The 72,089-nt window shown below is 44.7% G+C and overlaps 2 protein-coding genes across 3 annotated transcripts; both read right to left on the reverse strand.

Moving 5' to 3' along the window:
• Positions 1 to 15,289: 15,289 nt before the first annotated feature.
• Positions 15,290 to 26,930, reverse strand: LOC110516460. 2 transcript variants are annotated; one of them, XM_036956641.1, is made up of 6 exons: positions 26,303 to 26,930; positions 19,923 to 19,994; positions 19,316 to 19,435; positions 18,851 to 18,904; positions 18,609 to 18,692; positions 15,290 to 15,818 (listed from the first exon to the last, which is right to left on the reverse strand). In XM_036956641.1, exons 1-6 carry the CDS (start codon positions 26,504 to 26,506, stop codon positions 15,720 to 15,722), a joined length of 633 nt encoding a protein of 210 aa, XP_036812536.1. In that variant the 5' UTR covers positions 26,507 to 26,930; the 3' UTR covers positions 15,290 to 15,719. The 2 variants fall into 2 exon arrangements, with proteins under 2 accessions (XP_036812536.1, XP_036812535.1); XM_036956640.1 differs by lacking the exon at positions 19,923 to 19,994 and adding an exon at positions 20,079 to 20,150.
• An 18,504-nt stretch (positions 26,931 to 45,434) lies between these two features.
• On the reverse strand, positions 45,435 to 51,138 carry LOC118942988 (vegetative cell wall protein gp1-like). Its single transcript, XM_036958450.1, has 2 exons — positions 50,710 to 51,138; positions 45,435 to 45,710 (listed from the first exon to the last, which is right to left on the reverse strand). Exons 1-2 carry the CDS (start codon positions 51,136 to 51,138, stop codon positions 45,435 to 45,437), a joined length of 705 nt encoding a protein of 234 aa, XP_036814345.1.
• Between the last annotated feature and the right edge of the window lie 20,951 nt (positions 51,139 to 72,089).

Genomic DNA, 72,089 nt, shown 5'->3' on the forward strand with positions numbered 1-72,089 from the left:
GTGGTTCCCATTCAGATCCATTAAACCAGTGGTTCCCATTCAGATCCATTAAACCAGTGGTTCCATTAAACCAGTGGTTCCCATTCAGATCCATTAAACCAGTGGTTCCCATTCAGATCCATTAAACCAGTGGTTCCATTAAACCAGTGGTTCCATTCAGATCCATTAAACCAGTGGTTCCCATTCAGATCCATTAAACCAGTGGTTCCCATTCAGATCCATTAAACCAGTGGTTCCCATTCAGATCCATTAAACAAGTGGTTCTCATTCAGATCCATTAAACCAGTGGTTCCCATTCAGATCCATTAAACCAGTGGTTCCCATTCAGATCCATTAAACCAGTGGTTCCCATTCAGATCCATTAAACCAGTGGTTCCCATTCAGATCCATTAAACCAGGGGTTCACTAATCAGATCCATTAAACCAGTGGTTCCATTAAACCAGTGGTCCCATTCAGATCCATTAAGCCAGTGGTTCCCATTCAGATCCATTAAACCAGAGGTTCCCATTCAGATCCATTAAACCAGAGGATCCCATTCAGATCCATTAAACCAGTGGTTCCATTAAACCAGTGGTTCCCATTCAGATCCATTAAACCAGAGGTTCCCATTCAGATCCATTAAACCAGAGGATCCCATTCAGATCCATTAAACCAGTGGTTCCCATTCAGATCCATTAAACCAGTGGTTCCCATTCAGATCCATTAAACCAGGGGTTCCCATTCAGATCCATTAAACCAGTGGTTCCCATTCAGATCCATTAAACCAGTGGTTCCCATTCAGATCCATTAAACCAGTGGTTCCCATTCAGATCCATTAAACCAGTGGTTCCCATTCAGATCCATTAAACCAGTGGTTCCATTAAGCCAGTGGTTCCCATTCAGATCCATTAAACCAGTGGTTCCATTAAACCAGTGGTCCCATTCAGATCCATTAAACCAGCGGATCCCATTCAGATCCATTAAACCAGTGGTTCCATTAAACCAGTGGTCCCATTCAGATCCATTAAACCAGTGGTTCCCATTCAGATCCATTAAACCAGTGGTTCCATTAAACCAGTGGTTCCCATTCAGATCCATTAAACCAGTGGTTCCATTAAACCAGTGGTTCCCATTCAGATCCATTAAACCAGTGGTTCCCATTCAGATCCATTAAACCAGTGGTTCCATTAAACCAGCGGTTCCCATTCAGATCCATTAAACCAGCGGTTCCCATTCAGATCCATTAAACCAGTGGTTCCCAATCAGATCCATTAAACCAGAGGATCCCAACCTGGTTTACTAGGACCCCTGGGGGTACTTGGTCTATCCACCGGGGGTTACTTGAGAAGACTCATTAGACCATAGGCCTACTGGTAACAATGCACAAGAGGGGGTACTCCAGGGGTACTCCGGGTAGAGAGTAACACATTCAGTTGGTGGTACAGTAACAGGAAAAGGTCAGGGAACTACTGCATTAGATCGTGTGTGTGGGTGTGTCTGTCTCTGAAAACGTGTCTTCCTGATGTTCTAGATTTGTCCACAAGGTGGAACCCTTGCTCCTCAAACTGATCAACATCAACCAGAGCCAGCTGCCAGTATTAATAGTACTGACACCAGTGGAGGCTGGTGGTAAGAGATTTAGGAGGACGGACTCATTCTATTTGGCTGTAATATAATACATGGATTGGAGTCAAACATGTGGTTTCAATGGGACAGACTTCAGTTCTATATTACTGGTGAGGGGATCAATAGGACAGACTTCAGTTCTATATTACTGATGAGGGGATCAATAGGACAGACTTCAGTTCTATATTACTGATGAGGGGATCAATAGGACAGACTTCAGTTCTATATTACTGATGAGGGGATCAATAGGACAGACTTCAGTTCTATATTACCGATGAGGGGATCAATAGGACAGACTTCAGTTCTATATTACTGATGAGGGGATCAATAGGACAGACTTCAGTTCTATATTTCTCTGGATCTAATACTTCTATCTAGCTATATTACATCAGGGGGTTGAACCCAGGTCTGATTTTACATCAGGGTTGAACCCAGATTTGATATTGCATCAGGGTTGAACCCATGTCTGATATTACATCAGTGTTGAACCCAGGCCTGATATTACATCAGGGCTGAAATCATGTATGATATTACATCAAGGTTGAACCCATGTCTGATATTACATCAGGGTTGAACCCAGGTCTGATATTCATCAGGGTTGAACCCAGGTCTGATATTCCATCAGGGTTGAACCCAGGTCTGATATTCCATCAGGGTTGTCCCCAGGTCTGATATTCCATCAGGGTTGAACCCAGGTCTGATATTCCATCAGGGTTGAACCCAGCTCTGATATTCTGTGAGGGTTGAACCCAGGTCTGATATTCCATCAGGATTGAACCAAGGTCTGATATTCCATCAGGGTTGAACCCAGGTCTGATATTCCATCTGGGTTGAACCCAGGACTGATATTCCATCTGGGTTGAACCCAGGTCTGATATTCCATCTGGGATGAACCCAGGTCTGATATTCCATCTGGGTTGAACCCAGGTCTGATATTCCATCTGGGTTGAACCCAGGTCTGATATTTCGTCAGGGTTGAACCCAGGTCTGATATTCCGTCAGGGTTGAACCCAGGTCTGATATTCCATATCATAAAGGCAATGTGAAAAGTGCTGGTCTCATGTTTCATGAGCTGAAATAAAAGATCCCGTAAATGTTCCTTCAGCACTAAAAGCTAATTTCTCTCAAAGTTTGTGAACAAATTTGGTTACATATTTGTTAGTGAGCATTTTATCCTTTAGTTAAGATAATCCATCTACCTGACAGGTGTGGCATATCAAGAAGCTGATTAATAATTAACAGTGTGATCATTAGACAGGTGCACCTTGTGCCGTCGGACAATTACATCAAGGTTGAACCCATGTCTGATATTACATCAGGGTTGAACCCATGTCTGATATTACATCAGGGCTGAAATCATGTATGATATTACATCAAGGTTGAACCCATGTCTGATATTACATCAGGGCTGAAATCATGTGTGATATTACATCAAGGTTGAACCCATGTCTGACATTACATCAGGGTTGAACCCAGGTCTGATATTCCATCAGGGTTGAACCCAGGTCTGATATTCCATCAAGGCCTCTCTAAAAATTTGCAGTTTTGGCACGCAACACAATGCCACAGAGCTGTTTCCAGAGAATTTAATGTTAATTTATCTTATCATAAGCCGCCACCAATATAGTTTTAGAGAATTTGGCGATACGTCCAACCCGTCTCACAGGCACAGACCACGTGAAACCACTCCAGCCCAGGAACTCCACATCCGGCTGCTTCACCTGCGGGATTGTCAGAGGGGGGAGAGTAGGGTGCCGAGGAGTATTTCTGTCTGTAATAAAGCCCTTTTGTGAGGGGAAAAAAAACAGATTCTAATTGGCTGAGCCTGGCTCCTAAGTGGGTGGGCCTGGCTCCTAATTGGCTGGGCCTGGCTCCTAATTGGCTGGGCCTGGCTCCTAAGTGGGTGGGCCTGGCTCCTAATTGGCTGGGCCTGGCTTCTAATTGGCTGGGCCTGGCTCCTAAGTGGGTGGGCCTGGCTCCTAATTGGCTGGGCCTGGCTCCTAAGTGGGTGGGCCTGGCTCCTAATTGGCTGAGCCTGGCTCCTAAGTGGGTGGGCCTGGCTCCTGAGTGGGTGGGCCTGGCTCCTAAGTGGGTGGGCCTGGCTCCTAATTGGCTGGGCCTGGCTTCTAATTGGCTGGGCCTGGCTCCTAAGTGGGTGGGCCTGGCTCCTAATTGGCTGAGCCTGGCTCCTAAGTGGGTGGGCCTGGCTCCTGAGTGGGTGGGCCTGGCTCCTAAGTGGGTGGGCCTGGCTCCTAATTGGCTGGGCCTGGCTCCTAAGTGGGTGGGCCTATGCTCTCCCAGGCCCATCCAGGGCTGCATCTTACATAGATTAGGACCTAATTTATTTATTTAAATTGACTGATTTTCCTTATATGAACTGTAACTCTGTCTGTCTGTCTGTCTGTCTGTCTGTCTCTTGGAAATCCCCACGGTGTGTTCTATTTTACCTCTACCTCTTATAGGCCGGTACCTGGCTTGACAGTAAGTCTTGTCTTTTACAAGAGGTGTTACATCCCTCCTATGGTTCATGGTCCTACTGACAGTTCAACCTTCACTGCCTAGAATAGAACGTGTGAAATACATGTGTTTGTGTGTGAATGCATGTAACAGACAGAGTTTACTCAGCTGTGGTTAGAGATTTCCAATCACAAGGGGGGGGGGGGGGGGGGGAATAACCAACTCCAGCGACCTTTACATTCGATACTGAAACCGAGAACTCTGATGTTGCTGAAACTAATATATACATGCACTATACAGACATACAAACCCCAATGCATACATACAAACCTATACATACACTGACAAAACCCCATTCAGAATGCATTTCATTAGTCATTCAATAGTCCACCAACTAGTAAGTTAATGATATACTGTATGTCCTATGTGGACAATTCATCAATCAATCAAATGTATTTATAAAGCCCTTCGTACATCAGCTGATGTCTCAAAGTGCTGTACAGAAACCCAGCCGTAAAACCCCCAAAACAGCAAGCAATGCAGGTGTAGAAGCACGGTGGCTAGGAAAAAAACTCCCTAGAAAGGCCAGAACCTAGGAAGAAACCCAGAGAAACCCAGAGAGGAACCAGGCTATAAGGGATCGGTTTGCCTGGTCAATTCATCTAACGATTGCGGTCACAACACAATGAAACCAACTAATCTACATGATATATAACTACAATGATCCATGATCCAAGATGGCGTAGCAGTAGGACGTCTGTTTGTCTTGTCCCGTCCCATATAGATATTTTTCTTTTAATATCTTTTTTAAAATCTCAATTTCCATCTTATGGACTGAACATACTCTCCTGCAACCCGCCTCACTCATTGTGGTACGGATCTACTATTTTTTTTATGCTTTAGAACCAGAACCCCCATCGGTAGCTAGCCAGTTAACTAGCTACTAGCTAGTGGTTAGTTAGCCACTGCTAGCGGTCCTCACCCTTAACTCAGACATCAGCCAGCCTCAGCCCGTTCAATTCCTGTCAGTCTGCACAGCGCGATACCTCTATCAAACCTCTCTCATCGTCACTCAATGCCTAGGTTTACCTCCACTGTATTCACATCCTACCATACCCTTTGTCTGTACATTATGCCTTGAATCTATTCTTCCGTGCCCAGAAATCTGCTCCTTTTACTCTCTGTTCTGAACGCACTAGACGACCATAGCCTTTAACCGTACCCTTATCCTACTCCTCCTCTGTTCCTCTGGTGATGTAGAGGTTAATCCTGCAGCCCCTAGCTCCACTGCCATTCCCCAGGCGCTCTCATTTGTTGACTTCTGTAACCGTAAAAGCCTTGGTTTCATGCATGTTAACTAAGTATGTTCTATTCACTGCTTTAGCACACTCCGCCAACCCGGATGTCCTAGCCGTGTCTGAATCTTGGCTTAGGAAGGCCACCAAAAATCCTAAAATGTCCATCCCTAACTATATCACTTTCTAACAAGATAAAACTGCCAAAGAGTGCGGAGTTGCAATCTACTGCAGAGATAGCCTGCAGAGTTCTGTCATACTATCCAGGTCTGTGCTCAAACAATTCGAGCTTCTACTTTTAAAAATCCACCTTTCCAGAAACAAGTCTCTCACTGTTGCCGCTTGTTATAGACCCCCTTCAGCCCCCAGCTGTGCCCTGGACACCATATGTGAATTGATTGCCCCCCATCTAGCTTCAGAGCTCGTACTGTTAGGTGACCTAAACTGGAACATGCTTAACACGGCCCGGCCGTCCTACAATCTAAGCTAGACGCCCTCAATCTCACACAAGTTATCAAGGAACATACCAGGTACAACCCTAAATCCGTAACCATCGGCACCCTCTTAGATATCATCCTGACCAACTTCCCTCTAAATACACCTCTGCTGTCTTCAACCAGGATCTCAGCGATCATTGCCTCATTGCCTGTGTGTGTAATGGGTCCACGGTCAAACCACCACCCCTCATCACTGTCAAATGCTCCCTAAAACACTTCAGTGAGCAGGCCTTTCTAATCGACCTGGCCCGGGTATCATGGAAGGATACTGAACTCATCCCGCCAGTAGAGGATGCCTGGTTGCTCTTTAAAAGTGTTTTCCTCACCATCTTAAATAAGCATGCCCCATTCAAAAATGAAGAACTAAGTGCAGATATAGCCCTTGGTTCACCCCGGACTTGACTGCCATTGACCAGCACAAAAACATCCTGTGGCGTTCTGCATTAGCATCGAATAGCCCACGCGATATGCAACTTTTCAGGGAAGACAGAAACCAATATACTCAGTCAGTTAGGAAAGCTAAGGCTAGCTTTTTAAAACAGAAATTTGCATCCTGGAGCGCTAATTCCAAAAGGTTTTGGGACACTGTAAAGTCCATGGAGAACAAGAGCACCTCCTCCCAGCTGCCAACTGCACTGAGTATAGGAAACATTGTCACCATCGATAAATCTACGATAATAGATCATTTCAATAAGCATTTTTCTACGGCTGGCCATGCTTTCCACCTGGCTACATCTACCCCGGCCAACATCTCAGCACCCCTGCAGCAACTTGCCCAAGCCCCCCCCCCCCCCCCCCCCCCCCCCCCCCCGCCTCTCCTTCACACAAATCCAGACAGCTGATGTTCTGAAAGAGCTGCAAAATCTGGATCCCTACAAACCAGCTGGGCTAGACAATCTGGAACCTCTCTTTCTAAAATTATCCGTCGAAATTGTGGCAACCCCTAAATCAACCTCACATTCGTATCGTCTGAGATCCCCAAAGATTAGACAGCTGCAGCGGTCATCCCCCTCTTCAAAGGGGGAGACACTCCAGACGCAAACTGTTATAGACCTATGTCCATCCTGCCCTGCCTTTCTAAAATCTTCGAAAGCCAAACAGATCACTGACCATTTCGAATCACACCGTACTTTCTCCGCTATGCAATTTCCGAGCTGGTCACGGGTGCACCTCAGACTCGCTCAAGGTCCTAAACGATATCATAACAGCCATTGATAAAAGACAGTACTGTGCAGTCGTCTTCATCGACCTGGCCAAGGCTTTGAACTCTGTCAATCAACACATTCTTATCAACAGACTGAACAGCCTTGGTTTCTCTATTGACTGCCTCGCCTGGTTCACCAACTACTTCTCAGACAGAGTTCAATGTGTCAAATCCGAGGGCCTGTTGTCCGGACCTCTGGCAGTCTCTATGGGGGTGCCACAGGGTTCAATTCTCGGGCCAACTCTTTTCTCTGTATATGATGTCGCTCTTGCTGCTGGTAATTCTCTGATCCACCTCTACGCAGACGACACCATTCCATATACATCTGGCCCTTCTTTGAACACTGTGTCCTAACAAACCTCCAAACGAGCTTCAATCCCATACAACTCTCCCTTCGAGGCCTCCAACTGCTTTTAAATGCAAGTAAAACTTACTGCATGCTCTTCAACCGATTCGTTGCCCGCACCCTTCTGCCCCGACTGGCATCACTACTCTGGACGGTTCTGACTTAGAATATGTGGACAACTACAACTACCTAGGTGTCTGGCTTGACTGTAAACTCTCTTTCCAGACTCACATTAAGATCCTCCAATCCAAAGTTAAATCTAGAATCGGCTTTCAATTTCGCAACAAAGCCTCCTTCACTCATACTGCCAAACATACCCTCGTAAAACTGACTTTCCTACCGATCCTTGACTTTGGCAATGTCATTTACTCAGCAAACTGGATGTAGTCTATCACAGTGCCATCCATTTTGTCACCAAAGCCCCATATTCGACCCACCACTGCAACCTGTATGCTCTCATTGGCTGGCCCTCAACACATATTAGTCGCCAAACCCACTGGCTCCAGGTCATCTATAAGTCTATGCTAGGTAAAGCCCCGCCTTAACTCAGCTCACTGGTCACCATAGCAACACCCACCCATAGCACTCGCTCCAGCAGGTATATTTCACTGGTCATCCCCAAAGCCAACACTTCCTTTGGCCGCCTTTCCTTCCAGTTCTCTGCTACCAATGACTGGAACGAATTTAAAAAATCACTGAAGCTGGAGTCTTATATCTCCCTCACTAGCTTTAAGCATCAGCTGTCTGAGCAGCTTACCGATCACTGTACCTGTACACAGCCAATCTATAAATAGCCCACCCAACTACCTCATCCCCATATTGTTATTTATCCTCTTGCTCTTTTGCACCCCAGTATCTCTACTTGCACATCATCATCTGCATATCACTCCAGTATTAATGCTAAAATAAAGATGAAATAAAAAAAATAAAAATAAAACAATGGTTAAATATCACAAATAATGAGATCATTACAATCGATTTGTTGACCTCTCGAAGTTGACCTATCAATCTATAATTTAGACGATACTTAGTGTACATTTAACACTGTTAGCTGTTCTGTGAGAAGAGCGTTACTCTCCCACACACTCTTTGCTGACATTGCAAAGGAAGTGACACATGGGTAAAACTCTCGCGGAAACACCGCAGAGGGTGCAACTGTCTCCCCGATTATGTAGATGAGGAGAGAGGGGGAAGGTTAAAGGTCATGTAAGGTAGACGTGTATAGAAACCAAGCATCTGCCATCATAAATCATACATAACTGATATGTCAACATGGGCGACGTGCAGTATGACTACAATTGTTCATTGTCCCTATTTTGACATATTCTAATGAGACTGTGTTGATGTTTATTTATTTGTAAAAAAAAAAAAATGTAACTAGTCCAATTTCAGTTGAGAACAAATTCTTATTTACAATGACGACCAAACCCGGACGACGCTGGACCAATTGTGCGCCGCCATATGGGACTCCCAATCACAGCCGAGTTGTGATACAGCCTGGAATTGAACCAGGGTGTCTGTAGTGACATATCTTGCACTGAGATGCAGTGCCTTAGACCGCTGTGCCACCCTGGGATGTATCATGCACGTATCCCAACCTTCAACCACAGAGTTGACGATGCCATTATCATCATATTGACACAGCCTGTCACCCTACAGTGGGAATAACAGGGCATTGATAAATGACTGTGTAGGCCTGTACTGCATGTGAATAGATATTGTCCGTATTGATTAATTCATTCAATCAATTTATTTTGTATTTTTTTATGTTACCTTTATTTAACTTGGCAAGTCATTTAAGAACACATTCTTATTTAAAACAACAGTGGGTTAACTGGTCTAGGAACAGTGGGGTTAACTGGTCTAGGAACAGTGGGTTAACTGGTCTAGGAACAGTGGGTTAACTGGTCTAGGAACAGTGGGTTAACTGGTCTAGGAACAGTGGGTTAACTGGTCTAGGAACAGTGGGTTAACTGGTCTAGGAACAGTGGGTTAACTGGTCTAGGAACAGTGGGTTAACTGGTCTAGGAACAGTGGGTTAACTGGTCTAGGAACAGTGGGTTAACTGGTCTAGGAACAGTGGGGTTAACTGGTCTAGGAACAGTGGGTTAACTGGTCTAGGAACAGTGGGTTAACTGGTCTAGGAACAGTGGGTTAACTGGTCTAGGAACAGTGGGTTAACTGCTTCGTTCAGGGGCAGAACAACATATTTTTTACCTTGACAGCTCTGGGAGCCGATCCAGCAACCTTTCAGGTACTGGCCCAACCCTCTAACCACTAGGCTACTGTTCAAAGGATCTTAACAGTCCACCTGAAGGGATGATGCCGTGAGTTAAATCCCATGAGAACGTCTCGAAGCAGGAAGAACCACTCACCGCTGTGAAACATTACAGAAAAGCAACCAACAACATCATTTGCTGTTAGTTTCTATTGGACTAAACGTCTGTGGGTTCACCACAGACTATCGTACTGTAATCTCAACACAGTTACACATGCTGTGAAGAAAAGGGGCATGTGAAAGTTTTATTTTTGGTCTGCTTATCGTCTCTCCGGAGTTTTGTTTGGATTTGAATCTCTCTTAGATAAGAAGATAAGAATCTGTTACCGTGCGGTATTGTGAATGTCTGTTGTATAAAGTCGATGAGATCTGTTACCGTGCGGTATTGTGAACGTATGGGACCTAACTTCATGATGAGGAACGTATACACTGAGTCCTGCACTCACTACCATGCCTTGGTTGTATCAGAGTGCATTTAATGTGGACAAAGTGAGACTGAAACTGCTGAGATACTTGCTCGCCCACCACTTTCAGTCTGCAAGGAGAGAGAGAGAGAGAGAGCGAGAGAGAGAGAGAGAGCGAGAGAGAGATGTAGAAGTGTCACTGAAAGACAAGCAACAGTTTTCTATTTTTAGAACAGTAGAATTCCGTAGAAGTGTCACTGAAAGACAAGCAACGGTTTTTCCATTCTTAGAACAGCAGAGTTCTGTTGCTATGCTGTTGGTGGCATGTCTCCATAACTGCCGCGCCAGGTCTAATCCAGTGTACCATCAAATACTGAGTGTCAATGCAGACATACAGGACATAAGTTGTAGGTTCTGCATTCGTTCATTCTTGGTTTCATTTTAGATAGACACAGTCCATTTAGTGTACCTTCAGGGCCCTGAACGGTACAAGGTAAAAACACACAGGTGGTTTGTGCTGTGAAGCCCCTTTGTGCGCTACATCCTAGCAGCCCTGGGGTTGGGTTGCTTACTAAGAAACACCACCCGAGTTGACTGCGGTCTCTATACAGCTGAGCCTGTGGTCTGGCGGCCCGGGTGACTCTTATCGTAAGCCCTGACAGATAGACGCTTATCAGAAGTGACGAGAAGAGAGGAAGGGTTTTTCTGAGCTATGAAGACACCTCGTAAAAACCAACCAACTCCTTCCACAACACAGTAACTAAGGTGTTGTCAGGCTAAGGCTAAAGGGTTAGACTTACATGTATTGTCAAGTAAACATGGGTATTGATAAGAGAGGCATTTTAAAGCTCATGACTTTACACGTATCCTTTGGATCAGGTGGAACCCTAAGCAGAGAACAAAACGGGTTAAAAAGGACATCATATCAACCAGTTTTGCCCACTGGGTAGGCTGTACCTGTTTAAATCCTTCTGAAAAAGACTTGCATCTGTCATTCACCCAGTATAATGCTGGATTTCCTTTATAGGGCAGTGGCCATAGCATTAAGACACTACCACAATGCAGGGCAGAGCCCCTGTAGTCTCACGTGCCAGACCCAATGACTGTTGAGGAGTTCATCGATCCAGAGTATTGAGACATTACCACACCTCCTTGTACTAATTGCTAATTGCCTAGCAGAGAGAGCACACCTCCTTGTACTAATTGCTAATTGCCTAGCAGAGAAAGCACACCTTCTTGTACTAATTGCTAATTGCTTAGCAGAGAGAGCACACCTCCTTGTACTAATTTCTAATTGCTGCCAGAAGAGGACAGGCCACCCCTCAGAGCCTGGTTCCTCTCTAGGTTTATAATCTCCACCTGGTACAGCCAGAAGAGGACTGGCCACCCCTCAGAGCCTGGTTCCTCTCTAGGTTTCTAATCTCCACCTGGTACAGCCAGAAGAGGACTGAACACCCCTCAGAGCCTGGTTCCTCTCTAGGTTTATAATCTCCACCTGGTACAGCCAGAAGAGGACAGGCCACCCCTCAGAGCCTGGTTCCTCTCTAGGTTTATAATCTCCACCTGGTACAGCCAGAAGAGGACTGGCCACCCCTCAGAGCCTGGTTCCTCTCTAGGTTTCTAATCTCCACCTGGTACAGCCAGAAGAGGACTGGCCACCCCTCAGAGCCTGGTTCCTCTCTAGGTTTCTAATCTCCACCTGGTACAGCCAGAAGAGGACTGGCCACCCCTCAGAGCCTGGTTCCTCTCTAGGTTTATAATTTCCACCTGGTACAGCCAGAAGGGGACTGGCCACCCCTCAGAGCCTGGTTCCTCTCTCTAGGTTTCTAATCTCCACCTGGTACAGCCAGAAGGGGACTGGACACCCCTCAGAGCCTGGTTCCTCTCTAGGTTTCTAATCTCCACCAGGTACAGGCAGAAGGGGACTGGCCTGGACATTTAGAAATTCCACATGAGCCATGACTTTTCACAATTCTGCCACGTTCCATACTGGATGTTTATCATTGACAACTGGACTTGAGTTTGGTGATTCTGAAAACAGGACGTTGTCATTAACAACAGGAAGTTTGGTGATGTAGGCTACAATAGCCATCGCAGCACCAACGTGAAGCCTGCAACACACACACACACACACACACAATACCTGTGTGAAGCCTGCCCCATGTGTACTGTACGTGTGACCTCAATACCTGTGTGAAGCCTGCTCCATGTGTACTGTACGTGTGACCTCAATACCTGTGTGAAGCCTGCTCCATGTGTACTGTACGTCAGTACCTGTGTGAAGCCTGCCCCATGTGTACTGTACGTCAGTACCTGTGTGAAGCCTGCCCCATGTGTACTGTACCTCAGTACCTGTGTGAAGCCTGCTCCATGTGTACTGTACTTGTGACCTCAATACCTGTGAGGGCAGGGTGATCAGTGTTGCAGTTAGTAATTAATATCTTCATGCATTGTTCCATCTTGATAGATTGGTTTCCACTAGTTCCCTGTGGACACACACATAAACACGCGCGCACGCACACTTACACACGCACGCAAGCAAGCACGCACACACACACACACGCACGCTCGCACGCACACGCACGCACGCCCGCAAGCACGCACACGCACACACACACACACACACACACACACACACACACACACACACACACACACACACACACACACACAAACCCAATGCACGGACACACACACGCACACACGCACAAACCCAATGCACGGACACACGCACACACCCACACACACACACCCACACACACACACACACACACACACACACACACACACACACACACACACACACACACACACACACACACACACACACACACACACACACAAAGACAAACTAAACAGACCCTTTTCACGTCCTCATTTGCAGTCTTTTTTGAGCTCTAACTCTGTTGCCTGGCTCTGACTGATTCTCCTGCTCTGTACTGTAGATGGCAGACTCACTGTACAGTACAATCCACTGCCCGAGTCAATACTGATATTGAACCAGTCCGCAGCCTACAGTCTACAGGAGCAGTGACCTGAACAATTCACAGGTTGTATATTTTGTCATAATATTTCAACGTTTGTTTTTGGACTGATGCCCGAGTGAGCATTCTCCTTCAACGCATCGTCTATGAGCGCTGATGAAGATTTCATCAAAAGTGCATTACAGTGGCTTGGAAATACAATGCTATTCAACAGGAGATAAATAAAATGCAGTATAACGTTAGCTAGCTAGCTAAGATTGAGCGGGAGCACACTTGATTTTTTCAAAAACTAGCTAACGTTAGCATTGCTAGCTATTTTAGACAAAAGTCGCTAGCTTTTATTATGACAACATTGCCATCTGTCTAAAGTAAATTTGACGACACGATAATGCGGGCAAAGTTGTTTTCCTACTAAATATTTTGACAACTTCCCCAATGAATGACTTGTCACAACTTTTAGGCCACCACTATCGCACTATAGCTTTCATAACAATGGCATGACACGCAGGTGCAACCTTTGAATAGAAATAACAATGGAGGGAGGAAACAGGGAAACTCCACTCCGGAACTTCCATCAGGCCTCTGCCCGGAATTGGAATCTTCGAGTGATTAAATCATCTTTGGAATCTTTGGAATCTTTGTCCTTGTCCTAGTTCTTAGCTTCATCCTGTTTAGAATAGTAGATTGGTTCCAGTGTAGATACCAGGTCCTACTCCGTAGGTAGAATTTCACATACAACCATAGAATTTAACATACGAACTGATTTATAGAATCTCTTGAGTACAAACTGGGATACCCCCTTCTTCCTGGTCTCTCCCTCTCTTCCCGGTCTCTCCCTCTCTTCCTGGTCTCTCCCCTCTCTACACACAGGTCCACAGGAGAAGGGTTTTCCACTAGGTTGTAGGATACTGAGCCGTACTGAGTCAGGTGTTGCAGGCATCTCTTTTTATTGATACACAGGTTTAAATACAGACGTGATACATTCATTGGCCTCAGTGTGGGTTTTTTTTGTGGGTTTTTTTACAGACAGGGTTTTCATTGAAAAAAGAATGAAAAAACATCCATTGATATGCTGGCGTGATAAATCTACAGTTGAATGGCTGCATTCACTGTCACAGATTAGACCTTTCACTGAAAGTACAGACAATCTGGAGAAAACACACGTTTTCCTATGGCTTTACTTCAAATAAAGTAATATAGTCCTGTAGGAGAGCAACACTCCAGAGAAGCATATGGAATATATACACAGTACACAAGAACATGCAGTACTAGCAGTAACAGAACATGTAGTACTAGCAGTAATATAGTCCTGTAGGAGAGCAACACTCCAGAGAACCATATGGAATATATACACAGTACACAAGAACATGCAGTACTAGCAGTAATATAACATATAGTACTAGTAGTAACAGAACATGTAGTACTAGTAGTAACAGAACATGTAGTACTAGCAGTAACAGACCATGTAGTACTAGCAGTAATATAACATATAGTACTAGTAGTAACATAACATGTAGTACTAGTAGTAACATAACATATAGTACTAGTAGTAACAGAACATGTAGTACTAGTAGTAACAGAACATGTAGTACTAGTAGTAACAGAACATGCAGTACTAGTAGTAACAGAACATGCAGTACTAGTAGTAACAGAACATGCAGTACTAGTAGTAACAGAACATGCAGTACTAGTAGTAACATAACATGTAGTACTAGTAGTAACAAAACATGTAGTACTAGTAGTAACAGAACATGCAGTACTAGTAGTAACAGAACATGCAGTACTAGTAGTAACAGAACATGCAGTACTAGTAGTAACAGAACATGTAGTACTAGTAGTAACATAACATGTAGTACTAGTAGTAACAGAACATGTAGTACTAGTAGTAACAGAACATGCAGTACTAGTAGTAACATAACATGTAGTACTAGTAGTAACAGAACATGCAGTACTAGTAGTAACAGAACATGCAGTACTAGCAGTAATATAACATGTAGTACTAGTAGTAACATAACATGTAGTACTAGTAGTAACAGAACATGTAGTACTAGTAGTAACAGGACATGTAGTACTAGTAGTAATATGACATGTAGTACTAGTAGTAACAGAACATGCAGTACTAGTAGTAACAGAACATGTAGTACTAGTAGTAACAGGACATTTAGTACTAGTAGTAATATAACATGTAGTACTAGTAGTAATATAACATGTAGTACTAGTAGTAACAGAACATGCAGTACTAGTAGTAACAGAACATGTAGTACTAGTAGTAACAGGACATTTAGTACTAGTAGTAATATAACATGTAGTACTAGTAGTAATATAACATGTAGTACTAGCAGCAACAGTGGACACAAACATTCTCCCCAACTGAATATTGGTTCAAGTTCAAAATTCCAAGTCAGTCAAATTGTTTACAGTTATCCAAAGTAGATGAAGAAATAGACAAACAACAGGGGACGTGTCAGAACATGTCTAAGGGAATATGGCTACAAGCAACGACAGCTCACGAGGGTAAAACCAGTAAATGTGACATCAAGACGGTAAATGTAGTCACTGTAACGCAGGACTGTGTATATGTAGTCACGGTAACGCGTGTGTCTGTGTGTGTGTGTGTGTGTGTTGTTCCTGGCGGTCCGATTATTTCCTCAGTTCCTGCGGAGGCCCCTCCCCTGAATGTAGTCCTCCAGACCCTGTAGCTCTACCATGGCCTTGTCCAGAGTCGCCCTCTCGGACAGCTCAACCACCTGCACAACCAGAGATGGAACAGACGAGATGGTGTTAGCTGGAGGAACCTGTCTGTGCTTCTGCTTCGCTCTTTGGGTTTAGGCTGGGTAACTATAGAGACCGTTAGGCTGGGTAACTGTAGAGACCGTTAGGCTGGGTAACTGTAGAGACCGTTAGGCTGGGTAACTGTAGAGACCGTTAGGCTGGGTAACTATAGAGACCGTTAGGCTGGGTAACTATAGAGACCTTTAGGTTTAGGCTGGGTAACTATGGAGACCTTTAGGTTTAGGCTGGGTAACTACAGAGACCTTTAGGTTTAGGCTGGGTAACTACAGAGACCTTTAGGTTTAGGCTGGGTAACTATAGAGACCGTTAGGCTGGGTAACTGTAGAGACCGTTAGGCTGGGTAACTATAGAGACCGTTAGGCTGGGTAACTATAGAGACCTTTAGGTTTAGGCTGGGTAACTATGGAGACCTTTAGGTTTAGGCTGGGTAACTACAGAGACCTTTAGGTTTAGGCTGGGTAACTATAGAGACCTTTGGGTTTAGGCTGGGTAACTATAGAGACCGTTAGTTTTAGGCTGGGTAACTATAGAGACCTTTGGGTTTAGGCTGGGTAACTATAGAGACCGTTAGGTTTAGGCTGGGTAACTACAGAGACCTTTGGGTTTAGGCTGGGTAACTATAGAGACCGTTAGGCTGGGTAACTATAGAGACCTTTGGGTTTAGGCTGGGTAACTATAGAGACCGTTAGGCTGGGTAACTGTAGAGACCTTTGGGTTTAGGCTGGGTAACTATAGAGACCGTTAGGTTTAGGCTGGGTAACTATAGAGACCTTTGGGTTTAGGCTGGGTAACTATAGAGACCGTTAGGTTTAGGCTGGGTAACTACAGAGACCTTTGGGTTTAGGCTGGGTAACTATAGAGACCGTTAGGCTGGGTAACTATAGAGACCTTTAGGCTGGGTAACTATAGAGACCTTTGGGTTTAGGCTGGGTAACTACAGAGACCTTTAGGTTTAGGCTGGGTAACTATAGAGACCGTTAGGCTGGGTAACTATAGAGACCTTTGGGTTTAGGCTGGGTAACTATAGAGACCGTTAGGCTGGGTAACTGTAGAGACCTTTGGGTTTAGGCTGGGTAACTACAGAGACCTTTAGGCTGGGTAACTACAGAGACCTTTGAGTTTAGGCTGGGTAACTACAGAGACCTTTAGGCTGGGAAACTGTAGAGACCTTTGGGTTTAGGCTGGGTAACTACAGAGACCTTTAGGCTGGGTAACTACAGAGACCTTTGAGTTTAGGCTGGGAAACTACAGAGACCGTTAGGCTGGGTAACTATAGAGACCTTTGGGTTTAGGCTGGGTAACTACAGATACCTTTGGGTTTAGGCTGGGTAACTATAGAGACAGTTAGGCTGGGTAACTGTAGAGACCTTTGGGTTTAGGCTGGGTAACTACAGAGACCTTTAGGCTGGAAAACTACAGAGACCTTTGAGTTTAGGCTGGGAAACTACAGAGACCGTTAGGCTGGGTAACTATAGAGACCTTTGAGTTTAGGCTGGGTAACTACAGAGACCTTTGAGTTTAGGCTGGGTAACTGTAGAGACCTTTGGGTTTAGGCTGGGTAACTACAGAGACCGTTAGGCTGGGAAACTACAGAGACCTTTGAGTTTAGGCTGGGTAACTGTAGAGACCTTTGGGTTTAGGCTGGGTAACTACAGAGACCGTTAGGCTGGGAAACTACAGAGACCTTTGAGTTTAGGCTGGGTAACTATAGAGACCTTTAGGCTGGGAAACTACAGAGACCTTTGAGTTTAGGCTGGGTAACTATAGAGACCTTTGGGTTTAGGCTGGGAAACTACAGAGACCGTTAGGCTGGGTAACTACAGAGACCTTTGAGTTTAGGCTGGGTAACTACAGAGACCGTTAGGCTGGGTAACTATAGAGACCTTTGGGTTTAGGCTGGGTAACTACAGATACCTTTGGGTTTAGGCTGGGAAACTACAGAGACCTTTAGGCTGGGAAACTACAGAGACCTTTGAGTTTAGGCTGGGAAACTACAGAGACCGTTAGGCTGGGTAACTATAGAGACCTTTGGGTTTAGGCTGGGTAACTACAGATACCGTTAGGCTGGGAAACTACAGAGACCTTTGAGTTTAGGCTGGGTAACTGTAGAGACCTTTAGGTTTAGGCTGGGTAACTGTAGAGACCTTTAGGTTTAGGCTGGGTAACTGTAGAGACCTTTGGGTTTAGGCTGGGTAACTACAGAGACCTTTAGGTTTAGGCTGGGTAACTGTAGAGACCTTTGGGTTTAGGCTGGGTAACTACAGAGACCTTTAGGCTGGGAAACTACAGAGACCTTTGAGTTTAGGCTGGGTAACTACAGAGACCTTTAGGCTGGGAAACTACAGAGACTTTTGGGTTTAGGCTGGGTAACTACAGAGACCTTTAGGCTGGGAAACTGTAGAGACCTTTGAGTTTAGGCTGGGTAACTATAGAGACCTTTAGGTTTAGGCTTGGTAACTATAGAGACCTTTAGGTTTAGGCTGGGTAACTATAGAGACCTTTAGGTTTAGGCTTGGTAACTGTCGAGACCTTTGTGACAACAGTACTTCTGATGTAAAAAACAAAAGGGCCTTCTAAAATAAAAATGGATTGATTGAGGAACCTAGAAACAAGCTATTAAGGCCAGTCCATGACGCGTGCTTGCACAGTGTGTATCTGTAACACACAGTGAAGTTCTCTGTAACCCATCTCGAGTGTTATTGATGTGTGATCACTGGTGATTAAGAGGTAACGTGGAACCACACCTTTTTACTGGCTGCCTTCAGTCTCTGCAGCTGCAGTATGGCTGCATCCTTCGACAGCAGCTCCAAATCTTCCTCTATCTTAGACTGGGGAAATAAAACACAATACGTTTAAATATATATATATATATTAGGTTGTCGTTCATTACCTCATGCTGACGTGTCCCCGTGTGGTTGTTTAATTGCGGTTGAAGCTTGTTTTAACGTGCTTTTGTGTTTGATTGTCAGCGCCGTCCTGTGTTTACCTCATTCACTGGCTTCCCAGCAGCTTCCTGGTATAGCTTTTCACAGATCTTTACCTGCAATCAATCAATCAGCCAATCAAACAATCAGCCAATCAAACAATCAGCCAATCAAACAATCAGCCAATCAAACAATCGTATCTATTTAAAAAAAACAAAAAACATGTACTTTGTCAGATGTTGTCATAAATTGCTTTGACAGATTTAGTGTGAGAGTCTTCTACACAGACACTAGCTGGGTTACAGAGCAGTGTAACATAATCCCTGAAACACAAAAAAAGGGCCACAGGAAATCCTGTCTGTGTTTGAGGCTCTACCGTCACAGAGAGACGGTTCACGCAATTCACATAGGAAGTGTCCCCAAAACAAATGGCACCCTATTTCATATATGGTGCACTACTTTTAACCAGAGCCCTATGGACCCTAGGGTGCCATTTGGGAGGCAGTTATAATGTTTGAGACACTTACTGGGTGAATGCATTCCTTCACTTCATCCAGCAGGCCCCCGAGGTCAGGATAATTTCTGTCTTGTCTCTGGAGAACTTCCCGATAAAAGTCAATGATTTTGAGCAGGACACAGCCGTGGTACTGGACATGGGAGAGAACAGGAGAATGGACATTGTGTTTAGTAAATGTGCTGCCGAGGTCGAGCACGATGGACATGGTGTCGATGGAACTTCTTCATTGCACTCATTCGTCTCAGACTCATGCAGGATCCCAGAGCACCAACAGATCAATCAATCAAATGTATTTTTTATAAAGCCCTTTTCACATCAGTCGATGTCACACAAAGTGCTTTACAGAAACCCGGTGTAAAACCCAGATGAGCAAGCTATGCAGAGGCAAAAGCACAGTGGCAAAAGTCCCTACAAGTCAGGAACCTAGAGAAGAACCAGGCTTTGAGGGGTGGCCTGTCCCCTTCTGGCTGTACCAGGTAGAAATGAGAAACCTAAAGAGGAGCCAGGCTCTGAGGGGTGGCCTGTCCTCTTCTGGCTGTACCAGGTGGAGATTATAAACCTAGAGAGAGGAACCAGGCTCTGAGGGGTGGCCTGTCTTCTTCTGTGTCAGTCCTTACCTTCTTGTGCTTCTTGATCTTGTCAAAGGTGACTGTCTTTAACAGGATCCTGTCATCATGAGACGTGTTTGTCTGGCTGTACCAGGTGGAGATTATAAACCTAGAGAGGAACCAGGCTCTGAGGGGTGGCCTGTCTTCTTCTGTGTCAGTCCTTACCTTCTTGTGCTTCTTGATATGGTCAAAGGTGACTGTCTTTAACAGGATCCTGTCATCATGAGACGTGTTTGTCTAGTGAAGGAAACAACAGGTACAGTATGTCAATCCACTATACAGACTCATTCACACATGACCCATCAAAATAGAATCTATCTCTGTTTAGCCATTGGGAGTGTAATGACCCATCAAAATATGATCTATCTCTGGTTAGCCATTGAGAGTGCAATGACCCATCAAAATATGATCTATCTCTGGTTAGCCATTGAGAGTGCAATGACCCATCAAAAATAGAATATATCTCTGGTTAGCCATTGGGAGTGTAATGACCCATCAAAAATAGAATATATCTCTGGTAAACCATTGGGAGTGTAATGACCCATCAAAAATAGAATCTATCTCTGGTAAACCATTGGGAGTGTAATGACCCATCAAAAATAGAATCTATCTCTGGTAAACCATTGGGAAGGGTACCCATGATTTTACCACTCAAAAAGCAAAAGCATTGTGACATAAACAACAACAACAACAATAAACACATAAACAAACGTACAGTCAATAACACAATAGAAAGATCTGTGTACAGTGTGTGTAAATGAAGTAAGGTAAGGTAAGGCAATAAATAGGCCAATAGTGGTTAAATAAATTACAATTTAGCAATTAACACTGGAGTGATACAGCATATGCGCAGTTAAGGATGTGTAAGTAGGAATACTGGTGTGCAAAAGAGCAGAAAAACAAAAAACACAATGGGGATGAGGTAGGTAGTTGGTTGTAAGGGCTATTTACAGATCGGTAAGCTGCTCTGACAGCTGACGTTTAAAGTTAGTGAGGGAGATATAAGTCTCCAACTTCAGTGATTTTTCCAATTCGTTCCAGTCATTGGAAGCAGAGAACTGGAAGGAAAGGCGGCCAAAAGAGGTGTTGGCTTTGGGGATGACCAGTGCAATATACAGTGCCTTGCGAAAGTATTCGGCCCCCTTGAACTTTGCGACCTTTTGCCACATTTCAGGCTTCAAGCATAAAGATATAAAACTGTATTTTTTTTGTGAAGAATCAACAACAAGTGGGACACAATCATGAAGTGGAACGACATTTATTGGATATTTCAAACTTTTTTAACAAATCAAAAACTGAAAAATTGGGAGTGCAAAATTATTCAGCCCCTTTACTTTCAGTGCAGCAAACTCTCTCCAGAAGTTCAGTGAGGATCTCTGAATGATCCAATGTTGACCTAAATGACTAATGATGATAAATACAATCCACCTGTGTGTAATCAAGTCTCTGTATAAATGCACCTGCACTGTGATAGTCTCAGAGGTCCGTTAAAAGTGCAGAGAGCATCATGAAGAACAAGGAACACACCAGGCAGGTCCGAGATACTGTTGTGAAGAAGTTTAAAGCCGGATTTGGATACAAAAAGATTTCCCAAGCTTTAAACATCCCAAGGAGCACTGTGCAAGCAATAATATTGAAATGGAAGGAGTATCAGACCACTGCAAATCTACCAAGACCTGGCCGTCCCTCTAAACTTTCAGCTCATACAAGGAGAAGACTGATCAGAGATGCAGCCAAGAGGCCCATGATCACTCTGGATGAACTGCAGAGATCTACAGCTGAGGTGGGAGACTCTGTCCATAGGACAACAATCAAGTCGTATATTGCACAAATCTGGCCTTTATGGAAGAGTGGCAAGAAGAAAGCCATTTCTTAAAGATATCCATAAAAAGTGTATTTTAAAGTTTGCCACACGCCACCTGGGAGACACACCAAACATGGGCTCTGGTCAGATGAAACCAAAATTGAACTTTTTGGCAACAATGAAAAACGTTATGTTTGGCGTAAAAGCAACACAGCTGAACACACCATCCCCACTGTCAAACATGGTGGTGGCAGCATCATGGTTTGGGCCTGCTTTTCTTCAGCAGGGACAGGGAAGATGGTTAAAATTGATGGGAAGATGGATGGAGCCAAATACAGGACCATTCTGGAAGAAAACCTGATGGAGTCTGCAAAAGACCTGAGACTGGGACGGAGATTTGTCTTCCAACAAGACAATGATCCAAAACATAAAGCAAAATCTACAATGGAATGGTTAGAATGTGTTAGAATGGCCAAGTCAAAGTCCAGACCTGAATCCAATCAAGAATCTGTGGAAAGAACTGAAAACTGCTGTTCACAAATGCTCTCCATCCAACCTCACTGAGCTCGAGCTGTTTTGCAAGGAGGAATGGGAAAAAATGTCAGTCTCTCGATGTGCAAAACTGAAAGAGACATACCCCAAGCGACTTACAGCTGTAATCGCAGCAAAAGGTGGCGCTACAAAGTATTAACTTAATAATAATTTTGCACGCCCAATTTTTCAGTTTTTGATTTGTTAAAAAAGTTTGAAATATCCAATAAATGTCGTTCCACTTCATGATTGTGTCCCACTTGTTGTTGATTCTTCACAAAAAAATACAGTTTTATATCTTTATGTTTGAAGCCTGAAATGTGGCAAAAGGTCGCAAAGTTCAAGGGGGCCGAATACTTTCGCAAGGCACTGTACCTGCTGGAACGCGTGCTACGGGTGGGTGTTGCTATGGTGACCAGTGAGCTGAGATAAGGCGGAGCTTTACCTAGCAAAGACCAACGAGAGCATACAGGTCGCAGTGGTAGGTAGTATATGGGGCTTTGGTGACAAAACGGATGGCACTGTGATAGAATGCATCAAAATGGCTAAGCAGAGTGTTGGAGACTATTTTGAAAATGACATCACCGAAGTCAAGGATCGGTAGGATAGTCAGTTTTACGAGGGTATGTTTGGCAGCATGAGTGAAGGAGGCTTTGTTTGCGAAATAGGAAGCCGATTCTAGATTTAACTTTGGATTGGAGATGCTTAATGTGAGTCTGGATGGAGAGTTTACAGTCTAGCCAGACACCTAGGTATTTGTAGTTGTCCACATATTCTAAGTCAGAACCGTCCAGAGTAGTCATGCTAGACGGGCAGGTGGGTGTGGGCAGCGATCGGTTGAAGAGCATGCATTTCGTTTTACTAGCATTTAAGAGCAGTTGGAGGCCATGGAAGGAGTGTTGTATGGCATTGAAGCTCGTTTTTAGGTTTGTTAGCACAGTGTCCAAAGAAGGGCCAGATGTGTATGGAATGGTGTCGTCTGCATAGAGGTGGATCAAAGAATCACCCGCACCAAGAGCAACATCATTGATATATACAGAGAAAAGAGTCGGCCCGAGAATTGAACCCTGTGGCACCCCCATAGAGACTGCCAGAGACAACAGGCCCTCCGATTTGACACATTGAACTCTGTCTGCGAAGTAGTTGGTGAACCAGGCGAGGCAATCATTAGAGAAACCAAGGCTGTTCAGTCTGCCGATAAGAATACGGTGATTGACAGAGTCGAAAGCCTTGGCCAGGTCGATGAAGACGGCTGCACAGTTCCTGTCTTTTATCTATGGCGGTTATGATATCGTTTAGAGCCTTGAGCGTGGCTGAGGTGCACCCGTGACCAGCTCGGAAACCAGATTGCATAGCGGAGAAGGTACGGTGGGATTGGAAATGGTCAGTGATCTGTTTGTTGACTTGGCTTTCGAAGACTTTAGAAAGGCAGGGCAGGATGGAAAGGTAAAAGCTCTAACTGTTTGGGCACCTGGATAGCATGACAGAACTCTGCAGGTTATCTCTACAGTAGATTGCAATGCCACCCCCTTCAGCAGTTCTGTCTTGACAGAAAATTTTGTAGTTGGGGATGGAATCCTACATTGTCTTTGGGGGAGAGTTCCTGATGTACAGTATACTGTATATATAGATATATATACAGTAGTGTACTGATGAAGACAGTATATATAGAGAGATATACAGTAGTTTGCTGATGAAGACAGTATATATAGAGAGATATACAGTCGTCTACTGATGAAGACAGTATATATATAGAGAGATATACAGTAGTCTACTGATGAAGACAGTATATATATAGAGAGATATACAGTAGTCTACTGATGAAGTCAGTATATATAGAGATATACTACAGTAGTCTACTGATGAAGTCAGTATATATAGAGAGATATACAGTAGTCTACTGATGAAGACAGTATATATAGAGATATACTACAGTAGTCTACTGATGAAGACAGTATATATAGAGAGAGATATACAGTAGTTTACTGATGAAGACAGTATATATAGAGAGATATACAGTAGTCTGCTGATGAAGACAGTATACAGTTGGCAGGTCGATTAGGACATCTACTTTGTGCACGACACAAGTAATTTTTCCAACAATTGTTAACAGACAGATTATTTCACTTATGATTCACTGTATCACAATTCCAGTGGGTCATACACTAAGTTGACTGTGCCCTTAAACAGCTTGGAAAATTCCAGAAAATGATGTCATGGCTGTAGAAAAAATAGAACTGTTTGGCCATAATGACCATCGTTATGTTTGGAGGAAAAAGGGGGAGGCTTGCAAGCCGAAGAACACCATCCCAACCGTGAAGCACGGGGGTGGCAGCATCATGTTGTGGAGGGGCTTTGCTGCAGGAGAGACTGGTGCACTTCACAAAATAGATGGCATCATGAGGCGGAAAAATTATGTGGATATATTGAAGCAACATCTCAAGACATCAGTCAGGAAGTTAAAGCGTGGTTGCAAATGGGTCTTCCAAATGGACAATGACCCCAAGCATACTTCCAAAGTTGTGGCAAAATGGCTTAAGGACAACAAAGTCAAGTTATTGGAGTGGCCATCACAAAGCCCTGACCTCAATCCTATAGAACATATGTGGACAGAACTGAAAAAGCATGTCGAGCAAGGAGACCTACAAACCTGACTCAGTTACACCAGCTCTGTCAGGAGGAATGGGGCCAATATTCACCCAACTTATTGTGGGAAGCTTGTTGAAGGCTACCCAAAATGTTTGACCCAAGTTAAACAATTTAAAGGCAATGCTACCATATACTAATTGAGTGTATGTAAACTTCTGACCCACTGGGAATGTGATGAAATAAATAAAAGCTGAAATAAATAATTCTCTCTACTATTATTCTGACATTTCACATTCTTAAAATAAAGTGGTGATCCTAACTGACCTAAGACAGGACATTTTTACACAGATTAAATGTCAGGAATTGTGAAAAACTGATTTTAAATGTATTTGGCTAAAGTGTATGTAAACTTCCCACTTCAACTGACAGTATATGTAGTTTTCTAATGAAGACAGTATATAGAGAGAGATATACAGTAGTCTACTGATGAAGACAGTGTAAATATAGAGATATACAGTAGTCTATTGATGAAGACAATATATATATATAGAGAGATATACAGTAGTCTATTGATGAAGACAGTATATATAGAGATATACAGTAGTTTACTGATGAAGACAGTATATATAGAGATATACAGTAATCTACTGATGAAGACAGTATATATAGAGATATACAGTAGTCTACTGATGAAGACTACTGATGAAGACAGTATATATAGAGATATACAGTAGTTTACTGATGAAGACAGTATATATAGAGATATACAGTAGTTTACTGATGAAGACAATATATATAGAGAGAGATATACAGTAGTCTACTGATGAAGACAGTATATATAGAGATATACAGTAGTCTACTGATGAAGACAGTATATATATAGAGATAAACAGTAGTCTACTGATGAAGACAATATATATATAGAGAGAGATATACAGTAGTCTACTGATGAAGACAATATATATAGAGAGAGATATACAGTAGTCTACTGATGAAGACAGTATATATATAGAGATAAACAGTAGTCTACTGATGAAGACAATATATATATAGAGAGATATACAGTATATATATAGAGATATACAGTAGTCTACTGATGAAGACAGTATATATATAGAGATATACAGTAGTCTACTGATGAAGACAGTATATATATAGAGATATACAGTAGTCTACTGATGAAGACAGTATATATATAGAGATATACAGTAGTCTACTGATGAAGACAGTATATATATAGAGATATACAGTAGTCTACTGATGAAGACAGTATATATATAGAGATATACTACAGTAGTCTACTGATGAAGACAGTATATATAGAGATATATACAGTAGTCTACTGATGAAGACAGTATATATAGAGATATATACAGTAGTCTACTGATGAAGACAGTATATATAGAGATATACAGCAGTCTACTGATGAAGACAGTATGTGTAACTACAGTTGGTCAGTACTTACGAAGTCTTTCTGGACTTCCTGGATCAGCTCCTGCAGTTTGGCCAGGTCCACACAGTGAGAGAACCTGTTCTTCCCACACACCCTGGACCGGGCTCTGGACCGGGCCTCCCTCTGGACCCGGGAAGTAGCACAGTCCTGACCCATAACAGCCAGAAGGAGAACCAGCAGCAGAGAGAACGGGACCACACTGGACAAACTGGGCATATTTATACTGGATCAACTGGTGCCTGCTTCGACTGGTTCAACTTGTGCCTGCTTCGACTGGATCAACTGGTGCCTGCTTCGATTGGATCAACTGGTGCCTGCTTCGACTGGGTCAACTGCTCACCTTGTCTCTATCTGAATCACCTGGTCACCTGGTTCGTTCAATTTCTGTTTGAATCACCTGATTCAAATGACCTGCCAAATATCTGACCTACAGCACATACAGGATCTGATTCACTGAATCTCTGAATCACTGATGTACAATCGACTCACTGAGTTTCCTACTCTACTAACTGACTGATTGAAAGACTGACTGAGCAAATGATTCCCTTCTTCTTCCCGTCCTCTCAGCAGGTGAGTCAGTCAGGTCTGCTCTGTTCTCCGCAGGTGAAATCTCTGTGGGTCTGGCATTCCTCTCTACAGTCACTACTAACCTTTATACGCTGCCATAGCTCCTCCTGATGATGTAACATTACACACACACACACAAACACACCTAAACGTGCACACATCTCCCTCCCTCCCTCCCTCCCTCCCTCCCTCCCTCCCTCCCTCTTTCACTGCATGTTGTCATTCTGCTCTCTGGAATGTGCAACCTGACAACAGAATGGTTGGTGTCCCGTTGAAACCTGAGGTGGGCAGATATTCTATCCCTTTGTTCATTCCTGTGGATCCACTCTGGTGTCCGGGTCCTGAGAAGCTGTACTCTGTACAGTGCAGGACAAAACACCAAACAACTACATTGCGCATCATAACAGACAGTGTATGTACGTTTATCATGTCTTCACGTATCAGGGTTGCAGTTACAACGTGAAACAAGCGAAAGGTGTGTGTGGACTCGGGGACGATTTAACCAGGTCATGACATTTGAAGGCGTTTGCTTTGAATACGGCGTCCTAGATTCTATTTGCTGATGAAACCACAAGTAACGTGCTTTTCTTCAACAAATAGTTGTAATGAAACAAGAATGTAGTTGCACAATCAGCTCACACCCAGAACTGTTTACAATGCAAACACCTGAATTAAATATCACTGCCAAATATTGATTGATTGATAATTGATTGTGGATATCGTGGTGTGGAGAACGATTAGATCTAACTCGTTAAGATGTTTAGATGTTGGTGGCCTGCTCTGCCTGTTCAGTCTCAGAGACAGAGACAGTGATGTTGGTGGCCTGCACGGCCTGTTCAGAGACAGAGACAGAGAGGGTGATGTTGGTGGCCTGCACGGCCTGTTCAGAGACAGAGACAGTGATGTTGGTGGCCTGCTCTGCCTGTTCAGCCTCAGAGACAGAGACAGTGATGTTGGTGGCCTGCTCGGCCTGCTCAGCCTCAGAGACAGAGACAGTGATGTTGGTGGCCTGCTCTGCCTGTTCAGCCTCAGAGACAGAGACAGTGATGTTGGTGGCCTGCTCGGCCTGCTCAGCCTCAGAGACAGAGACAGTGATGTTGGTGGCCTGCTCTGCCTGTTCAGCCTCAGAGACAGAGACATTGATGTTGGTGGCCTGCACGGCCTGCTCAGCCTCAGAGACAGAGACAGTGATGTTGGTGGCCTGCTCAGCCTGTTCAGCCTCAGAGACAGAGACAGAGATGTTGGTGGCCTGCACGGCCTGTTCAGCCTCAGAGACAGAGACAGAGATGTTGGTGGCCTGCTCAGCCTGCTCAGCCTCAGAGACAGAGACAGTGATGTTGGTGGCCTGCTCAGCCTGTTCAGCCTCAGAGACAGAGACAGAGATGTTGGTGCCCTGCTCAGCCTGTTCAGCCTCAGAGACAGAGACAGAGATGTTGGTGGCCTGCTCGGCCTGTTAAGCCTCAGAGACAGAGACAGAGATGTTGGTGGCCTGCTCGGCCTGCTCAGCCTCAGAGACAGAGACAGTGATGTTGGTGGCCTAATCTGCCTGTTCAGCCTCAGAGACAGAGACAGAGATGTTGGAGGCCTGCTCAGCCTGCTCAGCCTCAGAGACAGAGACAGTGATGTTGGTTGCCTGCTCAGCCTGTTCAGCCTCAGAGACAGAGACAGAGATGTTGGTGGCCTGCTCGGCCTGCTCAGCCTCAGAGACAGAGACAGTGATGTTGGTGGCCTGCTCTGCCTTTTCAACCTCAGAGACAGAGACAGTGATGTTGGTGGCCTGCTCGGCCTGTTCAGCCTCAGAGACAGCGACAGTGATGTTGGTGGCCTGCTCGGCCTGTTCAGCCTCAGAGACAGAGACAGAGATGTTGGTGGCCTGCTCGGCCTGCTCAGCCTCAGAGACAGAGACAGTGATGTTGGTGGCCTGCTCTGCCTGTTCAGCCTCAGAGACAGAGACATTGATGTTGGTGGCCTGCACGGCCTGCTCAGCCTCAGAGACAGAGACAGTGATGTTGGTGGCCTGCTCAGCCTGTTCAGCCTCAGAGACAGAGACAGAGATGTTGGTGGCCTGCACGGCCTGTTCAGCCTCAGAGACAGAGACAGAGATGTTGGTGGCCTGCTCGGCCTGCTCAGCCTCAGAGACAGAGACAGTGATGTTGGTGGCCTGCTCAGCCTGTTCAGCCTCAGAGACAGAGACAGAGATGTTGGTGCCCTGCTCAGCCTGCTCAGCCTCAGAGACAGAGACAGTGATGTTGGTTGCCTGCTCAGCCTGTTCAGCCTCAGAGACAGAGACAGAGATGTTGGTGGCCTGCTCGGCCTGCTCAGCCTCAGAGACAGAGACAGTGATGTTGGTGGCCTGCTCTGCCTTTTCAACCTCAGAGACAGAGACAGTGATGTTGGTGGCCTGCTCGGCCTGTTCAGCCTCAGAGACAGCGACAGTGATGTTGGTGGCCTGCTCGGCCTGTTCAGCCTCAGAGACAGAGACAGAGATGTTGGTGGCCTGCTCTGCCTGTTCAGCCTCAGAGATAGAGACAGTGATGTTGGTGGCCAGCTCAGCCTGTTCAGCCTCAGAGACAGAGACAGAGATGTTGGTGGCCTGCTCAGCCTGTTCAGCCTCAGAGACAGAGACAGTGATGTTGGTGGCCTGCTCGGCCTGCTCAGCCTCAGAGACAGAGACAGTGATGTTGGTGGCCTGCTCAGCCTGTTCAGCCTCAGAGACAGAGACAGAGATGTTGGTGGCCTGCTCGGCCTGTTCAGCCTCAGAGACAGAGACAGTGATGTTGGTGGCCTGTTCAGCCTCAGAGATAGAGACAGTGATGTTGGTGGCCTGCTCAGCCTCAGAGACAGAGACAGTGATGTTGGTGGCCTGCTCGGCCTGCTCAGCCTCAGAGACAGAGACAGTGATGTTGGTGGCCTGCTCAGCCTGTTCAGCCTCAGAGACAGAGACAGTGATGTTGGTGGCCTGCTCGTCCTGCTCAGCCTCAGAGACAGAGACAGTGATGTTGGTGGCCTGCTCGGCCTGTTCAGCCTCATAGACAGAGACAGAGATGTTGGTGGCCTGCTCGGCCTGTTCAGCCTCAGAGACAGAGACAGTGATGTTGGTGGCCTGCTCGTCCTGCTCAGCCTCAGAGACAGAGACAGTGATGTTGGTGGCCTGCTCGGCCTGTTCAGCCTCAGAGACAGAGACAGTGATGTTGGTGGCCTGCTCAGCCTGTTCAGCCTCAGAGACAGAGACAGAGATGTTGGTGGCCTGCACGGCCTGCTCAGCCTCAGAGACAGAGACAGTGATGTTGGTGGCCTGCTCGTCCTGCTCAGCCTCAGAGACAGAGACAGTGATGTTGGTGGCCTGCTCGTCCTGCTCAGCCTCAGAGACAGAGACAGTGATGTTGGTGGCCTGCTCGGCCTGTTCAGCCTCAGAGACAGAGACAGAGATGTTGGTGGCCTGCTCAGCCTGTTCAGCCTCAGAGACAGAGACAGTGATGTTGGTGGCCTGCACGGCCTGCTCAGCCTCAGAGACAGAGACAGTGATGTTGGTGGCCTGCTCGTCCTGCTCAGCCTCAGAGACAGAGACAGTGATGTTGGTGGCCTTCTCTGCCTGTTCAGCCTCAGAGACAGAGACAGAGATGTTGGTGGCCTGCTCAGCCTGTTCAGCCTCAGAGACAGAGACAGTGATGTTGGTGGCCTGCACGGCCTGTTCAGCCTCAGAGACAGAGACAGTGATGTTGGTGGCCTGCTCAGCCTGTTCAGCCTCAGAGACAGAGACAGTGATGTTGGTGGCCTGCTCAGCCTGTTCAGCCTCAGAGACAGAGACAGAGATGTTGGTGGCCTGCTCGGCCTGTTCAGCCTCAGAGACAGAGACAGTGATGTTGGTGGCCTGCTCTGCCTGTTCAGCCTCAGAGACAGAGACAGTGATGTTGGTGGCCTGCTCAGCCTGTTCAGCCTCAGAGACAGAGACAGAGATGTTGGTGGCCTGCTCGGCCTGTTCAGCCTCAGAGACAGAGACAGTGATGTTGGTGGCCTGCTCAGCCTGCTCAGCCTCAGAGACAGAGACAGTGATGTTGGTGGCCTGCTCGGCCTGCTCAGCCTCAGAGACAGAGACAGTGATGTTGGTGGCCTGCTCGTCCTGCTCAGCCTCAGAGACAGAGACAGTGATGTTGGTGGCCTGCTCGGCCTGCTCAGCCTCAGAGACAGAGACAGTGATGACTCGGTCATAACGTCAGCCGGGTTTTAAAGCAGTGCTGGTGTAGCAGAAAGATGTTGTGGTAACAAGGTGTGGGGTTGTGGACTACTTTCCTATGAGAATGAAGTGTGTGTGTGTGTTGGGGGGCTTTTAGAGTGATTCACATGCGTCAGTCAGTCGGCCTCATTTCAATGTTCCTATGCAGCCACATAGCTGCCCACTTCTGAGTTGGCAAATACTCTGACAACAGGTGATTGTTGGCATTATGGACTTGTTGTTGGCCCTAAAGTAGACCAGGTTGTTGTTGGCTCTAAAGTAGACCAGGTTGTTGTTGGCTCTGAAGTAGACCAGGTTGTTGTTGTCTCTAAAGTAGACCAGGTTGTTGTTGTCTCTAAAGTAGACCAGGTTGTTGTTGTCTCTAAAGTAGACCAGGTTGTTGTTGTCTCTAAAGTAGACCAGGTTGTTGTTGTCTCTAAAGTAGACCAGGTTGTTGTTGTCTCTAAAGTAGACCAGGTTGTTGTTGTCTCTAAAGTAGACCAGGTTGTTGTTGTCTCTAAAGTAGACCAGGTTGTTGTTGTCTCTAAAGTAGACCAGGTTGATGTTGTCTCTAAGTAGACCAGGTTGTTGTTGTCTCTAAGTAGACCAGGTTGTTGTTGGCTCTAAGTAGACCAGGTTGTTGTTGGCTCTAAGTAGACCAGGTTGTTGTTGTCTCTAAGTAGACCAGGTTGTTGTTGTCTCTAAAGTAGACCAGGTTGATGTTGGCTCTAAAGTAGACCAGGTTGTTGTTGTCTCTAAAGTAGACCAGGTTGTTGTTGTCTCTAAAGTAGACCAGGTTGTTGTTGTCTCTAAAGTAGACCAGGTTGTTGTTGGCTCTAAGTAGACCAGGTTGTTGTTGTCTCTAAGTAGACCAGGTTGTTGTTGTCTCTAAAGTAGACCAGGTTGTTGTTGTCTCTAAAGTAGACCAGGTTGTTGTTGTCTCTAAAGTAGACCAGGTTGTTGTTGTCTCTAAAGTAGACCAGGTTGATGTTGGCTCTAATTAGACCAGGTTGTTGTTGGCTCTAAGTAGACCAGGTTGTTGTTGGCTCTAAGTAGACCAGGTTGATGTTGGCTCTAAGTAGACCAGGTTGTTGTTGGCTCTAAGTAGACCAGGTTGTTGTTGTCTCTAAAGTAGACCAGGTTGTTGTTGGCTTTAAGTAGACCAGGTTGTTGTTGTCTCTAAAGTAGACCAGGTTGTTGTTGTCTCTAAAGTAGACCAAGTTGATGTTGGCTCTAAGTAGACCAGGTTGTTGTTGGCTCTAAGTAGACCAGGTTGTTGTTGTCTCTAAAGAAGACCAGGTTGTTGTTGTCTCTAAGTAGACCAGGTTGTTGTTGGCTCTAAGTAGACCAGGTTGTTGTTGTCTCTAAGTAGACCAGGTTGTTGTTGGCTCTAAAGTAGACCAATTTGATGTTGGCTCTAAGTAGACCAGGTTGTTGTTGGCTCTAAGTAGACCAGGTTGTTATTGTCTCTAAAGAAGACCAGGTTGATGTTGGCATTATGAACTTGTTGAACTCTGAAGTAGACCATTGGAATGGCTTCTAGTGCTGTTGTCATGTCCACGTTACCATAAGGAAGTTCCAATCAACTGATCAACACACGACGTTGTGATTTGATTTGTTGATATCTGTTATGTAATCCTAATAAGGGCCTAAAACCTGTTGTTAAACATGTAGGAAGTCACAGCGTGTGTTCTGATTGGCTGTTAAAGTGTAGGCCAAAAGCACCGTACTCTTTTTATTTTTTTAACCAAGCATGTCAGTTAAGAACAAATTCCTACTTACAATGACGGTCTACCCAGGCCAAACCCGGACGACGCTGGGCCAATTGTGCTCCGTCCTTTTGGGACTCACAGGAACAGCCAGTTGTGATACAGCCTGGAATCGAACCAGGGTCTGTAATGACATCACAAGCTCTGAGATGCAGTGCCTTAGACCTCTGCACCACTCGGTAGACCAGACTGGACTATTCCTTCCTGTATTAAATACCTTTATATTGTCTAGTGTATTATATACCTTTATATTGTCTGGTGTATTATATACCTTTATATTGTCTAGTGTATTATATACCTTTATATTGTCTAGTGTATTATGTACCTTTATATTGTATAGTGTATTATATACCTTTATATTGTCTAGTGTATTATATACCTTTATATTGTCTAGTGTATTATATACCTTTATATTGTCTAGTGTATTATGTACCTTTATATTGTATAGTGTATTATATACCTTTATATTGTCTAGTGTATTATATACCTTTATATTGTCTTTATGATATATTATATACCTTTATATTGTCTAGTGTATTATATACCTTTATATTGTATAGTGTATTATATACCTTTATATTGTCTGGTGTATTATGTACCTTTATATTGTCTGGTGTATTATGTACCTTTATATTGTCTAGTGTATTATATACCTTTATATTGTCTAGTGTATTATATACCTTTATATTGTATAGTGTATTATATACCTTTATATTGTCTGGTGTATTATGTACCTTTATATTGTCTGGTGTATTATGTACCTTTATATTGTATAGTGTATTATATACCTTTATATTGTCTAGTGTATTATATACCTTTATATTGTCTAGTGTATTAAATACCTTTATATTGTCTGGTGTATTATGTACCTTTATATTGTATAGTGTATTATATACCTTTATATTGTCTAGTGTATTATATACCTTTATATTGTCTAGTGTATTATATACCTTTATATTGTCTAGTGTATTATGTACCTTTATATTGTATAGTGTATTATATACCTTTATATTGTCTAGTGTATTATATACCTTTATATTGTCTAGTGTATTATATACCTTTATATTGTCTAGTGTATTATGTACCTTTATATTGTATAATGTATTATATACCTTTATATTGTCTAGTGTATTATATACCTTTATATTGTAAAGTGTATTATATACCTTTATATTGTCTTTATGATGTATTATATACCTTTATATTGTATAGTGTATTATATATCTTTATATTGTCTGGTGTATTATATACCTTTATATTGTATAGTGTATTATATATCTTTATATTGTCTGGTGTATTATATACCTTTATATTGTCTAGTGTATTATATACCTTTATATTGTCTAGTGTATTATATACCTTTATATTGTCGAGTGTATTATATACCTTTATATTGTCTAGTGTATTATATATCTTTATATTGTCTAGTGTATTATATACCTTTATATTGTCTTTATGATATATTATATACCTTTATATTGTCTAGTGTATTATATACCTTTATATTGTCTAGTGTATTATATACCTTTATATTGTCGAGTGTATTATATACCTTTATATTGTCTAGTGTATTATATATCTTTATATTGTCTAGTGTATTATATACCTTTATATTGTCTAGTGTATTATATACCTTTATATTGTCTAGTGTATTATATACCTTTATATTGTCTAGTGTATTATATACCTTTATATTGTCTAGTGTATTATATACCTTTATATTGTCTAGTGTATTATATACCTTTATATTGTCTAGTGTATTATATACCTTTATATTGTCTAGTGTATTAAATACCTTTATATTGTCTAGTGTATTATATACCTTTATATTGTCTAGTGTATTATATATCTTTATATTGTCTGGTGTATTATATACCTTTATATTGTCTAGTGTATTATATACCTTTATATTGTCTAGTGTATTATATATCTTTATATTGTCTAGTGTATTATATACCTTTATATTGTCTAGTGTATTATATACCTTTATATTGTCTTTATGATGTATTATATACCTTTATATTGTCTAGTGTAATATATACCTTTATATTGTCTAGTGTATTATATACCTTTATATTGTCTTTATGATGTATTATATACCTTTATATTGTCTAGTGTAATATATACCTTTATATTGTCTAGTGTATTATATACCTTTATATTGTCTAGTGTATTATATACCTTTATATTGTCTAGTGTATTATATACCTTTATATTGTCTAGTGTATTATATACCTTTATATTGTCTAGTGTATTATATACCTTTACATTGTCTGATGTATTATATACCTTTATATTGTCTAGTGTATTATATACCTTTATATTGTCTAGTGTATTATATACCTTTATATTGTCTAGTGTATTATATACCTTTATATTGTCTGGTGTATTATATACCTTCATATTGTCTGATGTATTATATATCTTTATATTGTCTAGTGTATTATATACCTTTATATTGTCTAGTGTATTATATATCTTCATATTGTCTAGTGTATTATATACCTTCATATTGTCTGATGTATTATATATCTTTATATTGTCTAGTGTATTATATACCTTTATATTGTCTAGTGTATTATATACCTTTATATTGTCTAGTGTATTATATATCTTTATATTGTCTAGTGTATTATATACCTTTATATTGTCTAGTGTATTATATACCTTTATATTGTCTTTATGATGTATTATATACCTTTATATTGTCTAGTGTAATATATACCTTTATATTGTCTAGTGTATTATATACCTTTATATTGTCTTTATGATGTATTATATACCTTTATATTGTCTAGTGTATTATATACCTTTATATTGTCTAGTGTATTATATACCTTTATATTGTCTAGTGTATTATATACCTTTATATTGTCTAGTGTATTATATACCTTTATATCGTCTAGTGTATTATATACCTTTATATTGTCTAGTGTATTATATACCTTTATATTGTCTAGTGTATTATATACCTTTACATTGTCTGATGTATTATATACCTTTATATTGTCTAGTGTATTATATACCTTTATATTGTCTAGTGTATTATATACCTTTATATTGTCTAGTGTATTATATACCTTTATATTGTCTGGTGTATTATATACCTTCATATTGTCTGATGTATTATATATCTTTATATTGTCTAGTGTATTATATACCTTTATATTGTCTTTATGATGTATTATATACCTTTATATTGTCTAGTGTATTATATACCTTTATATTGTCTAGTGTATTATATACCTTTATATTGTCTAGTGTATTATATACCTTTATATTGTCTGGTGTATTATATACCTTTATATTGTCTAGTGTATTATATACCTTTATATTGTCTAGTGTATTATATATCTTTATATTGTCTAGTGTATTATATACCTTTATATTGTCTAGTGTATTATATACCTTTATATTGTCTAGTGTATTATATATCTTTACATGGTCTAGTGTATTATATACCTTTATATTGTCTAGTGTATTATATACCTTTATATTGTCTAGTGTATTATATACCTTTATATTGTCTAGTGTATTATATATCTTTACATGGTCTAGTGTATTATATACCTTTATATTGTCTAGTGTATTATATACCTTTATATTGTCTAGTGTATTATATACCTTTATATTGTCTAGTGTATTATATATCTTTATATTGTCTAGTGTATTATATACCTTTATATTGTCTAGTGTATTATATACCTTTATATTGTCTAGTGTATTATATATCTTTACATGGTCTAGTGTATTATATACCTTTATATTGTCTAGTGTATTATATACCTTTATATTGTCTAGTGTATTATATACCTTTATATTGTCTAGTGTATTATATATCTTTACATGGTCTAGTGTATTATATACCTTTATATTGTCTAGTGTATTATATACCTTTATATTGTCTAGTGTATTATATACCTTTATATTGTCTAGTGTATTATATATCTTTACATGGTCTAGGGTATTATATACCTTTATATTGTCTTTATGATGTATTATATACCTTTATATTGTCTAGTGTATTATATACCTTTATATTGTCTAGTGTATTATATATCTTTATATTGTCTAGTGTATTATATACCTTTATATTGTCTAGTGTATTATATACCTTTATATTGTCTTTATGATGTATTATATACCTTTATATTGTCTAGTGTATTATATACCTTTATATTGTCTAGTGTATTATATACCTTTATATTGTCTAGTGTATTATATACCTTTATATTGTCTAGTGTATTATATACCTTTACATTGTCTGATGTATTATATACCTTTATATTGTCTAGTGTATTATATACCTTTATATTGTCTAGTGTATTATATACCTTTATATTGTATAGTGTATTATATACCTTTATATTGTCTAGTGTATTATATACCTTTATATTGTCTAGTGTATTATATACCTTTATATTGTCTAGTGTATTATATACCTTTATATTGTCTAGTGTATTATATACCTTTATATTGTCTAGTGTATTATATACCTTTATATTGTCTAGTGTATTATATACCTTTATATTGTCTAGTGTATTATATACCTTTATATTGTCTAGTGTATTATATACCTTTATATTGTCTAGTGTATTATATACCTTTATATTGTCTAGTGTATTATATACCTTTATATTGTCTAGTGTATTATATACCTTTATATTGTCTAGTGTATTATATACCTTTATATTGTCTAGTGTATTATATACCTTTATATTGTCTAGTGTATTATATACCTTTATATTGTCTAGTGTATTATATACCTTTATATTGTCTAGTGTATTAAATAGCTTTATATTGTCTTTATGATATATTACAGTGCCTTGCGAAAGTATTCGGCACCCTTGAACTTTGCGACCTTTTGCCACATTTCAGGCTTCAAACATAAAGATATAAAACTCTATTTTTTTGTGAAGAATCAACAACAAGTGGGACACAATCATGAAGTGGAACGACATTTATTGGATATTTCAAACTTTTTTAATAAATCAAAAACTGAAAAATTGGGCGTGCAAAATTATTCAGCCCCCTTAAGTTAATACTTTGTAGCGCCACCTTTTGCTGCGATTACAGCTGTAAGTCGCTTGGGGTATGTCTCTATCAGTTTTGCACATCGAGAGACTGACATTTTTTCCCATTCCTCCTTGCAAAACAGCTCGAGCTCAGTGAGGTTGGATGGAGAGCATTTGTGAACAGCAGTTTTCAGTTCTTTCCACAGATTCTCGATTGGATTCAGGTCTGGACTTTGACTTGGCCATTCTAACACCTGGATATGTTTATTTTTGAACCATTCCATTGTAGATTTTGCTTTATGTTTTGGATCATTGTCTTGTTGGAAGACAAATCTCCGTCCCAGTCTCAGGTCTTTTGCAGACTCCATCAGGTTTTCTTCCAGAATGGTCCTGTATTTGGCTCCATCCATCTTCCCATCAATTTGAACCATCTTCCCTGTCCCTGCTGAAGAAAAGCAGGCCCAAACCATGATGCTGCCACCACCATGTTTGACAGTGGGGATGGTGTGTTCAGCTGTGTTGCTTTTACGCCAAACATAACGTTTTGCATTGTTGCCAAAAAGTTCAATTTTGGTTTCATCTGACCAGAGCACCTTCTTCCACATGTTTGGTGGGTCTCCCAGGTGGCTTGTGGCAAACTTTAAACAACAATTTCTATGGATATCTTCAAGAAATGGCTTTCTTCTTGCCACTCTTCCATAAAGGCCAGATTTGTGCAATATACGACTGATTGTTGTCCTATGGACAGAGTCTCCCACCTCAGCTGTAGATCTCTGCAGTTCATCCAGAGTGATCATGGGCCTCTTGGCTGCATCTCTGATCAGTCTTCTCCTTGTATGAGCTGAAAGTTTAGAGGGACGGCCAGGTCTTGGTAGATTTGCAGTGGTCTGATACTCCTTCCATTTCAATATTATCGCTTGCACAGTGCTCCTTGGGATGTTTAAAGCTTGGGAAATCTTTTTGTATCCAAATCCGGCTTTAAACTTCTTCACAACAGTATCTCGGATCTGCCTGGTGTGTTCCTTGTTCTTCATGATGCTCTCTGCGCTTTTGACGGACCTCTGAGTGCAGGTGCATTTATACGGAGACTTGATTACACACAGGTGGATTGTATTTATCATCATTAGTCATTTAGGTCAACATTGGATCATTCAGAGATCCTCACTGAACTTCTGGAGAGAGTTTGCTGCACTGAAAGTAAAGGGGCTGAATAATTTTGCACGCCCAATTCTTCAGTTTTTGAGTTGTTAAAAAAGTTTGAAATATCCAATAAATGTCGTTCCACTTCGTGATTGTGTCCCACTTGTTGTTGATTCTTCACAAAAAGATACAGTTTTATATCTTTATGTTTGAAGCCTGAAATGTGGCAAAAGGTCGCAAAGTTCAAGGGGGCCGAATACTTTCGCAAGGCACTGTATATACCTTTATATTGTCTAGTGTATTATATACCTTTATATTGTCTAGTGTATTATATACCTTTATATTGTTTAGTGTATTATATACCTTTATATTGTATAGTGTATTATATACCTTTATATTGTCTAGTGTATTATATATCTTTATATTGTCTAGTGTATTATATACCTTTATATTGTCTAGTGTATTATATACCTTTATATTGTCTAGTGTATTATATACCTTTATATTGTCTGGTGTATTATATACCTTTATATTGTCTGGTGTATTATATATCTTTATATTGTCTAGTGTATTATATACCTTTATATTGTCTAGAGTATTATATACCTTTATATTGTCTGGTGTATTATATACCTTTATATTGTCTGGTGTATTATATATCTTTATATTGTCTAGTGTATTATATACCTTTATATTGTCTGGTGTATTATATACCTTTATATTGTCTAGTGTATTATATACCTTTATATTGTCTAGTGTATTATATACCTTTATATTGTCTAGTGTATTATATACCTTTATATTGTCTAGTGTATTATATACCTTTATATTGTCTAGTGTATTATATACCTTTATATTGTCTGGTGTATTATATACCTTTATATTGTCTAGTTTATTATATACCTTTATATTGTCTAGTGTATTATATACCTTTATATTGTCTAGTGTATTATATACCTTTATATTGTATAGTGTATTATATACCTTTATATTGTCTAGTGTATTATATACCTTTATATTGTCTAGTCTATTATATACCTTTATATTGTCTAGTGTATTATATACCTTTATATTGTCTTTATGATGTATTATATACCTTTATATTGTCTGGTGTATTATATACCTTTATATTGTCTAGTGTATCATATACCTTTATATTGTCTAGTGTATTATATACCTTTATATTGTCTAGTGTATTATATACCTTTATATTGTCTAGTGTATTATATACCTTCATATTGTCTAGTGTATCATATACCTTTATATTGTCTAGTGTATTATATATATTTATATTGTCTAGTGTATTATATATATTTATATTGTCTAGTGTATTATATACCTTTATATTGTCTGATATATTATATACCTTTATATTGTCTGATGTATTATATACCTTTATATTGTCTAGTGTATCATATACCTTTATATTGTCTAGTGTATTATATATATTTATATTGTCTAGTGTATTATATATATTTATATTGTATAGTGTATTATATACCTTTATATTGTCTGATATATTATATACCTTTATAATGTCTGATATATTATATACCTTTATATTGTCTTTATGATGTATTTTATAGATATATATTGGCTCGGTCTTAAAGCAGTGCTGGTGTAGCAGGAAGATGTGGTGGTAACAACCTGTATGGTGGTGGACCCTCAGTCTACTTTCACCTTGAGAATTATGTGTGTGTGTGGGGGGGGCTTTTAGAGTGATTCACATGCGTCAGTCGGCCGAGTTTTAATGTTGCTATACAGCCACATAGCTGCCCACTTCTGAGTTGGCAAATACTCTGACAACAGGTTGTTGTTGGCATTATGGACTTGTTTTTGGCTCTGAAGTAGACCATTGGAATGGCTTCTAGTGCTGTTGTCATGGCCACGTTACCGTGAGGAAGTTACAATCAACTGATCAACACACAACGTTCTGATTTGGTTTGTTGATATCTGCTATGTAATCCTAATAAGGGCCTAAAACCTGTTGTTAAACATGTAGGAAGTCACAGCGTGTGTTCTGATTGGCTGTTAAAGTGTAGGCCAAAAGCACCGTACTCTTTTTATTTTTTTAACCAAGCATGTCAGTTAAGAACAAATTCCTACTTACAATGAGGGTCTACCCAGGCCAAACCCGGACGACGCTGGGCCAATTGTGCTCCGTCCTTTTGGGACTCACAGGAACAGCCAGTTGTGATACAGCCTGGAATCGAACCAGGGTCTGTAATGACATCACAAGCTCTGAGATGCAGTGCCTTAGACCTCTGCACCACTCGGTAGCCACATAGACGAGACTGGACTATTCCTTCCTGTATTAAATACCTTTATATTGTCTAGTGTATTATATACCTTTACATTGTCTGGTGTATTACATACCTTTACATTGTCTAGTGTATTATATACCTTTATATTGTCTAGTGTATTATATACCTTTACATTGTCTGATGTATTATATACCTTTATATTGTCTAGTGTATTATATACCTTTATATTGTCTGGTGTATTATATACCTTTATATTGTCTAGTGTATTATATACCTTTTTATTGACTTTATGATTTGCTGTACCATTCTTGTACACGTCAATATGTACAAGTCTTGGTCTCAATGTATCTTAGTCTTGTAATCTATGTTTGTGATGAGAGACTCTACATGCTGTCCAATGAAGGTGCCTTAGTTTAGTTCAGGCACCGGCTTAGACACCCTTGAAACCATGCCTCAGTTGCAGAAGGACCCCTGTTCAGGCACCGGCTTAGCCACCATGGAAACCACAGTAGGACCCCTGCTCAAAAGCACAGGAAGCAGCATGCAAACTCTAGACACTATAGACTTGACTGTCAGCTCTACTGGCCAACACACATAGTTATTATGCTCTAGTATAGCAATAAGAGTGGTAAGTGCAATGAATTGAATGCAATGCAATGGCAGGATATAGCAATACTTATCAGTAGGTATCAGTTATGTTGCAGGTATTGAGCTGCCTTTGATACAATGATTCAGCTTCCAGTCTACCATCCATCCACTGCCACCTAGGAAAATGAAAATATACACACACACACACACTGCTGACCAGCCATGTCGGCCTCACCCGCCATGCCGGCCTCACCCGCCATGCCGGCCTCTCCTGCCATGCTGGCCTCACCCGCCATGCTGGCCTCACCCGCCATGTCGGCCTTACCCGCCATGTCGGCCTTACCCGCCATGTCGGCCTTACCCGCCATGCCGGCCTTACCCGCCATGCCGGCCTTACCCGCCATGCCGGCCTTACCCGCCATCTCGGCCTCACCCGCCAGGCCGGCCTCACCACCCAGGCCGGCCTCACCCGCCATGCCGGCCTCACCCGCCATGCCGGCCTCACCCGCCATGCCGGCCTCACCCGCCATGCCGGCCTCACCCGCCATGCCGGCCTCACCCGTCATGCCGGCCTCACCCGCCATGCCGGCCTCACCCGCCATGCCGGCCTCACCCGACGCTGCACTCTACAAACAGACTGTCCGTGGTGTTGGTCCGTGGTGTGTAACGAGGAGCCAACAGACGCTGCTCTCTACAAACAGACTGTCCGTGGTGTTGGTCCGTGGTGTGTAACGAGGAGCCAACAGACGCTGCTCTCTACAAACAGACTGTCCGTGGTGTTGGTCCGTGGTGTGTAACGAGGAGCCAACAGACGCTGCACTCTACAAACAGACTGTCCGTGGTGTTGGTCCGTGGTGTGTAACGAGGAGCCAACAGACGCTGCTCTCTACAAACAGACTGTCCGTGGTGTTGGTCCGTGGTGTGTAACGAGGAGCCAACAGACGCTGCTCTCTACAAACAGACTGTCCGTGGTGTTGGTCCGTGGTGTGTAACGAGGAGCCAACAGACGCTGCACTCTACAAACAGACTGTCCGTGGTGTTGGTCCGTGGTGTGTAACGAGGAGCCAACAGACGCTGCACTCTACAAACAGACTGTCCGTGGTGTTGGTCCGTGGTGTGTAACGAGGAGCCAACAGACGCTGCATTTGACACATTTATGAAAACGTTTATTCCAGTTGCTAATAAGCAGGCACCTATTAAGAAAATGACGGTTAAAAACGGTTAAATCCCTGCGGAATGATGTGGAATTGAAAAATGGTATGGTTGAGAGGGATGAGGCAAAAGGAATGGCAAATAAGTCTGGCTGCACAACCTATTGGCAAACATATTGCAAATTGAGAAATCATGTGACTAATAAAGGTAAATAACATTAAAAAAATATATAGTAAAAAGCTTTGAAGCACCTTCAATAACAATTTGGGAATAAAAATCAGCTCCATCATGAATCAGGTGGCTCATTCATCACAAAACTGACTGATTTTGCCAAATTTAAGGATTTTTTCATTGGCAAAATAAGCTAATTTAGGCATGACATGCCAGCAACAAACACTGACACTACACATCCAAGTTTAACCGACCAAATTACGCAAGACAAGCATTGTAATTGTGAATTACGACAAAGTGAGTGTGGAAGAGGTGAAAAAATGATTGTTTTCTATCAACAATGACAAGCCACCCGGGTCTGACAACTTGGATAGAAAAAAAACTGAGGATAATAGCAGATGATATTGCCACTCCTATTTGCCATATTTTAAATGTAAGCCTACTGGAAAGTATGTTGCCCTCAGGCCTAGAGGGAAGCTAAAGTTATTCCCCTCCCTAATAATAGTAAAGCCCCCTTTTACTGGCTCAAATAGCCGACCAATCAGCCTGTTACCAACCTTTAGTAAACTTTTGGAAAAAATGGTGTTTGACCAGATACAATGTTATCTGGTCAAACACTTTCAGAACGCGTATAGGAAAGTACGTTCAACAAGCATAGCACTTACACAAATGACTGATGATTGGCTGAGAGAAATTGATTAACAAGATTGTGGGGGGCTGTTTTGTTAGACCTCAGTGTGGCTTCTGACATTATCGAACATAATCTGATGCTGGAAAAACGTACGTGTTATGGCTTTACACCCCCTGCTATAATGTGGATAAAGAGTTACCTAACTAACATTATTATCTAACAGAACACAGATGGTGTTCTTTAATGAAAGCCCCCCCCCCCCCCCCCCCAACATAATCCAGTTAGAATCAGGAATTCCCCAGGGCAGCTGTCTAGGCCCCTCACTTTTTTCAAACTTGACTAACAACATGCCACTGGCTTTGATTAAATCCAGTGTGTCTGTGTATGCGGATGACTCAACACTATACACGTCAGCTACCACAGCGACTGAAATGACTGCAGCACTTACCAAAGAGCTGCAGTTAGTTTCAAAGTGGGTGGCAAGGAATAAGTTAGTCCTAAATATTTCTAAAACTAAAACAGTTGTATTTGGGATAAATAATTCACTGTACCATAAACCTCAACTAAAATTGATGTGACTAAACTGGGTTGTAAAAATGTCATGGTCAAAGCATGTTGATACAACAGTAGCTAATATGGGGGGGGGGAGTCTGTCCATGATGAGGCCCTACTCTGCCTTCTTAACAACACCGTCAACAAGGCAGGTCCTACAGACCCTGGTTTTGTCGCGCCTGGACAACTGTTCAGTCGTGTGGGCAGGTACCACAGAAAGGTACTGGCTCAGAGCAGGGCAGCACGACTGGCCCTTGGATGTACACAGTTAACATTAATAACACGCACGTTATCTTCCAGCTCAAAGGGAAGGAGAGATGTACTTCATCACTAGGTATTGACATGTTGAATGCACCGAGCTGTCTGTTTCAACTACTGGCACACAGCTCAGACACCCATGCATACCCCACAAGACATGCCACCAGAGGTCTGTTTCAACTACTGGCACACAGCTCAGACACCCATGCATACCCCACAAGACATGCCACCAGAGGTCTCTTCACAGTCCCCAAGTCCAGAACAGACTACGGGAGGTGCACAGTACTACATAGAGCCATGACTACATGGAACTCTATTCCACATCAGGTAACTGATGCAAGCAGTAGAATCAGATTTAAAAACAGATAAATATACACCTTATGGAACAACGGGGACTGTGCATACACACACACACACACACACAATGACATATGCACTATACACACACGTACACATGGCTTTTGTATTGTAAATATATGGTACTGGTGGAGTATGGGACCAAGGGCACGCAGTGTGTTGTGAAATCCGTGAATGTTTTCAGCGTGTGCTGTGGGAATGCCCCGGGGGGGTTGTTGAGTTCTAGGGGGAAAGACAACATTATAATCTCTGTGCTTATTGGACCAAAATGTTGCCAATAGATCCAATAGTGATGCTTCTTTGTATGAAAAAGTACAAAAAATTTAGTGACTCGCTACTGGAAGTGTCTCTGGATAAGAGAGTGTGATAACTTGTCAGATCGCCAATGGAGACAACTACAAATAACATGTGTACAACGGTGGATTCCAATGCAGCAAAATGGCTGCTCACATTTAAGGAAGGTGTCCTTATGGAACTGTCCACGGCCCGGATCCACAGGGCCAGGGTGTCCACTCTCCACGGCCCGGATCGACGGGGCCAGGGTGTCCACTCTCCATGGCCCGGATCCACAGGGGCCAGAGTGTCCACTCTCCACGGCCAGGATCCACAGGGCCAGGGTGTCCACTCTCCACGGCCCGGATCGACGGGGCCAGGGTGTCCACTCTCCATGGCCCGGATCCACAGGGGCCAGAGTGTCCACTCTCCACGGCCAGGATCCACAGGGCCAGAGTGTCCACTCTCCACTGCCCGGATCGACGGGACCAGGGTGTCCACTCTCCAAGGCCAAGATCCACAGGACCAGGGTGTCCACTCTCCACGGCCAAGATCCACAGGGCCAGGGTGTCCACTCTCCACGGCCAGGATCCACAGGGCCAGGGTGTCCACTCTCCACGGCCAGGATCCACAGGGCCAGGGTGTCCACTCTGGAGCATTTATCCAACTGACCGATACATCCATGAATTTATATGTAACTATTTCTGATGTGTATATTGTGATGTATTGTTCAATAGATGTACTGTGTAATGTTTATTTACTTATTCTCAATAGATGTACTGTGTAATGTTTATTTACTTATTCTCAATAGATGCAACATATGCTATCAGATGTTCTTGGTGGGTGGTGTTGGTGGGGGCACACGTGTTTTATGAATCCTATAAATTATAATAATAAACATTTGATGTGTGGGGGGGGGGGGGGGGGGGGGAATAAAAAAGTACAAGGACCCCTGTTAAGATTCCTTTATTGTCCAATTGTACACAAAGTCCAATGGAGATTCAGCTTCAGCTTTATGTTCAGGCACCTGCTTAGCCAGCCTGTCAGCAACTGCAGTACAGTAGGACCCCTTCTCAAAGCACAGGAAGCAGCATGCAAACTCTAGACTTGACTGTCAGCTCTACTTGCCAATACTCATAGTTATTATGCTCTAGTATAGCAACAAGAGTGGATAGTGCAATGAATAAAATGCAATGCAATGACAGGATATAGCAATACTTATCAGTAGGTATCAGTTATGTTGCAGGTATTGAGCTGCCTTTGATACAATGAGTGATGGGCCCAACTGAAGAGATTATATCTGAGGAGAAAGATGGATCAGACACAGGTTCAACCCCGTCTACATGCTGGCTGGTTACCTACATACTACAGTATGAGGGATGGGGGTTTCCTGTTTATTCATCTCTCTCTCTCTCTCTGTCTCTCTCTCTCTCTATCTCTGTCTCTCTCTCTCTCTCTCTCACACACTCTCTCTCTCTCTGTCTCTCTCTCTCTCTCTCTCTCTCTCTCTCTCTGTTTCTTTAAAATGACAAAAGATACCAGGCAGACAGGAAGCTGTCAACTGAGGAGGGAGTTTTACTCTTCATTCATTCCTCTGTCTCTCTCTCTCTCTCTCTCTCTCTCTCTCCTTTCTCATACACACCTGCTGCAATGGTACCTTCAGTTCTGATAAATTCAATGTGTTAATTTTAGAAGTTTTTGTCACTAAGTGTTTACAGCCAAGCCACATGATTTCACTCACAACCACTTTTGCTGACATGAGTTTAGGAACGTGTATCTATTGCCTATGAAGGTAAATTACACTGCACATGCCCAAATTAACAAATGACTCCTGTTTAGAACAATGAATGCTGCCATGAACGAGATTATGCAGCATTACTGACAACCATGCATAACCCATGCAGACAACTCATTTAGACTTGTGTAGTAAGTAAATAGTGAAGAGCCTTGTCCAAGCCAGAACAGCTCACAGGCCAGGAGCATATCGGGCAGGGTAGCATAGTGGTTAGAGCGTTAGACAAGTAAATGAAAGGTTTTAAGTTCAAATCCCCGAGCTGGTAAAAAATCTGTTATTCTGTTCCTGAACAAGGCAAGTGTAAACTCGGAAGGAAGAACCATTTGGGTTCCACATTTTTTAAGAGGGCCATTTATTTATTTAACTAGGCAAGTCAGTTAAGAACAAATTCTTATTTTCAATGACGGCCTAGGAACAGTGGGTTAACTGTCTCTCTCTCTCTGTCTCTGTCTCTCTGTCTCTCTCTCTGTCTCTCTCTCTGTCTCTGTCTCTGTCTCTCTGTCTCTCTCGCTCTCTGTCTCTCTCTCTCTCTCTCTCTCTCTCTCTCTCTCTCTCACTCTCTCTCTCTCTCTCTGTCTCTCTCTCTCTGTCTCTCTCTCTCTCTCTCTCACTCTCTCTCTGAACCCACTGTTCCTAGGCCGTCATTGAAAATAAGAATTTGTTCTTAACTGACTTGCCTAGTTAAATAAATAAATGGCCCTCTTAAAAAAATGGGTTCCAAAAGGGTTCTTTGACTGTTCCCTTAGCAGCACCCCTTTTGGTTCCAGGTAGAACCCTCTGTAGAAAGGGTTCTACATGGAACCCAAATGGTTCTACCTGGAACCAAAAAGCGTTCTTCAAAGGGTTCTCCTATGGGGATAGCCGTAGGACCCTTTTAGGTCCTGCATAGCATCTTTTTTCCTGAGAGTGGATATTGTAAGGCAGCTTGATGTACCAGTACACCCCCTGGACAGGACACTAGTCTATCTCCTGTTTCTGTAGTGAGACAGCTTGATGTACCAGTACACCCCCTGGACAGGACACTAGTCTATTTCCTGTTTCTGTAGTGAGACAGCTTGATGTACCAGTACACCCCCTGGACAGGACACTAGTCTATCTCCTATTTCTGTAGAGACAGCTTGATGTACCAGTACACCCCCTGGACAGGACACTAGTCTATCTCCTGTTTCTGTAGTGAGACAGCTTGATGTACCAGTACACTCCCTGGACAGGACACTAGTCTATCTCCTGTTTCTGTAGTGAGACAGCTTGATGTACCAGTACACCTCCTGGACAGGACACTAGTCTATCTCCTGTTTCTGTAGTGAGACAGCTTGATGTACCAGGACACCCCCTGGACAGGACACTAGTCTATCTCCTGTTTCTGTAGTGAGACAGCTTGATGTACCAGTACACCCCCTGGACAGGACTCTAGTCTATCTCCTGTTTCTGTAGTGAGACAGCTTGATGTACCAGTACACCCCCTGGACAGGACACTAGTCTATCTCCTGTTTCTGTAGTGAGACAGCTTGTTGTACCAGGACACTCCCTGGACAGGACACTAGTCTATCTCCTGTTTCTGTAGTGAGGCAGCTTGATGTACAGTACACCCCCTGGACAGGACACTAGTCTATCTCCTGTTTCTGTAGTGAGACAGCTTGATGTACCAGTACACCCCCTGGACAGGACACTAGTCTATCTCCTGTTTCTGTAGTGAGACAGCTTGTTGTACCAGGACACTCCCTGGACAGGACTCTAGTCTATCTCCTGTTTCTGTAGTGAGACAGCTTGATGTACCAGTACACCCCCTGGACAGGACACTAGTCTATCTCCTGTTTCTGTAGTGAGACAGCTTGATGTACCAGTACACCCCCTGGACAGGACACTAGTCTATCTCCTGTTTCTGTAGTGAGACAGCTTGTTGTACCAGGACACTCCCTGGACAGGACACTAGTCTATCTCCTGTTTCTGTAGTGAGACAGCTTGATGTACCAGGACACCCCCTGGACAGGACACTAGTCTATCTCCTGTTTCTGTAGTGAGACAGCTTGTTGTACCAGGACACTCCCTGGACAGGACACTAGTCTATCTCCTGTTTCTGTAGTGAGACAGCTTGATGTACAGTACACCCCCTGGACAGGACACTAGTCTATCTCCTGTTTCTGTAGCATGAGGCAGCTTGATGTACCAGTACACCCCCTGGACAGGACACTAGTCTATCTCCTGTTTCTGTAGAGACAGCTTGATGTACCAGGACACCCCCTGGAGAGGACACTAGTCTATCTCCTGTTTCTGTAGTGAGACAGCTTGATGTACAGTACACCCCCTGGACAGGACACTAGTCTGTCTCCTGTTTCTGTAGTGAGACAGCTTGATGTACAGTACACCCCCTGGACAGGACACTAGTCTGTCTCCTGTTTCTGTAGTGAGACAGCTTGATGTACAGTACACCCCCTGGACAGGACACTAGTCTATCTCCTGTTTCTGTAGTGAGACAGCTTGATGTACAGTACACCCCCTGGACAGGACACTAGTCTATCTCCTGTTTCTGTAGTGAGACAGCTTGATGTACCAGTACACCCCCTGGACAGGACACTAGTCTATCTCCTGTTTCTGTAGTGAGACAGCTTGATGTACCAGGACACCCCCTGGACAGGACACTAGTCTATCTCCTGTTTCTGTAGTGAGACAGCTTGTTGTACCAGGACACTCCCTGGACAGGACACTAGTCTATCTCCTGTTTCTGTAGTGAGACAGCTTGATGTACAGTACACCCCCTGGACAGGACACTAGTCTATCTCCTGTTTCTGTAGCATGAGGCAGCTTGATGTACCAGTACACCCCCTGGACAGGACACTAGTCTATCTCCTGTTTCTGTAGAGACAGCTTGATGTACCAGGACACCCCCTGGACAGGACACTAGTCTATCTCCTGTTTCTGTAGTGAGACAGCTTGATGTACAGTACACCCCCTGGACAGGACACTAGTCTGTCTCCTGTTTCTGTAGTGAGACAGCTTGATGTACAGTACACCCCCTGGACAGGACACTAGTCTGTCTCCTGTTTCTGTAGTGAGACAGCTTGATGTACAGTACACCCCCTGGACAGGACACTAGTCTATCTCCTGTTTCTGTAGTGAGACAGCTTGATGTACAGTACACCCCCTGGACAGGACACTAGTCTGTCTCCTGTTTCTGTAGTGAGACAGCTTGATGCACCAGTACACCCCCTGGACAGGACACTAGTCTGTCTCCTGTTTCTGTAGTGAGACAGCTTGATGTACCAGTACACCCCCTGGACATGATGCTAGTTTGGCTTATATGGGGTCACAATGTCACCTAAACATTATATATCTTTTGAGGGCTGTTATATCATTGTAATGTACAGTATAATAACTTTCTCATCTCAGTGTATCAGTGACTCTTCCTGTATTTCCAATTTGGTGTGGTTTATTCATCTACTTCCTGGTACAGTCCTTTGGTGTGGTCTATTCATCTACTTCCTGGTCAGTCCTTTGGTGAGGTTTATTCACCTACTTCCTGGTACAGTCCTTTGGTGTGGTTTATTCATCTACTTCCTGTTACTGTACAGACCTTTGGGCTGCATTCCAAACACTTAACAGACACACACTATCCCCTCAGCCCTCAAATTAAGTGGACACTTCTGATGACGTTCTGTGACGTCAGACAAGTTTACACTTGCAGGGCAAGGGGTGAGGGGTGAAGGGTGAGGGGTGAAGGGGTGAAGGGGTGAGGGGCGAGGGGCGAGGGGCGAGGGGTGAGGGGGTGAGGGGTGAGGGGCGAGGGGCGAAGGGCGAGGGGCGAGGGGTGAGGGGTGAGGGGCGAGGGGCGAAGGGCGAGGGGCGAGGGGTGAGGGGTGAGGGGCGAGGGGCGAGGGGCGAGGGGTGAGAGGGTGAGGGGTGAGGGGCGAGTAGGTAAGGGCGAGGGGTGAGGGGCGAGGGGTGAGGGGGTAAGGGGCGAGGGGCGAGGGGCGAGGGGTGAGGGGCGAGGGGGTAAGGAAGGAGTGAATTATAAATGGATCGCCTTTGCCCGGAAATTCGTCACTCGTTCGTCCCGCGACGATTGTATTTTCAGCCTCTAACTTACACTTGTATGTTGACTCCATATTGACGTTGAGGTTTTAAGTTTTGGTTAACTTTTCTTAGCTGATGTACAATCATCGCGAATTGAATTATGGGGCGTTTCAGGCCCCCAGAAGTGAACATAATTGTACACTTGCACAACAAGAATAAAAAAACGAAGGCTGAGGAGCTTACATTGCAAACTTCCCTTGCTTGGCTAATGATTTGGATCGATGACAAATATAGCCGAGGGTGATTCGCCCAAGGGCATAAGGCGAGGATAAGTGGATGTGCTCTTTTATGAGTTTGAAACGCAGCTCAGGTGTGGTTTATTCATCTACTTCCTGGTACTTGTACATTAAGGCTTTGTGTCCACAGTAACTAGACTACCATTAGCATCGTACAACATTTACAGGAAAATCCCAGCTCCACATTGTGTTGACGAAACAAATCACAGCACACCCTCGTAATATGAGCGATGGATTTAGGTGTGCGTCCTGAATGATGGGCCTGGGATTCATGAAACAGTGTATGTAATACGACATCCTCCTTCTCTGGTTAACTTCAATGACTAAAGCAACAAGGGGACAGAATTATCCTCTCACGGAGTTGTATCTAACCTCTGTATGATTTTATTGTGTGTGTGTGTGTGTGTGTGTGTGTGTGTGTGTGTGTGTGTGTGCGTGTGTGTGTGCGTGCGTGCGTGCGTGTGCGTGTGTGTGTCTGTGTATACAAACAAAACCAGTCCTCTGCTAGATCATTATCATTTGTCAGACTCATCTGATTGTATTTCTAAACTTCACAAAAAATAGTTGTTGGACCTGCTTTGGTCTGTAACCACATCAAGTGTGAAGGGACAGGCTCCTCCCTGCCTGCCTACCCTGTCTTTCCTGTCTTCACAAGCATTTCGCTACACTCGCATTAACAGCTGCTAACCATGTGTATGTGACTAATACAATTTAATTGTATTTTATTTGCCCTCCCTGTTTGCCCTGTCTGTCTGCCCTGTCTGTCTGCCCTGTCTGTCTGCCATGTCTGTTTGCCCTGTCTGTCTGTCCTCCCTGTCTGTCCTCCCTGTCTGCCCTCCCTGTCTGTCCTCTCTGTCTGCCCTCTCTGTCTGTCCTCCCTGTCTGTCCTCCCTGTCTGCCCTCCCTGTCTGCCCTCCCTGTCTGCCCTCCCTGTCTGTCTGCCATGTCTGTCTGCCCTGTCTGTCTGTCCTTCCTGTCTGTCCTCCCTGTCTGCCCTCCCTGTCTGGCCTCCCTGTCTGCCCTCCCTGTCTGTCCTCCCTGTCTGCCCTCCCTGTCTGCCCTCCCTGTCTGCCCTCCCTGTCTGTCTGCCCTCCCTGTCTGTCTGCTCTCCCTGTATGCCCTCTCAGTGTCTGCCCTCCCTGTTTGCCCTCCCTGTCTGCCCTCTCTGTCTGCCCTCCCTGTCTGCCCTCTCTGTCTGCCCTCCCTGTTGGCCCTCCCTGTCTGCCCTCCCTGTCTGTCCTCCCTGTCTGCCCTCTCTGCTGTCCTCGCTGTCTGTCCTCCATGTCTGTCCTCCTTGTCTGTCCTCCCTGTCTGCCCTCTCTGTCTGTCCTCCCTGTGTGTCCTCCTTGTCTCTCCTCCCTGTCTGTCCTCCCTGTCTGCCCTCCCAGTCTGCCCTCCCTGTCTGCCCTCTCTGCTGTCCTCCCTGTCTGTCCTGCCTGTCTGTTCTCCCTGTCTGTCCTCCTTGTCTCTCCTCCCTGTCTGTCCTCCTTGTCTGCCCCCCCTGTCTGCCCTCTCTGTCTGCTCTCCCTGTCTGCCCTCCCTGTCTGCCCTCTCTGCTGTCCTCCCTGTCTGTCCTCCCTGTCTGTCCTCCCTGTCTGCCCTCTCTGTCTGTCCTCCCTGTGTGTCCTCCTTGTCTCTCCTCCCTGTCTGCCCTCCCTGTCTGCCCTCTCTGCTGTCCTCCCTGTCTGTCCTCCTTGTCTGTCCTCCCTGTCTGTCCTCCTTGTCTCTCCTCCCTGTCTGTCCTCCCTGTCTCTCCTCCCTGTCTGTCCTCCCTGTCTCTCCTCCCTGTCTGTCCTACTTGTCTGCCCTCCCAAGTCTGCAGACGTGTGTGTGTTTGTTATATGACTCACAGTTTATCATCAGTGACTTAGCAGAGCATGCTCATTGTATATTTTTCACATTTCATCACGACAAAGTTTGCTTGTATACATTTTAGTTAGAGTCTTTGTTAGAGTCTTTGTTAGAATCTTTGTTAGAATCTTTGTTAGAATCTTTGTTAGAGTCTTTGTTAGAATCTTTGTTAGAATCTTTGTTAGAATCTTTGTTAGAATCTTTGTTAGAATCTTTGTTAGAATCTTTGTTAGAATCTTTGTTAGAATCTCGGGCTGCAGTTATCTGCACTTCTGATACTGATACAAATGTTGTTCGCCTTAAGGAGATGTTTCATAATTTTAGACAGGCCAGGCCATAAGACATTTGTACCATCTTTGTACCATCTCATCACAATGAACATACAGACGTAGGATCTTAATTTGAGCCAGTTTGCGAGAGTAGAAAAATAATCCTGCCACAACAGGAAATGTGAATTATTTTATAATTAATGCCATTTTTCGTAAGGGAAAAGCAAGTCTGAAATGTCAGACTTCAAAAGCCTTTTCAAACCTTCAATACAGGTTTAAAAATGTTCTCCTGCAACAGGGTGGTCAAATTAAGATTCTACATCTGTAGGGGAATTACCAGTCTGTGTTTTCAATAGCCATTCCTATACTATAGTAAAATAGACTACTCTCTCTCTCTATCGTCTTGGGGTGCATCCTAAATGGCACGTTATTCCCTATATAGTGCACTACTTTAGACCAGAGCCCTATTCCCTATATAGTACACTACTTTAGACCAGAGCCCTATTCCCTATATAGTACACTACTTTAGACCAGAGCCCTATTCCCTATATAGTGCACTACTTTAGACCAGAGCCCTATTCCCTATATAGTGCACTACTTTAGACCAGAAAGCCCTATTCCCTATATAGTGCACTACTAGTTCTAGGGGCCCTGTAGTAGTGCACTACTAGTCCTAGGGGCCCTGTAGTAGTGCACTATATGGGGAATATGGTGCCATTTGGGAATATGACATAAAGCACTGGCAGGTAACCTGACCTTAGCTGTGTCTGTTATTCTGTATGATAAACACTGTTGAAGTCTATATGGGAGGATGGGCACTGTCTGTATGATAAACACTGTTGAAGTCTATATGGGAGGATGGGGACTGTCTGTATGATAAACACTGTTGAAGTCTGTATGGGAGGATGGGGACTGTCTGTATGATAAACACTGTTGAAGTCTGTATGGGAAGATGGGGACTGTCTGTATGATAAACACTGTTGAAGTCTGTATGGGAGGATGGGGACTGTCTGCATGATAAACACTGTTGAAGTCTGTAGGGGAGGATGGGGACTGTCTGTATGATAAACACTGTTGAAGTCTGTATGGGAGGATGGGGACTGTCTGCATGATAAACACTGTTGAAGTCTGTACGGGAGGATGGGGACTGTCTGTATGATAAACACTGTTGAAGTCTATATGGGAGGATGGGGACTGTCTGTATGATAAACACTGTTTAAGTCTATATGGGAGGAGGGGGACTGTCTGTATGATAAACACTGTTGAAGTCTGTATGGGAGGATGGGGACTGTCTGTATGATAAACACTGTTGAAGTCTGTATGGGAGGATGGGGACTGTCTGTATGATAAACACTGTTGAAGTCTGTAGGGGAGGATGGGGACTGTCTGTATGATAAACACTGTTGAAGTCTGTAGGGGAAGATGGGGACTGTCTGTATGATAAACACTGTTGAAGTCTGTAGGGGAGGATGGGGACTGTATGTATGATAAACACTGTTGAAGTCTGTAGGGGAGGATGGGCACTGTCTGTATGATAAACACTGTTGAAGTCTGTATGGGAGGATGGGCACTGTCTGTATGATAAACACTGTTGAAGTCTGTATGGGAGGATGGGGACTGTCTGTATGATAAACACTGTTGAAGTCTGTAGGGGAGGATGGGGACTGTCTGTATGATAAACACTGTTGAAGTCTGTATGGGAGGATGGGGACTGTCTGTATGATAAACACTGTTGAAGTCTGTAGGGGAGGATGGGGACTGTCTGTATGATAAACACTGTTGAAGTCTGTATGGGAGGATGGGGACTGTCTGCATGATAAACACTGTTGAAGTCTGTATGGGAGGATGGGGACTGTCTGCATGATAAACACTGTTGAAGTCTGTATGGGAGGATGGGGACTGTCTGTATGATAAACACTGTTGAAGTCTATATGGGAGGATGGGGACTGTCTGTATGATTAACACTGTTGAAGTCTGTATGGGAGGATGGGGACTGTCTGCATGATAAACACTGTTGAAGTCTGTATGGGAGGATGGGGACTGTCTGTATGATAAACACTGTTGAAGTCTGTATGGGAGGATGGGACTGTCTGCATGATAAACACTGTTGAAGTCTGTATGGGAGGATGGGGACTGTCTATATGATAAACACTGTTGAAGTCTGTATGGGAGGAGGGGGACTGTCTGCATGATAAACACTGTTGAAGTCTATATGGGAGGAGGGGGACTGTCTGAATCCTATAATAAACTAATATGATGAGAAACTATTGTATGTGACAAGTACAGAATCTGAAAGGACCCAGAATGGATGATCATGGATGTTGGGAGAGACTGAGGGGGCTTGTCTGACCATGGATATTGGAGAGAGACTGAGGGGGCTTGTCTTATCATGGATATTGGGAGAGACTGAGGGGGCTTGTCTGTCCATGGATATTGGGAGAGACAGAGGGGGCTTGTCTGATCATGGATGTTGGAGAGAGACTGAGGGGGCTTGTCTGATCATGGATGTTGGGAGAGACTTAGGGGGCTTGTCTAATCATGGATATTGGGAGAGACAGAGGGGGCTTGTCTGATCATGGATGTTGGGAGAGACAGAGGGGGCTTGTCTGATCATGGATGTTGGGAGAGACTGAGGGGGCTTTCTGATCATGGATGTTGGGAGAGACTGAGGGGGCTTTCCTGATCATGGATGTTGGGAGAGACTGGGGGGGCTTGTCTGACCATGGATATTGGGAGAGACAGAGGGGGCTTGTCTGACCATGGATATTGGGAGAGACAGAGGGGGCTTGTCAGACCATGGATATTGGGAGAGACTGAGGGGGCTTGTCTGATCATGGATATTGGGAGAGACTTAGGGGGCTTGTCTAATCATGGATATTGGGAGAGACAGAGGGGGCTTGTCTGATCATGGATGTTGGGAGAGACTTAGGGGGCTTGTCTGATCATGGATATTGGGAGAGACTGGGGGGGCTTGTCTGACCATGGATATCTGGAGAGACAGAGGGGGCTTGTCTGACCATGGATATTGGGAGAGACTGAGGGGGCTTGTCTGACCATGGATATTGGGAGAGACTGAGGGGGCTTGTCTGATCATGGATATTGGGAGAGACTGAGGGGGCTTGTCTGACCATGGATGTTGGGAGAGACAGAGGGGGATTGTCTGACCATGGATGTTGGGAGAGACTGAGGGGGCTTGTCTGACCATGGATATTGGGAGAGACTGAGGGGGCTTGTCTGATCATGGATATCTGGAGAGACTGAGGGGGCTTGCCTGATCATGGATATTGGGAGAGACTGAGGGGGCTTGTCTGATCATGGATATCTGGAGAGACAGAGGGGGCTTGTCTGACCATGGATATCTGGAGAGACAGAGGGGGCTTGTCTGACCATGGATATCTGGAGAGACAGAGGGGGCTTGTCTGACCATGGATATCTGGAGAGACTGAGGGGGCTTGTCTGACCATGGATATTGGGAGAGACTGAGGGGGCTTGTCTGACCATGGATATCTGGAGAGACAGAGGGGGCTTGTCTGACCATGGATGTTGGGAGAGACAGAGGGGGCTTGTCTGATCATGGATATTGGGAGAGACAGAGGGGGCTTGTCTGATCATGGATGTTGGGAGAGACTGGGGGGGCTTGTCTGATCATGGATGTTGGGAGAGACAGAGGGGGCTTGTCTGACCATGGATATTGGGAGAGACTGAGGGGGCTTGTCTGATCATGGATGTTGGGAGAGACTGAGGGGGCTTGTCTGATCATGGATATTGGGAGAGACTGAGGGGGCTTGTCTGACCATGGATATCTGGAGAGACAGAGGGGGCTTGTCTGACCATGGATATCTGGAGAGACAGAGGGGGCTTGTCTGACCATGGATGTTGGGAGAGACAGAGGGGGCTTGTCTGACCATGGATATCTGGAGAGACTGAGGGGGCTTGTCTGACCATGGATATTGGGAGAGACTGAAGGGGCTTGTCTGACCATGGGTATCTGGAGAGACAGAGGGGGCTTGTCTGACCATGGATATCTGGAGAGACAGAGGGGGCTTGTCTGACCATGGATGTTGGGAGAGACAGAGGGGGCTTGTCTGACCATGGATATCTGGAGAGACTGAGGGGGCTTGTCTGACCATGGATATTGGGAGAGACTGAAGGGGCTTGTCTGACCATGGGTATCTGGAGAGACAGAGGGGGCTTGTCTGACCATGGATATTGGGAGAGACTGAGGGGGCTTGTCTGATCATGGATGTTGGGAGAGACAGAGGGGGCTTGTCTGACCATGGATGTTGGGAGAGACAGAGGGGGCTTGTCTGACCATGGATATTGGGAGAGACAGAGGGGGCTTGTCTGACCATGGATATTGGGAGAGACTGAGGGGGCTTGTCTGATCATGGATGTTGGGAGAGACTGAGGGGGCTTGTCTGACCATGGATGTTGGGAGAGACTGAGGGGGCTTGTCTGACCATAGATATTGGGAGAGACTGAGGGGGCTTGTCTGATCATGGATGTTGGGAGAGACTGAGGGGGCTTGTCTGACCATGGATATTGGGCTTGTCTGATCATGCATATTGGGAGAGACTGAGGGGGCTTGTCTGACCATGGATATCTGGAGAGACAGAGGGGGCTTGTCTGACCATGGATGTTGGGAGAGACAGAGGGGGCTTGTCTGATCATGGATATTGGGAGAGACAGAGGGGACTTGTCTGATCATGGATGTTGGGAGAGACAGAGGGGGCTTGTCTGACCATGGATATTGGGAGAGACTGAGGGGGCTTGTCTGACCATGGATATTGGGAGAGACTGGGGGGGCTTGTCTGATCATGGATGTTGGGAGAGACAGAGGGGGCTTGTCTAATCATGGATATTGGGAGAGACAGAGGGGGCTTGTCTGATCATGGATGTTGGGAGAGACTTAGGGGGCTTGTCTGATCATGGATATTGGGAGAGACTGGGGGGGCTTGTCTGACCATGGATATCTGGAGAGACAGAGGGGGCTTGTCTGACCATGGATATTGGGAGAGACTGAGGGGGCTTGTCTGACCATGGATATTGGGAGAGACTGAGGGGGCTTGTCTGATCATGGATATTGGGAGAGACTGAGGGGGCTTGTCTGACCATGGATGTTGGGAGAGACAGAGGGGGATTGTCTGACCATGGATGTTGGGAGAGACTGAGGGGGCTTGTCTGACCATGGATATTGGGAGAGACTGAGGGGGCTTGTCTGATCATGGATATCTGGAGAGACTGAGGGGGCTTGCCTGATCATGGATATTGGGAGAGACTGAGGGGGCTTGTCTGATCATGGATATCTGGAGAGACAGAGGGGGCTTGTCTGACCATGGATATCTGGAGAGACAGAGGGGGCTTGTCTGACCATGGATATCTGGAGAGACAGAGGGGGCTTGTCTGACCATGGATATCTGGAGAGACTGAGGGGGCTTGTCTGACCATGGATATTGGGAGAGACTGAGGGGGCTTGTCTGACCATGGATATCTGGAGAGACAGAGGGGGCTTGTCTGACCATGGATGTTGGGAGAGACAGAGGGGGCTTGTCTGATCATGGATATTGGGAGAGACAGAGGGGGCTTGTCTGATCATGGATGTTGGGAGAGACTGGGGGGGCTTGTCTGATCATGGATGTTGGGAGAGACAGAGGGGGCTTGTCTGACCATGGATATTGGGAGAGACTGAGGGGGCTTGTCTGATCATGGATGTTGGGAGAGACTGAGGGGGCTTGTCTGATCATGGATATTGGGAGAGACTGAGGGGGCTTGTCTGACCATGGATATCTGGAGAGACAGAGGGGGCTTGTCTGACCATGGATATCTGGAGAGACAGAGGGGGCTTGTCTGACCATGGATGTTGGGAGAGACAGAGGGGGCTTGTCTGACCATGGATATCTGGAGAGACTGAGGGGGCTTGTCTGACCATGGATATTGGGAGAGACTGAAGGGGCTTGTCTGACCATGGGTATCTGGAGAGACAGAGGGGGCTTGTCTGACCATGGATATCTGGAGAGACAGAGGGGGCTTGTCTGACCATGGATATCTGGAGAGACAGAGGGGGCTTGTCTGACCATGGATGTTGGGAGAGACAGAGGGGGCTTGTCTGACCATGGATATCTGGAGAGACTGAGGGGGCTTGTCTGACCATGGATATTGGGAGAGACTGAAGGGGCTTGTCTGACCATGGGTATCTGGAGAGACAGAGGGGGCTTGTCTGACCATGGATATTGGGAGAGACTGAGGGGGCTTGTCTGATCATGGATGTTGGGAGAGACAGAGGGGGCTTGTCTGACCATGGATGTTGGGAGAGACAGAGGGGGCTTGTCTGACCATGGATATTGGGAGAGACAGAGGGGGCTTGTCTGACCATGGATATTGGGAGAGACTGAGGGGGCTTGTCTGATCATGGATGTTGGGAGAGACTGAGGGGGCTTGTCTGACCATGGATGTTGGGAGAGACTGAGGGGGCTTGTCTGACCATAGATATTGGGAGAGACTGAGGGGGCTTGTCTGATCATGGATGTTGGGAGAGACTGAGGGGGCTTGTCTGACCATGGATATTGGGCTTGTCTGATCATGCATATTGGGAGAGACTGAGGGGGCTTGTCTGACCATGGATATCTGGAGAGACAGAGGGGGCTTGTCTGACCATGGATGTTGGGAGAGACAGAGGGGGCTTGTCTGATCATGGATATTGGGAGAGACAGAGGGGACTTGTCTGATCATGGATGTTGGGAGAGACAGAGGGGGCTTGTCTGACCATGGATATTGGGAGAGACTGAGGGGGCTTGTCTGACCATGGATATTGGGAGAGACTGGGGGGGCTTGTCTGATCATGGATGTTGGGAGAGACAGAGGGGGCTTGTCTGACCATGGATATTGGGAGAGACTGAGGGGGCTTGTCTGATCATGGATGTTGGGAGAGACTGAGGGGGCTTGTCTGATCATGGATATTGGGAGAGACTGAGGGGGCTTGTCTGACCATGGATATCTGGAGAGACTGAGGGGGCTTGTCTGACCATGGATATTGGGAGAGACTGAGGGGGCTTGTCTGACCATGGATATCTGGAGAGACAGAGGGGGCTTGTCTGACCATGGATGTTGGGAGAGACAGAGGGGGCTTGTCTGATCATGGATATTGGGAGAGACAGAGGGGGCTTGTCTGATCATGGATGTTGGGAGAGACAGAGGGGGCTTGTCTGACCATGGATATTGGGAGAGACTGAGGGGGCTTGTCTGACCATGGATATTAGGAGAGACTGGGGGGGCTTGTCTGATCATGGATGTTGGGAGAGACTGAGGGGGCTTGTCTGATCATGGATGTTGGGAGAGACTGAGGGGGCTTGTCTGATCATGGAAATCTGGAGAGACAGAGGGGGCTTGTCTGACCATGGATATTGGGAAAGACTGAGGGGGCTTGCCTGATCATGGATGTTGGGAGAGACTGAGGGGGCTTGTCTGACCATGGATGTTGGGAGAGACTGATGGGGCTTGTCTGATCATGGATATTGGGAGAGACTGAGGGGGCTTGTCTGACCATGGATATCTGGAGAGACAGAGGGGGCTTGTCTGACCATGGATATCTGGAGAGACAGAGGGGGCTTGTCTGACCATGGATATCTGGAGAGACAGAGGGGGCTTGTCTGACCATGGATATCTGGAGAGACAGAGGGGGCTTGTCTGACCATGGATGTTGGGAGAGACAGAGGGGGCTTGTCTGACCATGGATATCTGGAGAGACAGAGGGGGCTTGTCTGACCATGGATATCTGGAGAGACAGAGGGGGCTTGTCTGACCATGGATATCTGGAGAGACAGAGGGGGCTTGTCTGACCATGGATGTTGGGAGAGACAGAGGGGGCTTGTCTGACCATGGATATTGGGAGAGACTGAGGGGGCTTGTCTGACCATGGATATTGGGAGAGACTGGGGGGGCTTGTCTGATCATGGATGTTGGGAGAGACAGAGGGGGCTTGTCTGACCATGGATATTGGGAGAGACTGAGGGGGCTTGTCTGATCATGGATGTTGGGAGAGACTGAGGGGGCTTGTCTGATCATGGATATTGGGAGAGACTGAGGGGGCTTGTCTGACCATGGATATCTGGAGAGACAGAGGGGGCTTGTCTGACCATGGATATCTGGAGAGACAGAGGGGGCTTGTCTGACCATGGATGTTGGGAGAGACAGAGGGGGCTTGTCTGACCATGGATATCTGGAGAGACTGAGGGGGCTTGTCTGACCATGGATATTGGGAGAGACTGAAGGGGCTTGTCTGACCATGGGTATCTGGAGAGACAGAGGGGGCTTGTCTGACCATGGATATTGGGAGAGACTGAGGGGGCTTGTCTGATCATGGATGTTGGGAGAGACAGAGGGGGCTTGTCTGACCATGGATGTTGGGAGAGACAGAGGGGGCTTGTCTGACCATGGATATTGGGAGAGACAGAGGGGGCTTGTCTGACCATGGATATTGGGAGAGACTGAGGGGGCTTGTCTGATCATGGATGTTGGGAGAGACTGAGGGGGCTTGTCTGACCATGGATATTGGGAGAGACTGAGGGGGCTTGTCTGACCATAGATATTGGGAGAGACTGAGGGGGCTTGTCTGATCATGGATGTTGGGAGAGACTGAGGGGGCTTGTCTGACCATGGATATTGGGCTTGTCTGATCATGCATATTGGGAGAGACTGAGGGGGCTTGTCTGACCATGGATATCTGGAGAGACAGAGGGGGCTTGTCTGACCATGGATGTTGGGAGAGACAGAGGGGGCTTGTCTGATCATGGATATTGGGAGAGACAGAGGGGGCTTGTCTGATCATGGATGTTGGGAGAGACAGAGGGGGCTTGTCTGACCATGGATATTGGGAGAGACTGAGGGGGCTTGTCTGACCATGGATATTGGGAGTGACTGGGGGGGCTTGTCTGATCATGGATGTTGGGAGAGACAGAGGGGGCTTGTCTGACCATGGATATTGGGAGAGACTGAGGGGGCTTGTCTGATCATGGATGTTGGGAGAGACTGAGGGGGCTTGTCTGATCATGGATATTGGGAAAGACTGAGGGGGCTTGTCTGACCATGGATATCTGGAGAGACAGAGGGGGCTTGTCTGACCATGGATATCTGGAGAGACAGAGGGGGCTTGTCTGACCATGTATGTTGGGAGAGACAGAGGGGGCTTGTCTGACCATGGATGTTGGGAGAGACTGAGGGGGCTTGTCTGATCATGGAAATCTGGAGAGACAGAGGGGGCTTGTCTGACCATGGATATTGGGAGAGACTGAGGGGGCTTGCCTGATCATGGATGTTGGGAGAGACTGAGGGGGCTTGTCTGACCATGGATGTTGGTAGAGACTGATGGGGCTTGTCTGATCATGGATATTGGGAGAGACTGAGGGGGCTTGTCTGACCATGGATATCTGGAGAGACAGAGGGGGCTTGTCTGACCATGGATATCTGGAGAGACAGAGGGGGCTTGTCTGACCATGGATGTTGGGAGAGACAGAGGGGGCTTGTCTGACCATGGATATCTGGAGAGACTGAGGGGGCTTGTCTGACCATGGATATTGGGAGAGACTGAAGGGGCTTGTCTGACCATGGGTATCTGGAGAGACAGAGGGGGCTTGTCTGACCATGGATATTGGGAGAGACTGAGGGGGCTTGTCTGATCATGGATGTTGGGAGAGACAGAGGGGGCTTGTCTGACCATGGATATCTGGAGAGACAGAGGGGGCTTGTCTGACCATGGATATCTGGAGAGACAGAGGGGGCTTGTCTGACCATGGATATCTGGAGAGACTGAGGGGGCTTGTCTGACCATGGATATTGGGAGAGACTGAGGGGGCTTGTCTGACCATGGATATCTGGAGAGACAGAGGGGGCTTGTCTGACCATGGATGTTGGGAGAGACAGAGGGGGCTTGTCTGATCATGGATATTGGGAGAGACAGAGGGGGCTTGTCTGATCATGGATGTTGGGAGAGACAGAGGGGGCTTGTCTGACCATGGATATTGGGAGAGACTGAGGGGGCTTGTCTGACCATGGATATTAGGAGAGACTGGGGGGGCTTGTCTGATCATGGATGTTGGGAGAGACTGAGGGGGCTTGTCTGATCATGGATGTTGGGAGAGACTGAGGGGGCTTGTCTGATCATGGAAATCTGGAGAGACAGAGGGGGCTTGTCTGACCATGGATATTGGGAGAGACTGAGGGGGCTTGCCTGATCATGGATGTTGGGAGAGACTGAGGGGGCTTGTCTGACCATGGATGTTGGGAGAGACTGATGGGGCTTGTCTGATCATGGATATTGGGAGAGACTGAGGGGGCTTGTCTGACCATGGATATCTGGAGAGACAGAGGGGGCTTGTCTGACCATGGATATCTGGAGAGACAGAGGGGGCTTGTCTGACCATGGATATCTGGAGAGACAGAGGGGGCTTGTCTGACCATGGATGTTGGGAGAGACAGAGGGGGCTTGTCTGACCATGGATATCTGGAGAGACAGAGGGGGCTTGTCTGACCATGGATATCTGGAGAGACAGAGGGGGCTTGTCTGACCATGGATATTGGGAGAGACTGAGGGGGCTTGTCTGACCATGGATATTGGGAGAGACTGGGGGGGCTTGTCTGATCATGGATGTTGGGAGAGACAGAGGGGGCTTGTCTGACCATGGATATTGGGAGAGACTGAGGGGGCTTGTCTGATCATGGATGTTGGGAGAGACTGAGGGGGCTTGTCTGACCATGGATATTGGGAGAGACTGAGGGGGCTTGTCTGACCATGGATATTGGGAGAGACTGAGGGGGCTTGTCTGACCATGGATATTGGGAGAGACTGAGGGGGCTTGTCTGACCATGGATATTGGGAGAGACTGAGGGGGCTTGTCTGACCATAGATATTGGGAGAGACTGAGGGGGCTTGTCTGATCATGGATGTTGGGAGAGACTGAGGGGGCTTGTCTGACCATGGATGTTGGGAGAGACAGAGGGGGCTTGTCTGATCATGGATATTGGGAGAGACAGAGGGGGCTTGTCTGATCATGGATGTTGGGAGAGACAGAGGGGGCTTGTCTGACCATGGATATTGGGAGAGACTGAGGGGGCTTGTCTGACCATGGATATTAGGAGAGACTGGGGGGGCTTGTCTGATCATGGATGTTGGGAGAGACTGAGGGGGCTTGTCTGATCATGGATGTTGGGAGAGACTGAGGGGGCTTGTCTGATCATGGAAATCTGGAGAGACAGAGGGGGCTTGTCTGACCATGGATATTGGGAGAGACTGAGGGGGCTTGCCTGATCATGGATGTTGGGAGAGACTGAGGGGGCTTGTCTGACCATGGATGTTGGGAGAGACTGATGGGGCTTGTCTGATCATGGATATTGGGAGAGACTGAGGGGGCTTGTCTGACCATGGATATCTGGAGAGACAGAGGGGGCTTGTCTGACCATGGATATCTGGAGAGACAGAGGGGGCTTGTCTGACCATGGATATCTGGAGAGACAGAGGGGGCTTGTCTGACCATGGATGTTGGGAGAGACAGAGGGGGCTTGTCTGACCATGGATATCTGGAGAGACAGAGGGGGCTTGTCTGACCATGGATATCTGGAGAGACAGAGGGGGCTTGTCTGACCATGGATATTGGGAGAGACTGAGGGGGCTTGTCTGACCATGGATATTGGGAGAGACTGGGGGGGCTTGTCTGATCATGGATGTTGGGAGAGACAGAGGGGGCTTGTCTGACCATGGATATTGGGAGAGACTGAGGGGGCTTGTCTGATCATGGATGTTGGGAGAGACTGAGGGGGCTTGTCTGACCATGGATATTGGGAGAGACTGAGGGGGCTTGTCTGACCATGGATATTGGGAGAGACTGAGGGGGCTTGTCTGACCATGGATATTGGGAGAGACTGAGGGGGCTTGTCTGACCATGGATATTGGGAGAGACTGAGGGGGCTTGTCTGACCATAGATATTGGGAGAGACTGAGGGGGCTTGTCTGATCATGGATGTTGGGAGAGACTGAGGGGGCTTGTCTGACCATGGATATTGGGCTTGTCTGATCATGCATATTGGGAGAGACTGAGGGGGCTTGTCTGACCATGGATATCTGGAGAGACAGAGGGGGCTTGTCTGACCATGGATGTTGGGAGAGACAGAGGGGGCTTGTCTGATCATGGATATTGGGAGAGACAGAGGGGGCTTGTCTGATCATGGATGTTGGGAGAGACAGAGGGGGCTTGTCTGACCATGGATATTGGGAGAGACTGAGGGGGCTTGTCTGACCATGGATATTGGGAGAGACTGGGGGGGCTTGTCTGATCATGGATGTTGGGAGAGACAGAGGGGGCTTGTCTGACCATGGATATTGGGAGAGACTGAGGGGGCTTGTCTGATCATGGATGTTGGGAGAGACTGAGGGGGCTTGTCTGATCATGGATATTGGGAAAGACTGAGGGGGCTTGTCTGACCATGGATATCTGGAGAGACAGAGGGGGCTTGTCTGACCATGGATATCTGGAGAGACAGAGGGGGCTTGTCTGACCATGTATGTTGGGAGAGACAGAGGGGGCTTGTCTGACCATGGATATCTGGAGAGACTGAGGGGGCTTGTCTGACCATGGATATTGGGAGAGACAGAGGGGGCTTGTCTGACCATGGGTATCTGGAGAGACAGAGGGGGCTTGTCTGACCATGGATATTGGGAGAGACAGAGGGGGCTTGTCTGACCATGGATATTGGGAGAGACTGAGGGGGCTTGTCTGATCATGGATGTTGGGAGAGACTGAGGGGGCTTGTCTGACCATGGATATTGGGAGAGACTGAGGGGGCTTGTCTGACCATAGATATTGGGAGAGACTGAGGGGGCTTGTCTGATCATGGATGTTGGGAGAGACTGAGGGGGCTTGTCTGACCATGGATATTGGGCTTGTCTGATCATGCATATTGGGAGAGACTGAGGGGGCTTGTCTGACCATGGATATCTGGAGAGACAGAGGGGGCTTGTCTGACCATGGATGTTGGGAGAGACAGAGGGGGCTTGTCTGATCATGGATATTGGGAGAGACAGAGGGGGCTTGTCTGATCATGGATGTTGGGAGAGACAGAGGGGGCTTGTCTGACCATGGATATTGGGAGAGACTGAGGGGGCTTGTCTGACCATGGATATTGGGAGAGACTGGGGGGGCTTGTCTGATCATGGATGTTGGGAGAGACAGAGGGGGCTTGTCTGACCATGGATATTGGGAGAGACTGAGGGGGCTTGTCTGATCATGGATGTTGGGAGAGACTGAGGGGGCTTGTCTGATCATGGATATTGGGAAAGACTGAGGGGGCTTGTCTGACCATGGATATCTGGAGAGACAGAGGGGGCTTGTCTGACCATGGATATCTGGAGAGACAGAGGGGGCTTGTCTGACCATGTATGTTGGGAGAGACAGAGGGGGCTTGTCTGACCATGGATATCTGGAGAGACTGAGGGGGCTTGTCTGACCATGGATATTGGGAGAGACAGAGGGGGCTTGTCTGACCATGGGTATCTGGAGAGACAGAGGGGGCTTGTCTGACCATGGTTATTGGGAGAGACTGAGGGGGCTTGTCTGATCATGGATGTTGGGAGAGACTGAAGGTGCTTTCCTAACCCAGTGTTTCCTAACCTTAACCCAGTGTTTCCTAACCCTAACCCAGTGTTTCCTAACCCTAACCCAGTGTTTCTAACCCTAACCCAGTGTTTCCTAACCCTAACCCAGTGTTTCCTAACCCTAACCCAGTGTTTCCTAACCCTAACCCAGTGTTTCCTAACCCTAACCCAGTGTTTCCTAACCCTAACCCAGTGTTTCCTAACCCTAACCCAGTGTTTCCTAACCCTAACCCAGTGTTTCCTAACCATAACCCAGTGTTTCCTAACCCTAACCCAGTGTTTCCTAACCCTAACCCAGTGTTTCCTAACCCTAACCCAGTGTTTCCTAACCCTAACCCAGTGTTTCCTAACCTTAACCCAGTGTTTCCTAACACTAACCCAGTGTTTCCTAACCCTAACCCAGTGTTTCCTAACCATAACCCAGTGTTTCCTAACCCTAACCCAGTGTTTCCTAACCCTAACCCAGTGTTTCCTAACCCTAACCCAGTGTTTCCTAACCCTAACCCAGTGTTTCCTAACCTTAACCCAGTGTTTCCTAACCCTAACCCAGTGTTTCCTAACCCTAACCCAGTGTTTCCTAACCATAACCCAGTGTTTCCTAACCCTAACCCAGTGTTTCCTAACCCTAACCCAGTGTTTCCTAACCCTAACCCAGTGTTTCCTAACCCTAACCCAGTGTTTCCTAACCTTAACCCAGTGTTTCCTAACCCTAACCCAGTGTTTCCTAACCCTAACCCAGTGTTTCCTAACCATAACCCAGTGTTTCCTAACCCTAACCCAGTGTTTCCTAACCCTAACCCAGTGTTTCCTAACCCTAACCCAGTGTTTCCTAACCCTAACCCAGTGTTTCCTAACCTTAACCCAGTGTTTCCTAACCCTAACCCAGTGTTTCCTAACCCTAACCCAGTGTTTCCTAACCATAACCCAGTGTTTCCTAACCCTAACCCAGTGTTTCCTAACCCTAACCCAGTGTTTCCTAACCCTAACCCAGTGTTTCCTAACCCTAACCCAGTGTTTCCTAACCTTAACCCAGTGTTTCCTAACCCTAACCCAGTGTTTCCTAACCCTACCCCAGTGTTTCCTAACCCTAACCCAGTGTTTCCTAACCCTAACCCAGTGTTTCCTAACCCTAACCCAGTGTTCACTAACCTTAACCCAGTGTTTACTAACCCAGTGTTTCCTAACCCTAACCCAGTGTTTCCTAACCCAGTGTTTCCTAACCCAGTGTTTCCTAACCCTAAACCAGTGTTACTCGACCTAGTGTTTACTACCCCTAACCCAGTGTTTCCTAACCCAGTGTTTACTAACTCAGGGTTCTCTAAAACCTGGTCCGGGGGACCTGAAGAGGAACGCTTTTTCGCCCCATCTCATAATCAAGCCTTTTGTTGAATCAGGTGTGTTAGTGCAAGGGCAAAAGTAAAAATGCTTTTTCCCCCATGGATAATAGTGAGTTTTTCCCATAGATAATAGTGAGTTTCCCCCATGGATAATAGTGAGTTTTTCCCATGGATAATAGTGAGTTTTCCCCATGGATAATAATGTGTTTTTCCCATGGATAATAGTGAGTTTCCCCCATGGATAATAGTGAGTTTTTCCCATGGATAATAGTGAGTTTTTCCCATGGATAATGGTGTGTTTTTCCCATGGATAATAGTGTGTTTTTCCCATGGATATTAGTGTGTTTTTCCCATGGATAATAGTGAGTTTTTCCCATGGATAATAGTGTGTTTTTCCCCATGGATAATAGTGAGTTTTTCCCATGGATAATAGTGAGTTTTTCCCATGGGTAATAGTGTGTTTTTCCCATGGATAATAGTGTGTTTTTCCCATAGATAATAGTGAGTTTCCCCCATGGATAATAGTGAGTTTTTCCCATGGATAATAGTGAGTTTTTCCCATGGATAATAGTGAGTTTCCCCCATGGATAATAGTGAGTTTCTCCCATGGATAATAGTGTGTTGTTCCCCATGGATAATAGTGAGTTTCTCCCATGGATAATAGTGTGTTTTTCCCCATGGATAATAGTGTGCTTTTCCCATGGATAATAGTGTGTTTTTCCCATGGATAATAGTGTGTTTCTCCCATGGATAATAGTGTGTTTCTCCCATGAATAATAGTGAGTTTCTCCCATGGATAATAGTGTGTTTTTCCCATGGATAATAGTGTGTTTTCCCATGGATAATAGTGAGTTTCCCCATGGATAATAGTGAGTTTCTCCCATGGATAATAGTGAGTTTCTCCCATGGATAATAGTGTGTTGTTCCCCATGGATAATAGTGAGTTTCTCCCATGGATAATAGTGTGTTTTTCCCCATGGATAATAGTGTGTTTTTCCCATGGATAATAGTGTGTTTTTCCCATGGATAATAGTGTGTTTCTCCCATGGATAATAGTGTGTTTCTCCCATGGATAATAGTGAGTTTCTCCCATGGATAATAGTGTGTTTTTCCCCATGGATAATAGTGTGTTTTTCCCATGGATAATAGTGTGTTTCTCCCATGGATAATAGTGTGTTTCTCCCATGGATAATAGTGAGTTTCTCCCATGGATAATAGTGTGTTTTTCCCATGGATAATAGTGTGTTTTTCCCATGGATAATAGTGAGTTTCCCCATGGATAATAGTGAGTTTCTCCCATGGATAATAGTGTGTTTTTCCCATGGATAATAGTGAGTTTCCCCCATGGACAATAGTGTGTTTTTCCCATGGATAATAGTGTGTTTTCCCATGGATAATAGTGAGTTTCCCCCATGGATAATAGTGAGTTTTCCCCATGGATAATAGTGAGTTTCTCCCATGGATAATAGTGAGTTTTTCCCATTGATAATAGTGAGTTTCTCCCATGGATAATAGTGTGTTTTTCCCCATGGATAATAGTGTGTTTTTCCGATGGATAATAGTGTGTTTTTCCCATGGATAATAGTGTGTTTCTCCCATGGATAATAGTGTGTTTCTCCCATGGATAATAGTGAGTTTCTCCCATGGATAATAGTGTGTTTTTCCCATGGATAATAGTGTGTTTTTCCCATGGATAATAGTGTGTTTCTCCCATGGATAATAGTGAGTTTCTCCCATGGATAATAGTGTGTTTTTCCCATGGATAATAGTGTGTTTTTCCCATGGATAATAGTGAGTTTCCCCATGGATAATAGTGAGTTTCTCCCATGGATAATAGTGTGTTTTTCCCATGGATAATAGTGAGTTTCCCCCATGGACAATAGTGTGTTTTTCCCATGGATAATAGTGTGTTTTCCCATGGATAATAGTGAGTTTCCCCCATGGATAATAGTGAGTTTTCCCCATGGATAATAGTGAGTTTCTCCCATGGATAATAGTGAGTTTTTCCCATTGATAATAGTGAGTTTCTCCCATGGATAATAGTGTGTTTTTCCCCATGGATAATAGTGTGTTTTTCCCATGGATAATAGTGTGTTTTTCCCATGGATAATAGTGTGTTTCTCCCATGGATAATAGTGTGTTTCTCCCATGGATAATAGTGAGTTTCTCCCATGGATAATAGTGTGTTTTTCCCATGGATAATAGTGTGTTTTTCCCATGGATAATAGTGTGTTTCTCCCATGGATGATAGTGTGTTTCTCCCATGGATAATAGTGAGTTTCTCCCATGGATAATAGTGTGTTTTTCCCATGGATAATAGTGTGTTTTTCCCATGGATAATAGTGAGTTTCCCCATGGATAATAGTGAGTTTCTCCCATGGATAATAGTGTGTTTTTCCCATGGATAATAGTGAGTTTCCCCCATGGATAATAGTGTGTTTTTCCCATGGATAATAGTGTGTTTTTCCCATGGATAATAGTGTGTTTTCCCATGGATAATAGTGAGTTTCCCCATGGATAATAGTGAGTTTCTCCCATGGATAATAGTGAGTTTCTCCCATGGATAATAGTGTGTTGTTCCCCATGGATAATAGTGAGTTTCTCCCATGGATAATAGTGTGTTTTTCCCCATGGATAATAGTGTGTTTTTCCCATGGATAATAGTGTGTTTTTCCCATGGATAATAGTGTGTTTCTCCCATGGATAATAGTGTGTTTCTCCCATGGATAATAGTGAGTTTCTCCCATGGATAATAGTGTGTTTTTCCCATGGATAATAGTGTGTTTTTCCCATGGATAATAGTGAGTTTCCCCCATGGATAATAGTGTGTTTTTCCCATGGATAATAGTGAGTTTCCCCCATGGACAATAGTGTGTTTTTCCCATGGATAATAGTGTGTTTTCCCATGGATAATAGTGAGTTTCCCCCATGGATAATAGTGAGTTTTCCCCATGGATAATAGTGAGTTTCTCCCATGGATAATAGTGAGTTTTTCCCATTGATAATAGTGAGTTTCTCCCATGGATAATAGTGTGTTTTTCCCCATGGATAATAGTGTGTTTTTCCCATGGATAATAGTGTGTTTTTCCCATGGATAATAGTGTGTTTCTCCCATGGATAATAGTGTGTTTCTCCCATGGATAATAGTGAGTTTCTCCCATGGATAATAGTGTGTTTTTCCCATGGATAATAGTGTGTTTTTCCCATGGATAATAGTGTGTTTCTCCCATGGATGATAGTGTGTTTCTCCCATGGATAATAGTGAGTTTCTCCCATGGATAATAGTGTGTTTTTCCCATGGATAATAGTGTGTTTTTCCCATGGATAATAGTGAGTTTCCCCATGGATAATAGTGAGTTTCTCCCATGGATAATAGTGTGTTTTTCCCATGGATAATAGTGAGTTTCCCCCATGGATAATAGTGTGTTTTTCCCATGGATAATAGTGTGTTTTTCCCATGGATAATAGTGTGTTTTCCCATGGATAATAGTGAGTTTCCCCATGGATAATAGTGAGTTTCTCCCATGGATAATAGTGAGTTTCTCCCATGGATAATAGTGTGTTGTTCCCCATGGATAATAGTGAGTTTCTCCCATGGATAATAGTGTGTTTTTCCCCATGGATAATAGTGTGTTTTTCCCATGGATAATA

The sequence above is a fragment of the Oncorhynchus mykiss genome, chromosome 21 (genome assembly GCF_013265735.2).
Source record: "Oncorhynchus mykiss isolate Arlee chromosome 21, USDA_OmykA_1.1, whole genome shotgun sequence".
Classification (NCBI taxonomy): Eukaryota; Metazoa; Chordata; class Actinopteri; order Salmoniformes; family Salmonidae; genus Oncorhynchus; species Oncorhynchus mykiss.

Bases quoted from the DNA above. Each gene is read 5' to 3' on its own strand.
- LOC110516460 (XM_036956641.1), bottom strand. From the start codon at position 26,506: ATGCCCAGTTTGTCCAGTGTGGTCCCGTTCTCTCTGCTGCTGGTTCTC. The intron at 19,436-19,922 runs GTAAGGACTGAC...TCCCATGTCCAG, and splicing joins AGATCAAGAAGCACAAGAAG to TACCACGGCTGTGTCCTGCT. The intron at 15,819-18,608 runs GTGTGGTTCCAC...CTGGTTGTGCAG, and splicing joins TGAAGGCAGCCAGTAAAAAG to GTGGTTGAGCTGTCCGAGAG.
- LOC118942988 (XM_036958450.1), bottom strand. From the start codon at position 51,138: ATGGAGTCAACATACAAGTGTAAGTTAGAGGCTGAAAATACAATCGTC. The intron at 45,711-50,709 runs GTAAACTTGTCT...CGATCCGGGCAG, and splicing joins TCACCCCTTGCCCTGCAAGT to TGGAGAGTGGACACTCTGGC.